This window comes from Lissotriton vulgaris, chromosome 1_1, assembly GCF_964263255.1.
Source record: "Lissotriton vulgaris chromosome 1_1, aLisVul1.2, whole genome shotgun sequence".
Classification (NCBI taxonomy): domain Eukaryota; kingdom Metazoa; phylum Chordata; class Amphibia; order Caudata; family Salamandridae; genus Lissotriton; species Lissotriton vulgaris.
Window position 1 is genome coordinate 1,465,913,235 of NC_141685.1, and position 72,089 is coordinate 1,465,985,323.

Here is a 72,089-nt window from a genome sequence, read left to right on the forward strand (position 1 = left end):
TGCTGAATTCGATCGCAGGGTAGTAAATTCTCGTACGACCGAAAAAAATCTCCTTACAGGAGTTAGCTGCTTCCTCGATTCTTTTAGCAAAATAGCACTTCTTTCCCTGTAGGATTAAACCATGATAGGATTTCATCATGGATTTATAGGTCCGTTTTGCCTCGGCATCATATTAACAACACCGCACTTGAGGATTAAAGTAATTGCCAGCACCCAGGACAGTATGCAGAAAAGTATGATACAGGCAGCCCCAGGACATCGTGGTGCTAGAACAAGAAGAGAGTATAGACTCCAGAGATAAGGAAACACCAGCAGTATCACAGGACCGGCAAGCTGCAACCAGAGGCAACCCTGGACAGTGGAAACAGCCAGATGCGCAAAAGAGAAAGCACAGCAAAGCTGTTAAGCCAGAGTGGCGCCAAGCCACCACACAGCCCCTGTGGATGGTGCGACACGGCGCAGAAGAGCGCCAGAAGTGCGGGAACTTCACACACACGCAAACAAGCACAAGACATAGCAAGGGAAAGCCTACGAGGGAAAGTAAGCCTGCAGTGACGCGGACGAAGACTGAGACCCATCATCCCTGCTGAAGTGACGCCTGTGGCCACAGGTGCTCACTGCAATCGCAGAAGACACCCTCACGCTGGACAGAGAGGAAGAGTCAAGACATCTACCGCAAGCAGCAAGATTCAAAGGCAACCGATGGAAGAGCGCAAGTGTACCCCGGACTAGGAAAGTACAGGACAACGCCTAACAGACAGGAAGCCACACCCAAAGCACCAGAAGACGTGCGAGGCAAGTACCCAAGTGTGAAGAAGAAAAGTGCGACACCCAAGTGGAAGAGCGACAACGCCAAAGAATCTTAAGAAGTGCAAGGAACAAATCTAAACTGAAGATGTATCACGACGGTACCAAGTGAAGCCAGAACTTGCCACTGCAATGCACACTGACGTGCAACGGAAGAGTAACTCAAAGTTACCCCGCAGCCAAAAGGAGGCGAAGCAACCAAGCACGGTCAACACCCCAAGAAGTTAAAGAGCCTCACCGGAAGCGCGCACGAGAAGTGCACCCATCGGAGAAGATCCATGGAGCGGTGAAGTTAAACCCTCCGGAAACAGCAGAGCACACGAAGAGCGCAGGCGAAACTGCGCCAATGTAAAAGCACTGCAGCAGAACAAATAGCGATCCCAACGATCGCGGATAGTGAGAAGAATCACGAAGAGGAAGCTGTCCACCCCATCTGGTAGCAAAGAAGATTGCCCAAGAAGAAAAGGATGATCAGACAAGCCAGAGGGGCGCGCGCCCAAACAAAAGCCGATCACCAAGATGATCACCCGTGAAGGAAAAAGAAGTTAACCGATCTGCCAACAGGTCGCCGTAATACTGACCCGCCACAAAGGCGCAGCGAAAGTATTCTGCGAAGAAGTCAGGATGAAGATGTCCTGCCGTAAGACGTCCGTGAACTGAGAGATCAGGAGAATGTCCGAAAGAAGACCCGGAGAGATGGACGCAACACTTACAAGAAAAGAAGTAATAGGAGGCAAGAGAGCAGATCGTAATGACCGGTCCAGTCACCGAAGAGTGGAGAGAAGACCGTGTCCTAATGACAGGACAAGACCAGACGGAAACAGGCGGAGTGCACGCTGCTTGAAGAAGCCTGGTCAGCAAGACAAAGGAAGAAAGGTGACCGCACCGTGTCGCGAAAAGGAGAAGGGAGAATGAGTGGCATAACGCCATGGAGAAAAGAATGAAGGAAGAAGTCATGTGTGGCACGAAGCCAAGAACAACATCTGGAAAAGGTGAGGAGAGGTGTGATAAGTCTACACACTTAAAAGAAGAAGAGGTGACACACCACAACATCGTGTACAGTGACCCACACGTCCAGGAGAACACTGAGAGCACCAAGAACAGAACAGCTACCCATTCACAAGACCCCGGCGACCCCGGGACGGTAGGAGAGAACAGGCCGGACCATTGGCAACACCCACCTTTGGGATTGAACGGAAGTCTGGAAGCGGAGGGAGCTCAGATGGCCTGAACAAGGAGAACTGACCAATCCCCACCAGCCCGTGGAGATCCAAGGGGCAAAGGCCTCAGGGACACCGGTGGCAGAGGGTCCCGACACGAGAGATGGATCCATCACCGTCTCACCTGCACGTCCCGGGAAGAAGAGGAACTTGTGCGCAAAGGCAGGAGTCAACAACTACCCTTCAGGTGGAGCTACGGACTTTGTGAGGTAGTACCCTCATCGTCTCCTCCATTCACATGCAGACTGTGGAGTTGGAGCAACGCTGGGGAATAATACCCGGCCTAGTGGAAACCTGATGCAAAGGGCCTCCGGTATATCTCGTGGCAGGAGAATACCCGCGAGAGGGGCATCCTAGTGAGAAGAATGTCCTTCAAACACTCTATCCTTGCAATGTGAAGCCAAGCTGCTGACAGTGAAGAAACCGACAGACCAGCAGAAGACAACATCATCCTAGTCTAACATCTGGTTATCCTGTTTGGCGTCACCCTCAAAAGCAAGATCTCAGTGGACTGACCAACACAATTCCGCGGTGTAAGTCCAGAAGCGCACGCCCACCGAGAATCAAGACGTCAAGCCAAGAAGAACTAAAATTTCAGCAGCAATTTTCATGACCATCAAGCAAGCAGCTGAAGAGACTCAGTGTAAATTTGTAATTACTATATATTTATGTACTTTCCCCCACAGGTTCGGACTTTTGTCTTTTCCTTAATTTTCATTAAAGTTTGGGAGGAATGTAGTGTCCTAGTAGACACAGTCTAGTTGTTCTGCATGTAATAATACACCTAACACCCACCCACCACTGATGTCACGAGACCACGTGACACAGCTAATAAAGAGAGCCGAGCGAACGTGCTCGAGGCTCACTAACCAACCATACATCTGGTGTCAGTGTCGCAGTTATTATGAGTATGCGGGCCTCGGGCCCCAAGACTCGACAGTCTGTACTATACAAATACTTCTTACATACATACTTAAAAGTGCTGTGAAGGTTTTAGAAGGAGTGATCGGGTGAATGATATCACAAAATAACAAAAAACCCAAGCTGACATCATCAAACAAACCAAAGTTCTACAATGCCTATTGATGATTGTTAGCGATGCAGGGCGTAGCCAAGAGATAGCTTTTTTCCCTTCTCTGGATAGCCCTTTAATACAAGGGCTACGGGGTTTACACAAACCCTAGATGTCCCATTACAACATACAACAGCTTCTAATTGCACCCCTTTCATAGGAGCATTGCTCCCTCAAGCTTCAGTGACGTCAGAAAGGGGGAAGCAGCAGTGCTCTTGGGTACCGCTCAGCCGTTTCTGCACTCTTGTATGTAAGTAGAAGAGCTGGCCCTAATCCAACATGATTATGATCGGCCATGGTAATGCTGACATTATGTTCAGAATATTTCTAGACCACGCAGGGGAATGACATGATGCACAATATGCACAAAGGCTGGCAGCTCATTCTTTTTAATAGAAAGAAACCACTCTTTAATCACAAAGTTGACAGGTATAGATCTCTAAGCCACGGCATGCTAAATGTGATATCGCTTCGAAATAACAGGAACCATAATAAATGATAATTTCATTCTAAAAGGTAGCATTTTAAAAACAAAAGCAACAAACAATCAACTTTAACGACAAAAACAACATCTTCTCTCTTAAAATATTAACTGTATGCAGTGATGTTGCACCAGATGGAAGGTTTTTAGTTTTTGCTGTTTGTAAGGAACACATTTGAATCTGTCTATTTTTGCAATTTGTCGGTTTGTCTGAATATAAGATTTTTTAGAACTGATTGATTTTGTCATTGGTTGCATTTATTTTAACTGATGTGACACGTAAATCTGTGGAATAAACAAATAATGATGAGCGTCAAAAACGGTAATCGATCTTGAAAGGAAAATGCATGTTTTAGCTTTCAAGATCACATTGGTCTCTTCCTCAGACAATCGACGTACTAATGGAAAATCCCGTAGGATACCTTGCAATGCTGTCAGATTTTCTTTTCGTAACCTTAATGATCAGAAATCAGTCGATCAGTCTTTGACGCAGCAAGTCAGTTTCACGCGCAGGGCATTCATTCGGTACAATGTACAGCATTAATCTACTAATGAAGAAACTAAATATGCCTAAAAGCCATATTGATAGGGGTCAGAGGGTACCCAAAACCAAAATTGCACCGTTGAGTTAGGGAGGTGACAGGAAATACATTACTATTTTCAGCAGAGTTCTAATGAAAAGAGTTTCTTCAGTGTTTTTTTAAAGGCAAATGGTTACTTTTTTTAAATAAATGGCACGATTTAGGTTAGTTCAGGATCAACAATCCACACAAGATTTGGCTACTGTGTCTGATTTCTTGATGCTCTTGTCCACAAAAACATTTCACCTGCATCATGAACAGACAATATCAACCTAGCGATGCATTGTACAACATTATTGTGGTAAATGATCTATGTATGCTAGATAAGTTGACTAGCACTTCAACTGTGCCAATTCCAACCTTTCAAGGGATTGGGGGACAAATGAGTGTAATTGATTTTGCTTTAGTTTCTAGTAGGTATGTTCATCTTATTGATGATTTTAGAATAGAAGTAAACCCTGATAGCGATCATAATCCACTTGTCTTATTGTTGAGTACTGTGGCTGACAGGGAACAGTTTACTGAACAATAGTCACAACCATGGTTTCAGGCTAAAATGGGATAGGGTAAATTCTAACGAGTTGGAGGAAACAATCTTTAAAGCCAACTTATCACAATTAACCACCTGTCTAACGAGCACCTGTGAGCCTGAATCAATAATCTGCGAGAGTGTAGCCACATATTTGCTTAAACCTGCCGGGAAGAGTAGTACCCAAGAAAACAAATGGTTTGATGCTGAATGCTCCGTAGCACAAACATTATTGAAGAAGGCTTTACACGGAGTCCAACGGGATAAGGCAATGGTTAAGAAAGCAAGAAGAAATTATAAGGAGACCATTGAAAAAAGGAAATTGGAACTGAAAAAGCAGGCCTGGGTTGACCTTGAGAAAGCCTCTGATTTAAGAGATAGTAGGTTATTTTGGGAGGTTATAAATAGTCCCTTCCTTAGTAATGAAAATAGGACCATGATAATGCATATAACTGGGAAGGTTTGGGAGTCCCATTACTCCAAGAGTGTTAACCCAAAGGGTACCACTTTGATAAATGAAAGTGAGGATGATATCCATCTTAATATTGAGACTGTGCAACAGCTTAGCCTCTCGCTTTCCTTGGGTGAAGTGGAGGAGGCCCTGAGAAGAGGTATCACATTGAAGGCACCAGGTCCCGATGCTGTACCTTTGGATTTGTTCAAAAATAATCCTGATGTTTGGGTCCTCCTACTGCTTAATGATTTTAGGGCGATCATTGTGGGGAGCATTCCATCATCTTGGAAAGTGGCAGTAGTTTTGCCAATCTTTAAAAAAGGTAATAAAAGCGACCCCTGTTGTTATAGGCCAATCTCCTTAATAGACGCTTCCTGTAAGCTATTGGTGAGAGTAATACTGGCCCGCCTAGAGACATGGGTGAACTCCTCTGGACTTATTGTGGATACACAATATGGTTTCAGAAAAGGTAGGGGGACAACGGAGCAGTGTCTCAACCTGACCCTGATTATGGGTAAGTACATAAAGGTCAGGGGTTTTTCTATGCACCTGGCCTTTATGGGCTTATCCAGTGCCTTCAACACTGTGTGTAGGGGGAAATTGTGGCTCCTAATGGAGTCTATGGGGTTTGAGGAATCATTGGTCACTTTGTTGCGTAGATTACATGCTGCTACTTCTGTGACCATTCGATATGGCCCTGGGGGCGAAAAAACAGGGCCTATTCCATCAACTGAAGGCGTCCGTCAGGGCTGCATTTTGGCCCCATTTTTGTTTTTAGTTTACACAAATGGTTTAGAATTTTTTTTGTTGGATAAAGGTTTGGACTTCCCTAAAATAAACTGCAAACACATACCTTTATTGTCCTATGCAGACGATACTGTGCTAATGACTTTAACTGCAAATAGTATGCAACTATGCTTGAATGCTTTTAATGAATTTATGCTGGGATTAGACCTAAAGGTTAACTTTACAAAATCATTCTCAATGGTTTGTGGCCCAAATAGGACCAAAACCCGTAAATTTGTTGTTGATAATATGGTTATTGAAAAAGTTCAAAATTTTAATTATTTAGGAAATCTTTTTAATAAAACCTTGAATTGGGACTCTTTAATAACAACTCGGGTACAAAAGACAACCAGATCGATGGAGGCCCTTTTCCGTTTTGCAAGCAAATTAGGTCAAAAAACAATTAAAGATATTGTATAAATCTAAATGCTTGCCAGTCGCGACCTATGGAGCAGTGGTATGGGGATACTATAAAAGTGCACAATTACAAATCATGGAGAACAAGTTCTTAAAACATCTTTTATCGGTTCCAAATAGTTCTCCCAATGCTTTTTGTCATTCCGAGGTGGGTCTAGACTTCGTGAGTGACAGTATTCATGTGTCCCCAAGGTTCCTATGGGGAAAAATGTGGTCCTCAGAAGACCTGTTGTTTTCAAAAGAAATCCTAAATGATTGTGTAAATTTGGATAATGCCATGCTTATTCCATGGCTGTGTTATGTCAAGGAAACCTTTTTTAAAATTGGTCTTGGTAACTTTTATGATAACCCAAATTCTATTAAATCAGAAACTATGATGGTGATCATGAATGCATATCGCACTACATTAGGTTTGTCCAAATATGATAAACAACCATTATATCAAGCAGTCAAATCACAGCAACAGTTTTATCTATCTTTTACTACACACAATAGCGTTTTTATTTGACTAGATTTCGGTTAAATGCACTGCACTTTTTAGTTGCTTTCCCGAAGCAAGGGGGTTGGTGTGAGAGGCTACCCCCTTGCCCATGTGATAATGAAGATCAACAATGCACAATGCACTTTGTGCTTTTTTGCACACTCTATAAAGCCCCAAGAGATCGTTTTATTAAACCCCTCCTAAGGGAAATCTGACCTTGTAATTTTAAGGAAGGTTTTGAGCACTTAAGATCATTACAAACTGCTGCTATATGTAGCTCTATGCTTAGCTTTATTAGATTGGCCCTTTTAATCAGGAATCACTACTGATAGCATGTCTTCTGATATGATATATTGTGTTCGCCATTGATAGCCACTAACATCTCTAGAAATGAAATACTATCTATATGAATGCATTTAGTAAAAATGTACTGAGTTTTGGTAGTTCTCAGGCATAATCAAGTGGGTTGGTGTGAGGGGCTAACCCACCTGTACATGTAGTAATGTAACTTGATAGAGCACAGTGCACTTTACATCTTTTTGCTTGTCTTTAAAAGAAGCCATTAAACTCTTCCTGAGGGATATTCGATCTTGACTATATAAGGAAGTCTGGGGTAATAGAGATTTTTACCAATTGTTTCTTAATGTAACTTTTATGCTTAGCCTTACTGGATTGATTATAAGAATTTTTATTCGAATAATATGCTTATTGATATTGTCCTTTTTGATGTACTGTGTTTTGTGTTTCTGTTTTTGAACCTTTTGATATGAAATACCATTTGTGAATTTATATGGCAAACTATATACTTTTATGATTCTCTTGAATCGAATAAAGTTATTTATGATGATGATGATGATGATGACAATATCAACAACGCCGAAATGCAGCTAGATGAAGATGGGTTATGGAAGTACCAGACGAGTCAACAAGCAACCATTTGGGCTAGGACAGACTGAGTTGGTGGTAGGATGCTGCCACAATTTGTCTGTTGAAACATTCCTTGTGTTTTACATCTCTATTAACGGGATTATATTTTTCATTCTTCCTATTATCCAATATGATAATTTATACAGATTAGAAATAGTGGCGCACAAACGAACCACATGAAAACACAGCACAGCCTGGTGTTAAACAGCAAAAACGAGGAGAAATGAAACATTCTTGTTGCACCAGGGTAAGACCAGGTTTACCCTGGTCTTAATTCTTGCGGCTACCTCCTATTTATGCCACCCTTCAGAATCAATGGGGATTGAGGTGGCATGCCCACCGCAACACCAATTACCCTCCCCTTTGACACTAAGCATAGCTTAAAAGTTGCCTTATTTACAAGGCAGCATTAAGCCACATTAAGTGGCTTAACGCTGCCTTGTAAATAAGGAGAAGCACCTATCTACACAGGAACATCATAAAAAGTGACGTTCCCATGGTGATAGGGGCTTGTAAATTTGTTCCTTAATGAGTTATTCCTAGTTCCAGTCGGTGTCCTTATTAGTCATCTCTTACAATTCGCCTTATGTAATCAAACTCTTTTTGTAAGCCTTTTGAGTTTTATAAGCCTATTTAAACCCGTGCCATGAGCATTTTTTGCACTTCTCTTTCGCAAGCTTCATGAAATTGTTTGAAAATCTTCACATACGCCATAACTTTTCCTAACCATTATGTCATTTTAAATGTTAAATTGTTGCACAAAATATCTTACCAAAAAGGGCCTTGCAAGGGAAAATAAAGCTAATTACCATTTTGCTAAATTCCGTTTCAGACAAATACGTAAAAATCGTCTGATAAGTTTCCCTTTTCACAAGTGACTATCCAAATGACTTAAGGGTTAGTGCCTTATGAGAATAGCCACTGCAAATACATTTGTTTATGTAAGAGTACCAATATTTTCCTCTTCCCTTTCCGATTTTAGTATTTCCCGCCTCGTTCTTTACTGTATATTGGTTTTATTTCTTTCAATTATTTGCCTTTGTATCTCCCTGTTCCCTATTGTAGCCATGGCTCGCCGAAAAGCAGTGGCGACTTGTGATCTTTGAAACAGGTGGTATACAACACTTGTCCCAAAGTGAAGTGAGCAAGGCTGACTTCTAGGAGGTTTGGACACGGGTTCTCCTTCCGAGAAAAGTTTGAAAAAAATTGGTTCATAATGAGCACTTTAAAGCACCATTTTCACATTAAATTTCTAGAAACCCAAAGTGTCTTAAAAGTCACTAGTTAAATATTCAACTTCTTTTGTGATGTACCAAGCCAATAAACACGACACTTCACATGACTTCACTCTGTTAGCACCACATGTGAGGTTTTCCGTCTATTGTGCCAGGTCCAGCATTTGTCATGGATACCCTTTACTTATGAGGGGCGCCCATTTATATGCCAGTTCCATACATTTACTATTCATTCCTTTCATATGCTATGGGTAACCCTTATGTAAAAATCAATCAATCATTTCATTTGTAAAGAGCACTACATACCCGCAAGGGTCTCAAGGCGCTGTGGGGGAGGGGGGGTGCAACTGATCGAACAGCCAGGTCTTGAGTATCCTCCTGAAGGTCAGCGGGTCTTTGGTCAGTCATAGGCTCAGTGGGAGGGTGTTCCATGTCTTGGCGGTGAGGTGGGAGAAGGATCTCCAACCGGTGGTTGTTCTTTGGATGCGCGGTACGGTGGAGAGTGAGAGGTCGGCAGAGCGTAGCTGGCGGTTGGGGATGTAGAAGGAGAGCCGTCTACTGAGGTAGGCTGGGCCGGTCTTGTGGAGTGCCTTGTGTGTGTGGGTGAGTAGTTTGAAGGATAGCCTCTTGTTGACGGGGAGCCAGTGTAGGTTTCTCAGGTGGGGGGTGATGTGGCCTTGGCGTGGTACATCGAGGATCAGTCGTGCCGAGGCGTTTTGGATGTGTTGAAGTCGTTTGATGAGCTTGGTCGGGGCTCCCACGTAGAGGGTGTTTCCATAGTTGAGTCTGCTGCTGACGAGGGCCTGGGTTACTGTCTTTCTTGTAATTGTCGGGATCCATCTGTAGATCTTGCTGAGCATGCGGAGGGTGTTGAAGCAGGATGAAGAGACGGCGCTGACTTGCTTTGTCATTGAGAGCGTTGAGTCGAGGATGATTTCCAAGTTGCGTGCGTGATCGGTGGTAGTCGGGGCTGCCCCTAGTGCCGTCGGCCACCAGAAGTCGTCCCAGGCTGAAGGGTTGGAGCTGGAGATGAGGACCTCTGTCTTATCCAAGTTCAGCTTCAGACATTTGGTCTTCATCCAGTCGGCGACTGCCTTCATTCTTTCATGGAGGTTGGCTTTAGCGGTGATGGGGTACTTGGTGAGGGAGAGAATCAGCTGAGTGTTGTCGGCATAGGAGATTATGTTTAGGTCATGCTGTCGGGCTACGTGTGCGAGTGGGGTCATGTAAATGTTGAACAGCGTCGGGCTTAGGAAGGATCCCTGTGGTATGCCACAGATGATCTCGGTGGCTTTGGAACGGAATGTGGGAGGCGGACACTCTGGGTTCTGCCGGAGAGAAAGGAGGTTGTCCAATCCAGAGCCTTGTATCGGATCCCTGCAGCTTGGAGGCGTGCGCGTAGTGTTCGGTGGCAGACGGTGTCGAAGGCGGCAGAGAGGTCTAGGAGGATGAGTGCTGCGGTCTCGCCGTTGTCCAGCAGGTCCTGATGTCATCGGTGGCGGCGATGAGGGCAGTCTCGGTGCTGTGGTTGCAGTGGAACCCTGACTGGGAAGGGTCCAGGATTCGGTTTTCTTTGAGGTATTGGGTTAGCTATCTGCATCTTGCTGGTGTCTCTGTGGGGGCATTTATTCAGTGGGGCGAGGGTGTTGGCGCAGTCTTCGATCCAGCGCCTGAGGCTGTGGGCAGCGTCATCGGTGTTGGAGGGATCGGTGGGTGGGCTGAGAGTGAGGTTTGCGTGTAGTTGGTCTTTGGTGATTCTGCTCCAGCAGCGGCGGGGGAATCAGTTGGGTGCGATGGTGTGTGGTGGGTTTCGGGAAGGTGAAGTGGATGCAGCAGTGGTCGGTCCAGAGGAGTTTGGTGGTGCAGGCTTGAGGAGAAGACGGGGTCGAGCATGTGGCCGGCGGAGTGGGTGGGCGTTGTGACAAGTTGCTTCAGTCCAAGGTTGGCGAGGTTATCAATCGGGGTTGTGGAGTTGTTGTTGTTCTCAAGGTGAAAGTTCAGGTCTCCGAGGAGGATGTAGTTGGTGGAGGTCAGGGCGTGCGTGCTGATCAAGTCAGCTATGGAGTCGCTGAACTGAGGGCAGGGTCCGGGGCATTGGTAGACGAGGGTGCCTCTGAGGGTGAAGTTAGGGTCTGTGTGGATCTGGAAATGCATGTGTTCGGCGGTGCTGAGCGCATTGTCGGTGCTAGTCAAGACCCTGATGCTGTTCTTGTGGACGATGGCGATTCCTCCCCAGACTCCGTTGGTGCGGTCTCTGCGGGTGATCTTGTAGCTGTCTGGGATGGCTATGGCAATGTCGGGTGCAGAGGAGTCATTAAACCAGGTCTCTGTCAGGAAGGCGACGTCCGGGGATGTTGTGTCGAGCAGGTTCCAGAGCTCAACGGCATGCTTGCGTGCATAGCGGGTGTTCAGTAGTATGCATCGAAGGTGGTTGGGGTCTTTCTTGGCGGGTGGTTCATCGGCTATGAGGCTGGGGTAGCTGCAGTTCCGGCAGGTGAAGGGCTGTGTGTGCTTTTCGGGGCGGCCTTGAAGCATGTGTGGCTCCGTCCGGAGTTGAGAGCCTGCAGAGTGCTGGCGTCGTAGTGGCGGCAGTCGTCGTGGAGGGTGCGGTGTTAGGGGTTCTGGCGCTGGGTGCGGTCCAGGCGCGGACGGGCGCAGATGGGCTTGCCTTAAGTGCACTTTTGGCATGCCAGAGGCGCGGACTCTGTGTGGCCGCACAGCGGCCGGCATATATAGGGAGGTGGGAGGAAGGAGCAGCTGGGAGACGGGGGCAGCGAATTGGCAGTGAGCAGTCAGGGGGGTGGGGGAGCAGGGGACGCAGAGGCAAGGGCGGTGAGGGACAACAAGCGTAACAGAAGGAAATAGGGGCACAGACGGCAGAAGGGGACAAAATAAAATCGAGAGTAACAGAGGGCAGAAGGGCACAAAAAATGAGTGCAACAGAAGGAAGAAGGGCACAAAAAACGAGGGTAAAACGAGTGGCACAGAGGGCAGAAGGGCACAAAAAACGAGTGGAACAGAAGGAAGAAGGGCACAAAAAACAAGGGAAAACAGAGTGGAACAGAGGGCAGAAGGGCACAAAAAGCAAGTGGAACAGAAGGCAGAAGGGCACAAAAAATGAGGGAGAAACGAGTGGCACAGAGGGCAGAAGGGCACAAAAAACAAGTGGAACCGAAGGCAGAAGGGCACAAAAAACGAGGGAAAACCGAGTGGAACAGAGCACAGAAGGGCACAAAAAACGAGGGAAAAACGAGTGGCACAGAGGGCAGAAGGGCACAACGAGAGGAACAGAGTGCAGAGGGTCACAAAAACAAGGTAAAAATGAGTGGCACAGAGGCCAGAAGGGCACAAAAAACGAGTGGCACAGAGGGCAGAAGGGCACAGAAAAAGGAGTGGAACAGAGGGCAGAAGGGCACAAAAAAAGAGTGGAACAGACAGCAGAAGGGCACAAAAAACGAGGGAAAAACGAGTGGCACAGAGGGCAGAAGGGCACAAAAAAAGAGTAGAACAGAGGGCAGAAGGGCTCAAAAACCAAGTGGAACAGAAGGCAAAAGAGGCACAAAAACAAGAGAAAAACGAGTGGCACAGAAGGCAGTCGGGCACAAAAAACGCGTGGAACAGAAGGCAAAAGGGACACAAAAATGAGAGAAAAAAGAGTGGCACAGAAGGCAAAAAAGGCACAGAAAAAACAAAAAAATGAGTGGCACAAAGGCAAAATACAGAATACAGAAATACAGGGGAAGCTGAGAACAGAAGGCAGAACGGGCAGAGAGGCGCGTAGGCAGCGAGGGGAACAGAAGGGAAAACCGGGCAGGGACACAAGGGCAGCGAAGAGTACAGAAGAAAAGAACGGGCAGAGAGAGCACGGGGACAGCGAGGGGAACAGAGGGAAGAAAAAGGGGCACGGACCATGTACAGGCAGTGGGGGAAGACAGACAACAGCAGTCACAGACACAACAATGAAAATACAGGCAATACAATAAAAGCAATAACGCAGAGGATGAACAAACCTACCTAAGGCCTACCACTGGCCACCAGGGATAAGACACAGGTAGTATGGGTGGTGGAGGGCCTCCAACATCCTCAGCAGTGGCTGCTGGGGCAGGGATACATAGGCGGAGCTATGTGGAGGGGGCGCAACCTACCCGGTGGGGTCAAGGGTCGCTCTCCTCACCGCGCAGTGGCCGGCCTATGTGGGGGAGGTGGGAGGAAGGAGCAGCTGGGAGGCAGGACGGGGAGCGAATGGGCAGTGGGCAGTCAGGGGGGCGGGGCTGCAGGGGACGCAGCGGCAAGGGTGGTGAGGGACAACGAAGGTAACAGAAGGAAAAAGGGGTACAGAAACGAGGGAAAAATGAGTGCACAAAGAGTAGAAGGGCACAAAAACGAGTGGAACAGTAGGCAGAAGGGCACAAAAAACAAGTGGAACAGAAGTCAGAAGGGCACAAAAAACGAGTCAAACCGAAGGCAAAAGGGCACAAAAACGAGTGGCACAGAGGGCAGAAGGGCACAAAAAAATTAGTGGCACAGAGGGGAGAAGGGCACAAAAACTATGGAAAAACAAGTCGCACAGAGGGCAGAATGGCACAAAAAGAGAGTGGAAAAGAGGGCAGAAGGGCACAAAAACGAGGGAAAAATAAGTTGCACAGAGGGCAGAAGGGCACAAAAAACGAGTGGCACAGGGGGCAGAAGTGCCCAAAAACGAGGGAAAAACGAGTGGCACAGAGGGCAGAAGGGCACAAAAAATGAGTGGCACAGAGGGCAGAAGGGCACAAGAAGCGAGTGGAAGAGAAGGCAGAAGGGCTCAAAAAATGAGGGAAAAATGAGTGGCACAGAGGGCAGAAGGGCACAAAAAGCGAGTGGAACAGAGGGCAGAAGTGCACAAAAACGAGGGAAAAATGAGTTGCACAGAGGGCAAAAGGGCACAGAAAAAATGAGTGGAACAGAGGGCAGAAGGGCACAAGAAACAAGTGGAAGAGAAGGCAGAAGGGCTCAAAAAATGAGGGAAAAATGAGTGGCACAGAGGGCAGAAGGGCACAAAAAACAAGTGGAACAGAAGGCAAAAGAGGCATAAAAACGAGGGAAAAACGAGTGGCACAGTAGGCAGACTGGCACAAAAAGCGAGTGGAACAGAAGACAAACAGGGCAAAAAACAAGGGATAAACGAGTGGCACAGAAGGCAAAAAGGGCAAAGAAATACTGGGAAAGTGAGTGGCACAGAGGTAAAATACAAGATACAGAAATACAGGGGCAGCTGAGAACAGAAGGCAGAACTGGCAGAGAGGCACGGGGGCAGCGAGGGGAACAGAGGGGAAAACCGGTCAGGGACATGGGGCCAGCGAGGGGTACAGAAGGAAAGAGCGGGCAGAGAGAGCACGGGGACAGCGAGGGGAACAGAGGGAAGAAAAAGGGGCACAGACCACGTACAGGCAGCGGGGAAGACAGACAACAGCAGTCACAGACACAACAATGAAAATACAGGCAATACAATAAAAGCAATAAAGAGGAGGATGAACAAACCTACCATTGGCCTACCATTGGCCACCAGGGATGAGGCACAGGTGATAGCCCGCGGGTGAAGAAGGGCCTTGAACCTCCTCATCAGCGGCAGCTGGGGCCGGGACACACAGGCGGAGCTGTGCGGAGGGAGGGCGACCTACCTGGTGGGGTCAAATGACCTCTAGAATGTGAGGGCCAACATTTTGTTATGGTTGACCCTCTGTCATCTGACAAGGTTCTTTTCCCTTATGCCAAGGATTACTTCAAATGTGCCAGCATTTTGCCACAGATGCCCTCAAATGTAAAACAATGATCATCATCCTGCCAGAGCCTGCATTTCGACATGGCTGCCCCATATGCCAAGGGTGCTCCTTATTCTGGAAAGTACATACAATATGCCACTGCCAGAGTCTGTCATCAACACTATCATTATTATAAGGGGAGAGGTGAGAGGTGCGGTACAGCAACCAGAGTAGCTGACTCCGGAGCACGGGGCTCATAGTTTGACTCACGGTTCAATCCTTGGCTACGGTGGCAGCTCAGCCCAGCACCATGTGACTCTGGCCAATAGCTCGCTTAATCTTCCTGATGCCCCCCAGCGCCTTGAGACCCTTAGGGGTAATTTGTTCGCACTTTACAAATATCAGGTTATGCCAGGTTATTATTATCATTATATTGGTTGACTCTTATGTCAAAACTTACCTCTAGATTGTGAGGGCCGGAAGAATACCTCTAATGTGCCGGCACCAACATTGTGCCATGAGTGTATCATATGGCAAGTATGGACACCAGCATAACAGCACCAGTATTTTACCATTAGTGGCTCTGTAACCCAGGAATTACCTTCAGTTGACCAGGATCAATGGTGAACATGCAAGCATAATACTATGTTCTCGCTTACATTCAATTGCTCACACTATTTATCACTCCTGTTCTAAATCATTAATTCTCATTCACTCTTACTCACTCATTCATTATTACTCACTTGTAGTCACATTTTCATTTTCACTAATTCATGCTCACACACTTTTGCTTTAATTCACTCCTAATCTCACTCCCTCATTACCAATCTGACTCACTTATTCTCACTCGCTCAGACTCATTCATGCACATTCAGTTGCACTAACTCACACTTCAATTCACTCTGGCTCTCTCTCACGTATTCTCTAACTCACTGTGACTCTCTCATTTTCACTCATTCATTCTCCTTCACTCACACTCACTGACATTCGTTCTTATTTTTACTCAATCGTTCTTGCTCAGTTTCAGTTATTTGCATACACTTCAACACACTCATTCTCTGCCAATACACTCTCTGACACATTTTCACTCACATACTTATTCTCACTCACTTCCAATACTTCGTCTGACTCCATCACACTTATTCGTAAAAAATTAGTTCTACTCACTCATTTTTACTTGCAGTCATTCCTACTCTCACTCACTCTTGCTCACTCATACTCACTTTATCTCACTCCTTCTCACTTACTTTCACTGTCACTCACTGACTTTCACTCACACGCACACACATGCACACACTCCCAAATGTTCACACATATACATTCTCTCTCTCACACACACGGCCACACACTCTCACTAGTAGTATGCACTCAACGAATATTTGAAATATTTATTTGAACTTAATTCAGGTGTTTGCACATGTTCTGTTCCAGCTAATGGGGCCACATTGACACTTGAGGGAGGCACAGCTGAAGTAGGCTACCAAATTATTGAAACTAAAGATTCCAGTCTACTGGTTTCTCACCCCGCCCTTCACTAACTCTGTGATGAATGAGTTGTAGCCCAGGGCACTGCAGGGTTTAAGTCTAAAGCATCCATGGCTGCCTTACCCAGTAACACTGCGCTGCTTCACATACTGAAGGGCTGGAGCAGATCCCTGAGGTCAGGGCTGCAACTTGGCTGGCCCTTGACAATTCATCTGAGGTAATTTAGTAGTACACTAATAGTGATTAATACCTTATTGTTCACTATGAATGCAGTACAAACATTACTCAAAACAAGGAGGATGGATCCCTGATACCCATAACGTTGTATAGCCTGTAAGATTACAATATTATGTCTAAGTTTAGCTGTAACTGCTGCAGACATCTTTCTGCTTATGCTGACCATATCTTTAATCTGTGCCCTTCTATGACATTTAAAGCCTAGATTCAGTGCTTGGCTCTTGAAGTAAGATTTTCCTGATTAGCTTCGTCAGCAGTGAGAGTTTACATTTTCTATTATGGGTGTAATCCTTTCTTCAGTCTCATCATATGATCTCTGTAAGGAAAGTCCTCTTTTTTCATGATCACGTCCCCACCCTAATTTTCGAACTGATGCTGCTGGTTTTTTTACTCTGTTGCAGTGGAGTCCTTTCTAACCAGACCCAAGTGTATGTGCCCTGGCCACTTACATGTGTACAATGTCCAATCCCTGTTTGACATTTTTTAACTAACCTGTAAGTCCCTAGTATATGGTTCTCAATGTACCCAGGGCCTGTAAGTTAAATGTCACTGGTGGACTGCAGCATCTATTGTGCCACCACTAAAGTGAAATAACAAAGTATGTCTTCAGGTCTGTCCCTGCAGTCTGAGTGCTCTGTTTTAAAACTGCAACCAAGCAAAATAAACCTTTTGCCGGTCTAAACCATCCTTTTAAATATGGATAAGTCACACTCTAAGGTAGGCCCTACTTCCACACATGGCTGGCTCCATGGTATTTAAAAAGTAGGATATGTGCTCTTACTTTTTACATGTCCTGGCAGCGAAGAATGTGTGAATGTAAGAGAGGTACTGATCCAGCTGCATCGAACCCTCTTTTGTCCTCTTTAGACTGTGAGTGGGGGATTTTGAAAGCAAGGGGTCAATGGACAAACATTAGTTAACTCTCCTATCCCCCTCAGTGAGAACATGTATGAAGACTTGTTATCTCCACCTTTACTCCTTTTTCCCTTCTATCCAACCCCCTTCATGAAGGGAACTGCAATAAAAAGGTTCAAAGACATCCAAATGATTTCCTGGTTGTGAATACGACACAGTGCTGTTAACAATGGGTAGCTGATAAAATACTGTCCGGGCCAAATTAGTAATTGCAAACAAAACAAGCATGACTGTTTTGCTGAATATTTTGACCATTTTAATGAGCGGTTGAAACCTTTCTTTGGTTTTGTCTTTGGCTCCAGATAGTGCGCAGGACACTTTTGGTACAGTGTTTGTTTAAGGAATCCTGCCCACGGAGCTAGAACAGATTTGATGTAAGTGCCAAATCAAGGATCTTGCTTAATTTTTTTTTTTTTGCCAATTTCGGTGTCACTCTTCAAGAGAGGGTAAAGGAGTAAAAAAAATCAAGTATGATGTCTATTCAAATGCAACTTTTTTAGCAAACTACGAAAGTTCTGGGAAGGGTAGGAATGGGGAGGCAGAATGATTGGGGTGATGTGTGGAATAGGACTGTCAATAGGAGACAACAGACCAGTAGCTAACGTTCTAGAAGAAGTCACAATTTCTACAGCTATAGTCTGAAGGTTGATATCAGACCATCTAGCTTCCCAAAGAACTGTCATTCTGCAAAAATTATTGTCTTTTGATTGTATTCAAGCTGTCGTCAATGGAGGTTGTGCAGTTGTACAATTAGAACGCTGCTCATTTATACAGTGAGAAAGTGGATTATTAGCTGGGGTGGATGGTAGTCCACCACAAGTAACAAGGTCGCTATTATTGTTAGGTTCAGTAAAGATCTTAGTCATTTAAACCTGAGCTTAACCCCTGGTAGTTATCACACGTAAAAGACAAGCTTAACTTTAAACATTGTGCATAATTTTTCGCAGTCCCAACATAGTTAAAAAGTCAGAAACACACCATAACAAAAATCCCACTGACATTTATGAAATTAGAGGTTATCTTAATGAACAAAAAGACACTAAAATGACAACAATCTAATAAGGGTAACCGAAGATATGAAAGTTTTAAATAAAAATAGCACTAAGAGACAAATGTGGGCTAGGTTGTGCTAAACATTGGCAAAGTCAAAAATTTAGACCAACCACCAAGATTCACTGGTTGGACACAGGGACCAGGTGTATACCGGTTGAAAGTTTACTTTCTGACTTAGCAATTTTTCTTGGGAAATGGGGACTGTGGACAAGTTGCTGGCAGTCAAGCTGCAAATTAGATTTGAATCAGTGCTTCGCGACAATGGGTTGCAGAAGAGGAGTTTCAGGTGTAGATGAAGGCAGGAAATTTCTTAGAGTGCACAGTCTGGGCTCTGTGTCTAGGAATATCTTGATGCTGATCAGCTCCCGCTCAGCTTCGCTCTAAGTGGAGCCCTCTACATTCATACTTTTCAGTCAGAGCTTCTTCAGTGAGGCAGACCAGCAAGTTGGATCAGACCGCTGATTTGAAGTCAACAGCATCTGCTTGATGGTGATCCGAGCCTCCTGTCAGTTCTTCAGAGAAAAAGTTAGCTAAAAATGTCTAAGTTCCAGCTTTTGAAATATGAGCAGATGGAGAACACTCTAAGATTATCCAAGGGTCGAGAACCTCATGAACAGCACTTTAGGGTCAGTATTCACGCCAACAGAAGCCACCTGCAGGGCAGATCCATTTGAGACTGGTCAGTTGGGCTTTTTCAAGGAAGTGGTATTCTTACAGATTTTTTGACACTATAGCTTAGGAAGAGGTCAGCTAACTGACCCATTGAGACGTGGGTACAATTGGGGGAAGTTCCAGCCCTTAGGGTTGTTCTCACAGGCCGCAACAGCAGGTGCAGGCCTTTTTCTATCTTCTACAGGTCCACCTGTGTTCCTAAAGAGATACTAAGGGGGTACCACATTTATGCCTTGCACCACACTGTGGGTGGGGGTGGCTACTGGCCTCTCCCTGACTTATAAAAAACAAGTTCCTACCCACATTTGCGACAGTTCCTCAGTGCCCTACTACAAACAATACCAAAGTGTCTTCTCTACCTGAAATCAAGGTGGCAGAACCTTTCCCACTTATACAGAGCTCTTGTGCTCACCCTAGAGGTGTGGCCAGGGAAATGAGCAAACCTTCCCCAGTGGTCACGCAAAACTGAAGGCAACTCCCCTCCAACTGGCTTTGGTGCCTGGGTGGCTAACAGGACAAAAGAGAGGTAGGAAAAGGTGTGAGCTACATCTGCATGTGACAGCCTGGGCAAGCCCCTTTGAAGATAATTACGTTTTGGGGCACTGCCCAGATGGTCATCCTGTCAGAGGATGAAGACATCTCTGCACACACAGACCTTTTGCCTTTGAGTGCCACTTCACACCTTATGAAGGAGCTATTTTGCTCCTGAGTGACAGTTCTGGAAAATTGACTTATAGAGGTTTTAGGCAGCCTAAATGTAACTTTTTAAATTATCTTTTTGAAAATATCGATTACAAATCCAACTTTTCCAATGAACTGGATTTGCAATAGCAATTTAAAAAAGATTCAGAAGAAACATTTTGTGTGGTACTAGTCGGGACATTATACAGTTTTAACATTAACAAACTCCAGATGCTTTCTTATGGAACAGCTTTCTCTGCTACAGTGAAAATAGCTTTACAGGCCTTTTACCTGTAAGGACATGTTCTACTTCAAACTTTCCTACTCTTAACTACCAGGGGTGATTTGTTAATATTTAAAATGAAGGTTTGGGCTTGTCATAATGGGCCTATTTTGCAATTTAAACATGCACACCGAGACCACTGGTGGCAGGCTTGTGGTCACGTCTGTATTGTCACTTTGTGGTGGTACAATATGTGCTGTAGTCCACTAGTAACATGTAAATTACAGGCCTTGGGTACACATTCATGTTTGAGGGATCAGAGCACATGCACCATGGCCTAGTTAGTGGAGTCCCCATGCACAGAGTCAAGCAAACAGCATAATTGGTCTAATACAATTGGCGGTGATTATGCCAAAAAGAAGCATTTTCTTAAATGTACCATTTTTTAAGCATACACAAATTGATACTATCTGTGATAGTGTAAAGGAATTACATAACATTCTTTTTTTTGTTTCTGACAAAACTCTTGTCAGGGTGCACTCTGATCCATCTGGGTCTTACCAATGGGGCTTGTCCGATAACCCATGGGACAGACATATGTAGTATTTACACACAAGTAGATAGCTGTGTCCACTTCCATCTCCTTACTACTGTGGAACCGCCCAAAGGAAAGACTGTAGCTGACAGCAAGATTGGCTTAATCATAGGACTCAAATTGTCTTTTCTCTCCACTTTACCAGCGGAGCCCAAATTTTCTTTCCACTTATAGTGTCACAAGCCATATCCGACTCACTAGTATATATGCCCTTTCTAAGCTACTCAGAGAAGCAAGGAGAACTTTCTTATTTCCAAAGTCTACAGATCTCACGTCTTGCCAAAAGGATAACATAGAACACAAACTTTATATTACTCACTGAGAGCTGGACTTCTGCTTCAGAGTTTAATCCCAAAAAAATAAGGCGAGAACTTACTGAGATCCGTGTCCCGATTGTATCCCCCTATAAAATCACAAACAGAGTTCCAGTATGATGAGATTCTTGGACAAAGCATAAATAAATGTATATTATCCGTAGCTATCAGTTTACATCTTGGGCAAGTATGTATGTTTTTTGGTAAACTTAGACAACTTAGCAGGTGACCAATACACTCTATACGTGGTAAATAGGTGGTTGTGTTTAAGTGATGCTGGTTTGACCACTGATCATAGGATACCATATGATTCACACCACAATTGCTTCACATTGCTCTCCCCAAACTCCGGACCTCATAATTTGATAATATCACTTTCAAATTGTGTATCTGCTTCCAAGAAAGCCCAATACCAAAATGTAATTTCTTTTTTCCACTGGTCAGTTTTAAACACCTGGCTAAATTTGGTCTCCTCTTCCTCCACCCAGTCTTGTGTCACCCACCAAGAACACAATGGTAGTATTTGAACCTCAATAGCAGTCCATTGGACAGGTTGTTCATAGCCTCCCAACTTATCATATTAACACCCTCCTTGAGATTCCCCAATAAAGAATACCCCCTGATTTTAGGAGCAGGCTAAGTTGATCACTCAGGCACTCTGGGGTGCATGGAGAATCCCATATGGGAGCATAAGACGAAAGTATGGAACTCTCAGTGTTTTCCTCATATACATCCAGGTATTCACTGCAGCTTTCAGGACCTTCAGTCTGACTTTCTTAAAAAACTTAGGGTCTCGAAATTTAAAAAGAAAGTGCCATTGGCCTTGCGGGATATCGTCCAGTATGGCCTCGAAAAGTGAGCCGATAGGTGACTTATCTATCTTATATGCCAGCATATGCACATTTTAAAAGCGAAATGCATAGCAATATGGAAGCAAATCTAGGAGTGCCACACCTCCCAACTCAAGTCTTATCCTCAATTTCTTCCAGGATATCCTGGGTCCTTTTCATGACTAAATAAAACTCTCCATTTTCCCCTGGCGTTTAGCTATGTGTTCTTTCTTAAATGCTAACGGAATAGAGTTAAAGAGGAAAGTGACTTTCGGAAGAATAGTCATTTTAATTAAATTGACCCTACTGTAGATGTTTAGGGGGAGGTTTGCCCATTTTACCATTAATCCTATCACATCCTGACTGGTTTTCTTCCAGTTAGTTATGACAATGTCCTCTAACGTCTGTGTGATTAAAACAACTAGGTTTCTTATTTGTGTTTTAACTCCCTGAATCTGTGGGTCCTGATTCCACTCCATTAACTCAGTTTTATCAACATTTACTTTATACCCAGAGAACTGGCCAAATATTTCTGCCTTTCTCATCAATTTAGGGATTGCTTTCAGCAGGTTACATGTGTGTAACATCATATCATTCGAATATAAATCCAATTTAACTTCGAAATCCTTAGATCGAAAAGGGAGGATTTTGGTGTCCGTTCCTATAAGGTTCGCCAATTGCTCTATGTATATTTTAAAAAGAAGCGGGGAAAGAAGACAGCCCTGTCTTGTTCCCCTAAATATTTCAAACCAATCAGACGGTTCTCCATTCACCAACACCCTGGCCCTTGGGCCATAATACAGGTTTTGTACTGCCGTGACCATATTCTGAGGAAATCCGAAACTCCGTAAGGACTCCCATAAATACTTCTAATGCACCTGGTCAAAAGTTTTGGCTGCATGGACTGCCTGTATAGTGAGAGGGATATTCCGAGTCACAGCAATATCTACCATCCCTATCAACTGAAATGTTATTCGTTGAGTTGTCTCTCAGGTATAAAACTTCTTTGATTGGGGTGGATAACCTGTTTTATTACCTTGGCTATCCGAGCGGCGATAATTCCGGAGAAGATCTTGTAGTCTGTGTTTAATAGGAAGATCGGTCTGTATGAATCAACTCTCCGTGGGTCTTTGTTAGGTTTTAAAATCAAAGTAACTGTAGCCTCTGACCAGGACCTAGGAGCATGTTCCCTCCATATACATTTCATTAAACAAATCTTTTAGGGCTGCAATCAAGACATCCATAATACATAAATAAACCTCCACAGGGAGACCATCTGGCCCCGCAGCTTTCCCCTTTACCATTTTCTTAACCTGACTTCTGATCTCTCCGTCCCCATCTCTCCTTCTAAAACTTTCTGTTGTTCATTGGTTAGCCACAGGATAGTTGTTAAACCTAACCACTCAGCAATAGCTTCCTTCTCAGGGTGGATGTCTTCCATATATAGGTCCCTCATAAAACTACAGGCCTCTCGACATATGTCAACATTAATATGTAATGCTTCCCCAGTGGTCCTACTAGTTAGTTCTTGAATTGCATTTCTAGTTCTATTAGGCTTAGCCTTTCAAGCTAATAAAGCGCTACACTTCTCTCCATAGGCGAAATGTTGGAGCTTACTGGATTTCCATCTATTCAAAATGTTCTTATCAATCCGCCCTTGGAAGGCTGCCAGTAACCCATCTAACTCCTTACTCAAGATATGTACTCTATCTGTATCTTCCATCGAGGTCCTCTGGAGTTCCCTTTCCTTACCTTGACCTCTTCAATTTTATCCTCGTCCTCTCCTTTTTCCACCCTTCTCTTGCCTGCACTTATAGATCTTAAGACCCCCCTCAGAGGTGGTTCGAGACTTAAGAGACAAACCAGTGTTTTTTTTCCGAGTAAACAATGGTTCGGCGATAAATCAAACAGTTTGGAATTACATAACATTAAGGACAGTTTTAGTCTTGATGGATGGAGTATTTGGTCTTGACTGAAGGGCATGTTTGGTGGGCTCGGGATAAAGACATTAGAGATGGTTTTGGTAATCTTTGCCATCCTTAAAATATCTCTATTTCTTTATCAAAGTCTATATGCTACTTCCAACAGAGAATCTTCTCTTTCCTTCCCCCTCAAGATACCAGAGCCTGATGATGCAAAATCTAATTATAGATCACTTTAGTTTGTTAGAGATGATGTGCCCCAAAAGTCTAATTGTTTCATGACAATGAATCTGCCCAGTGGCGTCACTAGGGGGGTGCGGGGGGTGCGGACCGCACCGGGTGTCACCCTATCTGGGGTGACACCAATCTAGCTGCCTCCTCCCTCCTGGCTGGCCGCGCTACTACTGCTAGTGTAGTGCATGCAGTGCTAATCATCAGACAGACTCAGCGCACCGCGGAACCGCCAGCAGCACAACGCACCGCGGCGCGCGCCAAGAGAGATACTGTGATTGATGATCCCATTCGGGATCGATCGTCATTGCCTGGGCTGTTGGTGCGGCGCGAACGCGGGATGCGTGCAGCGCGGCCGCGGCGTTCACTGGTTCGCCGCGTACCCAGGCCAGCTGAGCAGTTAAGTTAAGTTTACTTTGGGTCCCAGGGCCGTCAATCTAATTTGTGCACCAATGACGGCCCTGGGACAGCCCCCGCGCGCTGTGCGTGCGCACCTGCTGCCTGCTCCCTCTCTGACGCGTCACGGCGGCGGTCACGCGCCCGTCACGCGCAGTAGTGCTGCAGCCTGGTCACGACTCGTGACTCACGAGAATAAACAATTAATTACTGACCGACGAGTCCGACGACATCAGAGAGACCACCTGGCACCATCATCTTTTTGTTGTTGATCGATTCGCGATCGCCGTCGTCGTGGTCTCGTAGTCGTCTCTCCAGTCTCCCCTCGGCCTTCAAAATTTGGAACAGTGAGAGAGAGATTGAGAGAAATAATATTTATTTATAGTACTACTCCGACAATGCATGAACTTATTACTAAGTTAAAAATGTGGCAGTGCAGTGGCACACAAATGATCATGCTTTTTTTCTTTTTACTGTAAATTACTGGCACAATGACAAACGAACGTGCAGCCCGTGCACCAGGCTAAAGCTTTCAATTCTAACCTTCCTTAGTTGGGCTGCAGGGCGGGCAGACAGTCACGAAAGAAAGGCCCTGGCCCCCCACCACACCTCATAATCAATCATTGATGTGCCCCCTAAGTGCGACTTGTGAATGCTGGTGATAATTGAAAACACGGTCAAGTCACAAAACAAGGTCTCATCACCTAGTAAAGAGATTATCCTTTTTAATCAACACCCTCGATGTGCTGGACATGAAAATGTCTTAGGCGCCCGCGCCAAGATGAAGCCAGGCTGGCAGTGGCATGGGGAAGAACTGACACAAAAGATGAACTTTCTTTTTAGCATTCAGCTAGGGCCTTCTGTGCTGCCCACTTCCTCCCAAGTCCAACAATTGCAGCCATGTCGAGACTGTTGTTCTGGAAGGGTGCAACTCATGATGTATAGGAAGTGCTTTCCTGCTGTAGTGTACCCTGCCAGCCGGTCAGAGTTACTACCAAACACCAGGAGCGGGGCCTGCCGCCTGCATGCTAATTGTCAAAATCTCCAGTCCCTCCCCACCCTTTCTTAAGTCGTTATAGGGGTGGGGGGTTCACTTCAGACAGTATCACAGGCACCACCCTACTATGACACACGCTAGAGTGGGGTACCTTACCATCCCAGCCCCACAAGGTCTCGAGTCGGGCCACTCGAAAAGCTGTAACCATTGAAGCCCACCTTTCAGCCACCATCAAGCGCCACTGGCACTGCATGCTGCCCTGTACAGGGCGGCCGACCCTGAAGCTGGAGAGCCGGGTTGCTTTCTAGGCAGGGAGGCCCAACACACGGAGCTGCATTCTGGCCAAATCGGTCATCTCTGTGCCTAAACATGAAGGAGCCCCCCTGTAATATCTAGGTAAAGAAACAACTCTCTCCCCCATCTGTACTTAATCGATCCCTTCAATCGCTGTGAATACAATGTTGTGCAGAATCCAGAATTATTCCATACAACCGGTATTCGCACATTCTATGGGTTTATAATGGTGAACGGAGGGTGTTCTTTCCGCAGTGTTCATTGTGTCTCTTTTGTAAAGCAGTACAGATGTCTAAGGTGGTTATTTAGACAGACTGTGTTCTGTCTGTATGTACAGTGGGCGTTTTGTTTCACAAAAGGTGTAACCCATGCTCCTTCTAGCACAATAGGAATGCAGGCACATCTCATGGTGTGCCCAATGGCAATCGAGGTGATGCTCTACAGAAAGACTATCAGATTTTGTGCACTTGATCCTCTTCAGATTAACACAGTGGGTGTGTGGACAAATCTACCTGGGTGGGAATATAATGATGCTCTCCAGTTGACAAAAAGGGCACCTTGGCAGATCTTTTGAGTGAGTGTTGCCGGGGACTGCGCGGTAATGGCATTTTGTTTGCTTTGATACTTGCACAAGTGCCACCATTGCCTACGAACGTAACGTTTGGTCTTGTGCTTGAGTGTATACCATATATTGCAGTATCATACCTCTTCTAATTGTACTTTGTTTTCTCTTGAGCAGACTTCACTTTAAAATAGTTTATTGGGATTAGACTGTAGACACCTGGTGCAGAGATCTTTGTTTACCCAACAAATTCCAAATCATTGTAGCTGTAAGATAACTTTGGTGGTGAATACACTTGCTGGCGAGATCTGTGTGCTGTGTAGTTACAGGCCGGCCTGACTCATACAAAGTATAAAGAGACAGAGTTAATGTGATGTCCCAGCTGCAAAGTGAAGCATGCACCATGCAGGTCACAGATTTGTATTTTACGTAGGAAGCTCAGTGAGTTACTGCTTTCATTGCAGACTTTCTTGAGTGAGATAGGTTTCAGGTTACCATCCTTGTAATATACCTGCTTAATGAATTATGAACCATCTTTAAGGCATTGCATGCTAACTGCAAGGTATAAGTTTAGAAACAGTGCTTTTTGCTCAGTATTTTATTATTCAAATTTTTCACAAAAGTGTTCCTTTAGTAAGAAAGACGCATTAGTAACTGCTTTTATACATTGTTATTAGTTTAATTACTCGTGTAGATAATGCATCTGGCATTCAGACAGTGGATGTGAAGCTCTTACATTCAGGGATTGGAAAATTCAAAACCTGCCTTCAGTCATAGTTTATCTTTTAAGCACTTGTAACCTGCACACGTCACTTTTTCCTCCTGTAATGCACCGTTTGCAACCTCATGTATTTTGTTTGCTCACAATTGTCACTTTTGCCTCTTGTAACTTAACGTTTGCTTTTGTAATTTGTTCACTTGTAATTTTCTCCTCATGTTTCATTACTGTTCCTATTGTGAAGCGCTCTGACGCCTTTGGGTAAAGTCTGCGCTATATAAAAACGCATAAATAAATTGAAGACCAGAAGACCCTGTCCGGCCCTGCCTTTCCAGCCTCCTAGGCTAGTCCTGACCCGGGCGGTGCATTGTGCTTGTAGTTGCACACGGCCGGCTGCATGATTGGGAGCACGCCAGGCCTTTCCTTGAACTCGTCATTTCACTTGCAGGTGGTTCACTTCACAGTTAGTTCACTTCATACGTATACTATGAAGTGAACTGCTTTGGCTGAAATATGCCTGCTTTGCTGGCGGTCTTCATCCTGCTGCCTTATTGTCCATCCTGGCAGTGGTAGCTTTTATGTCCCTGTGCTTTTGGCTGTGGATTTGTGTTTCTGCTGACTTGTGATTTGTTATTTTGGTCATTCCCTCGGTTGGGGCCCTGCTTCCCTGGGTACACTGGCTGTGCCATTTCTCTTTTGGGTTTCTGGTCTGTTGGAGGTAGAATCGGCGTTATGGGGTTACCAATTAGAAAATAGAGCATTCATGCTGCCCCTTTTAAGTGCCCACAAAGAGATGAGAGGTACCAGATTTTAAAGTGAAAGAGACAGTCAATCACGAGATGAAAATATGGTTCTGTGATTCCATCACATGCCGCAGTAAAGAGAAACTGTATGAACATATATATATTTGCCATTTGTGTCCACTGGCGGACTCGGAGCGGAGGAGGTCCATGCGGTAAGTCATGAGGGGGTGACACCATGAGTTACCCGCACCGGGTGACACCAACCCTAGTGACGCCACTGAATCTGCCTTATCGTTTACACATTAAAATTGTGCGAAAGGGAGGGAATGTGAGACTTAAAAAGGTGGGAATGTGAGATTTAAAAAGGTTTCCTTAGCGTAACAGCAACTACTGCAGCCACCTTCAGCTCCAGTCAACCATGTTGTGCTCCTCTGTGACATGTAACGCCTAATTTCCATGCTTGGATCATGAAGCGATTAACTTAGAGGATTCTTGCAGGTATTTGGAGGTTGTTTGCATGTTTTCCAATGACTTCAGAATCCTGCACATGTGTAACCTTTATTTTAATACAAAAACGAATACATTTATTTGTTGGCTTTTGATTGTGCAGCTTATGTTCATTTTTGGTGCTGGGGATCTACTTGCCACATGTTTCTGTGTTTCAGACACATTTTCTTTTGTTAATACACATTTTCAGTTTTAGAATTGTGTGCAGGCAGATTTTGTTTAACACAGCATCATTCAGCTTTTCCCACCAAATATATTCTGCACCAAAAAATCGATACAACTACAACATTAAATGGCTTTTTATTTGCTTACAACCTCTAGACAGCCGAGTATGAATGCTAAAGGGGTATATTGGGGTGGTAACAGTGGAAACCCCCATGGGATTTTATGCAAATCCAGATCTACTAATGATCTGGCTTTGTGTGAAATTTGCGAATATAACCATGCACAAACATTGAGCAAGACGAATATTGCGTGATGTTACCCCACACAGCGTGTCATTGTAGGGAAATTGCACACTTTACCCAAGGGTGGGTATCATCGCACAAAAATTGTACTGGAGGTAATACCTCATGTACATCAATCACGGAAGTCCCCTCTGTCTCGCCTTTGTGGGATGGTGCAAGATTCAGTGGCATAACCAAATGGATAAAATTACATTTTTTTGTAAACTGTCATTGCAATTATTTACAGTTGTGAAGGGCAGCATTGCATGTTTTCAGCGCTGTGCTGTTTCCGTTTAGTGAGTCTGTGCTGTAGATTTGGATTTCTATCATAGTTATGTTAGATCATTTGAATAATTCGTACAATTAATTGTAGTACCATGTTTTCATGGATATGAATTACCATAGTCAGTGCTTTTATCTGAAAATTGCCCTTTTTCTATTTGGAACATATCTGTGATTATATGCTGACTGCAATGATTTAATAAGTATATTGATTTATATTTTGTGTAGCGTGAACTCTTCACTGCGATTGTGCTTCATCAGAAAAAATACCTTGTTCGAAGGCCTTATTTTCTAACCCGTTCGTTGTTGGGGGCGGGGGACAATTGCTATTTGTCTCCATCCTGCTAATTACCAATACGTGCATTTTCCACACTCCCGAGGCTAGAGAAAGGGGCCCTTCCATACACGCCATCTGCTCATCCAGTTCCTACTCTGCCCCTTAATCTCTTTTAATCTCCATTATGAAGCGCGCGCATGCATTGGTGAGTCTGATTCGTTTCACCATTGGCAGTGGCACGAGCCTCTGACCCCAGAGAATCGCCTCAAAGGTTACATTTACAACAGACTGGATCCCAGAAAACAGCCTCGTTCTCTCTCTCATGTGTACAATAACAAGAATACTTCAAATTACCTCATGTGTTGCTTTAAGTGCGGCATACACTCTTGTTACATCTCTACACAGGATAAAAAGGATCTGCACTTTTTTGCAGAGGGTCCTTGCTCAATCTGACAAAGAAAAACCTATTTTAGCATTGTTTTAGGAATGTTTGTTAGGACTTTGGGGCATATTATCAAGATCTGCGTTAAAAATTGCATTCCAATAGAAGTCTGTGTTCTGATGTGAACATGGGCCTCTATTTGAATTCTCCAGGGCATATTATCAAGCCCATTATCAACGCTTTAGCTGCAGTTTCCTTCCGCTAAACCAGCGATAATTCTAAGGCCGTCCTTGATAATATGCCCCTATGTTCTCTAAGCGTGGGTTTCATATCCAAATTACATCATTTCTATGTATTGCCCCCAGGTTAGCTTTGTCCTGTGCCCATTCATTTCATATGAGATATAACTATTTTGCAAACAGAAAAAAGAACTAAAGGAATAGTGGAATAGTGGAACTCTTCCACATACCCTCCCATTGCCAGGAGTACTTAAGACGTACTTCCCCGGCATTCCTCCTGTTCTTTTTAGGTCTCGCCTACGCAGTGCGCATGCGCTGATTGGAGAGAGACCTTTAGCCATCGGCACAGCTTTAGGGGGAAAAACGTGCACGTGTTGCATTGCTTGCAATGGCAACGCGTGCACGTCTGGCAATTCCCTTGCGGGAGCGCGTGGCGCCATATGGTCGCATGTGTACACAATAAGTTTGCTGAGAACATTTCCCAATGCATGGAGGGTCGAGAGGATCCTGAGTCGGAGTAAAGCCTCCCACGTTCAAATTCATAATCACAATTGGTTACTCCAACTGTATACTCTATAGGGTGCATTTAACTGGGGGGAAGTGAAGAATGACTTGTGAGGTCAGGTATGTCACTTCACCTTAAGGTGAGCAGGGAAGCAATTCCCTTTTGTTTATTTACCCTCACACACCCTAGTGGTGTCATGTTTCATCATCGGGTCACCCCGACGCCTATAAGTCGGGGTGGGCTCGACCACAGTATTGGGAGCTCTTTGGAAATATAGAAGACCAGGGGGACAAGATAAAGATAAGAAACCTCTGACAGATCCCCGTTTTCCCTTTATTCTTGGGTCTGTCAGGGTTGTTAAAAATTTTAAAAGACGGGTCGGTATAGGAGTGTTAAGACCCTAGTGCCAACATGTTTCAGTCTATATGCAGTCATATAGGTCCTCAACTTTCTTCAGGGCAGAGGTCGGCCTCCATGGGTTACAGTATAGGGGGAGTTCCCTGTCCTGTTATTGTGATAAGGGCAGAGTAGCTGCTCCTTATGTGATTGACAGATTAGTTATCTGTCTAGTGTGGTCATCATCCAAAATATGGAGAATTCCTGTTTCTCAGGGGACGGCTTAGCCATGAGGGATAGCTCTGTAGTCAAACCTTTGACAAGAGTCCTGCCCTGGCTGCACACCTACTTGATCTCGGTCCCCGGCTTGTTCCCTGGTCACAATTATCGCGCCTTGCTGCATGCTCCCGCAAGGGAATCGCGCAGGCCCCCTCCCCCTGCTGCCGCGCGAGGCGCTCACCTCCTCTGAATCCCGTTTGGAATTTTCTTTCCTAGATTTCATTGAGCCACACAGAACCATCCCAGACAGTGTTGGTGCAGAAACAACAGTTTTGCAAGCTATCCAACCAATCCTGTTTAAAGAAAAACAAACCGCTGTGTGGACTTGTCTTTTTCTTGTAATCCGTGCATGTGATCCAGCTCAGAAACACACAGGCTTGTGCAGAACATAGACACTACACTTCAATTGTGACAACCATTCACACTTTCTGCACATGCCATCTGCAGAGACGCAGAGTACCCACACCGTGTGATCCTCTTTGTTTACTGAACAATAGCCTCTTCTTGCTTGATCTGTTTCTCACAGAGCATTTTCCAGTGAGCAGTATCATTTCTTTGTGCATGTTCAGTTTCTTTTGTGGGTTTCTTTCAGGCTAAGGGTGGTTACTAGTCAGGCACTGGAAACTGGATGGACTGGGTCAGAAAGTGATTTGGTTATTATGTAACTTTTCTGTGATTGACGATCTGACAGATCCAGCTAAGATTTTTTCGATAACATTGGAGTATTTTTGAGAAATCCGTGATATTACTACTCTCATATTCCCTCTTCCATTCGGTGAGCTTGCCTACTCCAGATTTGTAAATGGCTTGATTGAGATAATTGTGCAGAACTTTTAGGAGAGTTGACTGTGAGGGATATTTATTTAGGAAATGTTATTAAAAAAGGCAGCCTGTCTGTGGACTCTACAATGAGGATGAAGTGACATTTTTTAGAGGTTGTATCTCTCGAAGCCGGTAGAGGCATTTTGTTTGTCAGGAGTATGAGAGAAGACAGTGCCGCACACCACATGAGGATGAACTGAGTGATATGATTATGGTTTTAAAACACCTTAGACAGTAAGCATACCATACATAACTGTAAACAGGGCTTTTAAAACTGTGGGGGTCTCTCGAAGTGGCTTGGCCTATGTAATTAAGGCCATTGCTTAAAAACACTTAAACTAAAAATCTGCGCTTAGCATAATGTGCCACCCTACTGGTATGATGCTGTTTCTGTAATTGCATTCAGATATATAATGCAGCAAGTACAATTACAGCTACAACAAGCCAGTACGCTTTGTCAGTGGTTGTTAGTAGCATGCAGATTATTTTTTTTTGGCGGGTGGTGGCGAAATTGAGAGCCCGATAGGGACCCATTTTAGCACCTGCTTTTTAGAACTGCCAGTGCTGAGCACCGGCGGGACCCGGCCCACTTACTATAAAGGATTTCTAAGCAACTTGCAGAATACTTTGTGGTGCCTCAGTGGCATGACGAACCTTGAGGGGGCCCCTCTGTAAAGCACAGCCCACTGCGGTTCTCTCGATTGAAGCCTTGCTTAGTTCTGAGAAGTCTATGTAAGCAGGACATGTGTGACTATTGTGAAGACACAGACTCCTGAGGACCAATCATTTACATATTCCATGATAAGCCGTTTACAACAAAGAAACAAGACTATATCCCAGGGTGCCATGTGACCATAAACTGCACCTCTGAATAATAAGCCGTCTCTGGAGCTCGTATCTCTCCTTGCTGACTAACATTTTATAAACCACTGATTGTTTTCTTCCTCCTCTTCCCTGGTGTGAAGGGAATGATTCCGCAGTTATGATTACACATATTGGGCCAAGAGCTAGTTAAGTAGAACACAAGCTCAGCGCAATCCGATTTGTTGCCGGCATTCAGACTGGTGCTGTTGCATTAGAAAATTTAAAAAGGGAGCAGGTTTGCCTATAAGGGATTTTATTAATGTGTTGTTTATAGAGATATTATCTCAAAGATATTCATCAAAGTTGCACCTTAAGCAATGGTGAACAATAGATCTAATCACAAACAATAAATGTAATATTTTCAAAGAGAAGAGGGATCAAATCTCAAAACACCAATTAACAAGTGATACACGGGGCAAAAATCTACTTCAAAATATACATATATTTAATATATAATCAAACAATCAGAGTAAAGATTAGAAACGACCATACATAGTTTGTAAGGTACATCTTTTCATAAATTAAACAACAAATGTGTGAAGAAATAGTATATTGTGAAAAGCTGGCCTGGTATATGAAGTCCCCTAATGTAAGTGGGCACCTTGCACCAGTCCAAACAACTCTTTTGGTGATTTAAAAGGTCCTAGACAACCTTAGAAAGCTTTCAAAGTGGTAGCTGTGGAGAGCAGCTTTCAGGTTTAGTCCAGAAGGAGTGTAAAGCAGCTTGTTTTTCCAGAATGCAATCTTATAGTATAGATCAAGTGAAAAAGAAGCACACCAACTATTTATAAAATATGTATTTATTATATAATACTCACTAGTTCGTTCCAATATCTCCTACGCGGAGACAAACACAATGCACACCATACTTTAGCAAAGAAACACAGTAAATATCCCGAAATACACAGTGGACCAAACCATGTACTAAGAAAGTGGCATAAAAGCCACAACTCTAGTCAGTATGATGTAGACAGACCGTATAAATGCTGAGGACCAAGGAACCTCCTGAGGTGAGCAGATAAGGACCCCACAGGGAGCGTGCGCAGTATCGGAACACGACTGCGTGCTCCGTACAAGTCTATGTGCAAGTTGCGGTTGGATTTTTTTAAGATTAAGAAACTTCCCAATGGACCCTGAAGAAACCCAGTGGAAGGCAGAAGGTTAGAGAGCCACCCCACCCATGGATGCCCTAGTACCCATGTTACCTACACCAGGGAAGCCGGGTGCATACGTGTGAAGTGTTGTCTGAAACCGCCATCAAACCCAATGGAGGACTTCAGGAAAGTGCCGCTGTGGAAGAAGGAAGAAGTGTCCAGTGTAATCCAAGGATGGATTCTTGTTGAGAGGTAACTGCAAGCAGAGGGGACAGAGTCTATGTCACTCAGGAATGACCAGAAAACTTGGAAGACGAATACCCTTCGATGTTGGGTGTTGCAGATTGGATGACGAGGACCTTGACTCTGCAGATGTGAGGACCAGGTGAAGCTGAGGAGGACCAGGAGCCATGCACGAGCTGTCCCATGTAGGATGTCGAGTGCTGAGGAGTCGGTGTCCGGTGGGAGCACCAACAAGCCTTGGCAAATGCAACCAATGCAGGAATCAAAAGAAGGAGCAGCGTCGGGACCAGCAATGTCCAGGTTGCTGTGCACAGAGGTTCGGTTATTATGACCCTCACAAGAGATACTGCCTCAAACATGGAAGGAGGGCAGGGCTAGCCTCGGGAGCTGTGGAAAACACCACCTTTGTTGCAGAGCCTACGGAGTCCGGAGGAGCTCATGAACTGCAAACCGGTTGACTTAGCTATGGTGCCTGCGAATGTAGGGGAGTGACTTCTCCAATCCAAGGGATATTTCTTCAACTGTCTTTGATGCTTCACAGGCCTTGGAAGGTTCCTGTATGATGCTCAGGCAGAGATGATGCAGCAGACTGGAAAGGAGACGAAGTCTGGCCCAAACGAAGTCCAGCGAAGTCCAGAGTGACCAGACAGTAGAAGCGGTGTTTGATCTGAATCTTATCCCACAACGAATCTAGGGACCTACACCCAGGTAAGCCCTTAAGTACTTAGGGAAAGGGTTAGGTTCAGGGGAGGGTCTGGACAGGGGGGAGGCTTCTCCCATGTCCTTTGTCCAGTTTTTCACCAGAGCAGGAGCCAACGGTTCCCCGTACTGGTTTGAACTGCACTATGAATGGGGACACCAAGTGTGCCTCTCATGCAGACTCTCTGGCACTGGCAAGCATTCCCACCCAGTCCCATTACACTAAATCCTGTCTGGAAGGTGGTCACACCTCACTGTGACAGGATGCCTATTGTTCCACCTTCCTCTGCTCGAGCTTGGCTCAGCAGCAGTAGGACAGAAATGTGTCCCTGGTCGGCAGCAACCATTTTGTGCTGTCTGAGTCTGGAAGGTTGGCACTGGAAACACGGACAGCCTAACAGAAGGCTCTTCTGGTGCTTGGAATCATACCTCCCACACCGTTTATGATGTGGGGGTATGATTCCAATATGTTTGATACCAAACATGATAGGATCCGTTGCAGCCGTTTTTGAGATGGTTGTCGTGTAATTATGCATTGACCCTCTATATAATATATGGCTGCTTCACTTACAACCCGCGAGAATGGACTACGTAGGCTGTAGGGGTGTCCTGCTCATACAGGGGCACCCTCTCACTTAGAACCAAGCACCCTGCCTTCAGGATTGAAAGGCATGCTATAGGGGTGACTTATAGAATTTAAGTGCAGTGACCCTTAGATATAGGAAACCTATAAATTAAGTAAGTGATGCAAGCACCAACTTCCACAGGATGCAATGGCAGACCTCTAGCTCCCTTTTGCATAGTTTCCCATGGGTGGCATACTATATGGTTCAGCCCATGGGAGACCTCTGGGGTACCTATGCCCTGGGTACCTTAAACCATATACTAGGGTCTGATAAGGGTACCCCAGTATCCAATCTGGGATTGTACCTAGGTACAAACTGTGAGAAGTTGGCCTGATATATGATGTTTCCAATTCCGGAACCACCTTGTATCAGTCCAAACAACCCTTATGGTGTCTGGTTGTAAGTCAACCTTATTAGACAAGCTATCTTAAGGGTAGCATAGACCAAGCAGCCTTAAAGGCTTAACTCAAGAGGTCGTGTTAAGCAAGCTGTTTTACCAATCACAGTCCTGTAATATCAAATGAAAGGACACCACACAAGTATATATTATAAAAATATATTTATTTATTTCTAAAATAATCCCCAGTACTCTTTATGAGCAAAGGGGCACAAGCGTTAAATCAAAAGCACAGTATAACATACAAAGTTGCACAGTTATGGATGAGGGCGGGTGGCCACTCAAACCATATATTAAAAAAGTGGTATGAGATACCAATCAAACAGTGGTTAGGCCTAGGGCCTAGGGAATCGCTGGGAGCAGTCGGGACTAGCAATGCTGAAGTCGGGAAAAGCCCGCGGGATTCGGGTGCAGCGCTTAAAGGGCGGCTTGCACCAATCAATGTCAATGGTGCGTAAAAGTTACACAAATAGAGTTTAAGGATACTTCCGCTGAACCTAGAAGGACCAAACTTTAGACACAGACCCTAGAGGTGTATACCAGTGTGGGAACACCGGCGTTGCAATGTTACCTCACCCACAGGAAGCAGGTGCATAGGGTCGAAGTGGCGTTGGGATTTGTCACGCAGGTTCTTGGTGCTTGAAGCTGAAGATGCTGCAGGCGATGTGAAGGAGAAGTGTCCGGTGTGATCCAAGGGTGGATCAGAGTAGAAAAGTACCTGAAAGCAGAGGGGAGAGAGTCTGGGTCACTCAGCAGTGACCAGGGTGGAACCAGGATGGAACCAGGCAATGTCAGGCACAATCAGGTGGTTGTTGAGGAGCTTCTCTCCACTGTCACGTGGGCTCTGGGGCATCTGCGTTGTCCAGGAGCAGGTCACGATCTGTCAAACGCAGGCTCTCACCGTCGGTGCAGTCGGCTTCAAGATTGGAGCAAACAACACTTGGCAAGAGCAGTCCACGCAGGACCGGAAGATTGCTTCTCACTCGGACCAGAAGGGTCAGAGCGGGGGCTCCTTTTCAGAGGACCTGGTGCAAGTCTGGAGCAACCAGAATCGCAAGTCGGTTTTAGGTTTTCGTCGGCACAAGGGCCACAAGCCAGCTGGCAATTGACAGAGCCAACGCGTTGAGCCAAAGAAAGCAGAAGGGCCCAACGCAGCACTCGTCAAGTGTAGAGGGGTGAGCTTCAGTGCAAGAGTGGCTCAGGGTTGGGGCTTCTCAGACCCCGGTGTACAGCTTCGAGGGTCACTCGTGGGCTGCATGGTCAGCGTCTCGTGGTCTTTTCAAGATGGCGTGCCCCACGCTTCCGGTCACCTCCACGGGTCTCAGCTCTGCAGGGACTGTGGATCGGACTGTAAGAAGGCAGGCAAGCTTGATCTCATTGATCTCTGTCGCTCGAGTTCCGGCGGGAACTGCAACAAAGCAGACGTCGAGGTGCTGGATGGTGCCTGTTTGCACAGGGTGGTCACTCCTTGACCACAAGGGAGATTTTTCAGTCTTCTACGTTGAGTAGGATGTTGAAGGGTCCAGAGTTTTGTTTCAAATGTTTAATCAGGATAATCTGAGTGCATTGGCACTGCTCCCATTCTTATACCAATCTAGGGGGCTGGATTACCTGCTAGCTCCCCTCCTATGGGTGGGACCCAGGAAGGGGGTGGATACACCCCTTTCCTTTGATCCAGACCGCGCTGGGACAGGGGCTGGTGTGCCCCAGAACCGGTTTGGCCGGATTATGCAAGGGGCAGCCTTGTGCTCCACAGGCAGTGTCTGGTTTCTTTCAAACCTCCCTGCTACAATCCACTATCTCCTGTCTGGGGTGGTGTGACACCTCCCTGTGACAGGAAACCCTTGGTCCAGGCCTCCTCTGCTGAGTTTCGGTCGGCAGCAGGAGGTCAGACTTGTGTCTGTGGCAGAAGCATCCATTTTGTGGATCTGAGGCTCTTTTAAAAATCAACCGCGTTTCAGTAAAGTAACATGTCTTCTCCCTCTAGAGGGGTGGAATGCTATCCCCGTCGACAGAACTGTTGAGGGGATAGTATTCCAAATCGTATGACACCTTACACGACATGTTTTGATAAAGCCAAACTAAAGTTGCTATATAACCGCGAGGATTATAAGGCACTTAATAGTATATGGTTTGGCATTATCCCGGAACAGCTTAGGGAGTTGTTCCCGACAGCTGCAGACAGGCTCAGCTCATGCCAGAGCTCCATCTCACATTAAACCACGCACTCTGCCTTCAGGATTGATAAAGCCTTCCATAGGAGTGGCTCACAGGTTTATTTGTGTCCAGATATAGGTTTAGATATAGGTATACTATATCTAAGCAAGGGGTGATTAAACCCACTTGCCCCAGCTGAGTGATCAGCCAGTTGTGTCAATTTAAGAACCAGCCAGGGGTGGCAAAAGATATGCTGCAGCCCCTGGTAGGCCTTGGTGGCACCTATGCCCTGAGCACCTATAGTGCATGGTACAGGGGGTGACAAGGAGTCAATTTCCAATTGTGGTGTGTACCTATAGCACATGTATTACGAATTTAGAGAGAGAACAGCAGGCTGGGGGTCTGATTAGCAGGCCCAGAGCCTCAGTAAATCGAAAACCAGTGAAGCAAAAAAGCAAAAATTGGGGTGACCATAGGATAGCATACCCTACTCTCCTACACAACCCCCCCCCCCCCCAACGCAGGGACATTAAACTTAACCTTGACCAGATAAGTCTTCATGTTCTAAGTGGAAGTACCTGGAGAGACGATCTGCATTGCCATGGTCAGTCCTTGGGCGGTGCTCCACTGTAAAGTCCATCCCCTGTAGGGAAATGGACCACCTGAGCAGTTTGGGATTTTCACCCTTTATCTGATTTAGCCACAAGAGGGGTTTATGGTCTGTCTGAATTAGGAAGTGAGTTCCAAACAAGTATGGCCTCAACTTCTTCAGGGCCCAAACCACAGCAAAGGCCTCCCTCTCAATAGCTGATCAACGTTTCTCCCTGGGGGTCAGCCTTCTGCTAATGAAAGCAATGGGCTGGTCTTGACCATCTTGATTAAGTTGTGAAAGCACAGCTCCCACCCCCAACTCAGAAGCATCTGTCTGTACAATGAACTGTTTGGAGTAGTCAGGACTCTTCAGGATAGGTGCAGAGCACATGGCCTTCTTCAGGTCATCAAATGCCTTTTGACAGCTAACTGTCCACTGAACCTTTTTGGGCATCTTCTTGGATGTCAAGTCATTCAATGGTGTCACAATGGACCCATAGTTTTTCACAAATGTTCTGTAATACCCAGTCAGGCCCAAGAAGGCTCTGACTTGTGTCTGTGTAGTCGGAGGAGCCCAGTCCTGTATGGCCCGGATCTTGCTCTCCAATGGTTGAACCTGACCCCTACCGACTAGGTGGCCCAGGTACACAACCTTGCTCTGCCCTATCTGGCACTTGGTAGCCTTGATAGTCAGGCCTGCCTTTTGCAGGGCCTCCAGAACCTTCTTCAGGTGGATCAGGTGATCCTCCCAGGTAGAACTAAAGACAGCAATATCATCTAGATATGCTGTGCAAATGTCATCCAACCCAGCAAGGACTTGATTCACCAACCTTTGGAAGGTGGCAGGTGCATTCTTCAAACCAAAGGGCATTACCACAAACTGATAATGTCCACTAGGGGTAGAGAATGCTGTTTTGGCTTTTGACTCTTCAGCTAACCTGATCTGCCTGTAGCCAGCTGTCAAATCAAATATGCTCAGAAACTTGGCAGAAGCCAATTTATCAATGAGCTCATCTGCTCTTGGAATGGGATGAGCATCCGTCCTAGTGACAGCATTGAGACCTCTGTAGTCCACACAAAACCTCATTTCTCTCTTTCCATCCTTGGTATGAGGTTTTGGCACAAGGACCACTGGGCTAGCCCATGGGCTCTCTGATGGCTCAATCACTCCAAACTCGAACATCTTTTGCACCTCAGCCTTTATACAATCCCTGACATGGTCAGGTTGCCTGTAGATCTTATTCTTCACAGGCAGACTGTCACTAGTGTCCACCTCATGGGTGCACCAGTTAGTTTGACTGGGTGTGAGTGAAAACATGTGTCTGTGGGCCTGCAACACCTGTCTGCAGTCCACCTGTTGCTGCTCAGTGAGGCTGCCTGCCAAGGCTACTCCATCAACTGAACCGTCATCAGGGTTCTGGGAAAGCAGGTCTGGGAGCGGGTCACTCTCTTCCTCCTGATCCCCATCTGTGGCCATGAGGAGACTCATGTCCTCCCTGTCAACAAATGCTTTCAAACGATTTACATGGAGAACCCTGTGGGGGCTCCTAGTGGTTCCAAAGTCCACCACATAGGTAACTTCTCCCTTTTTCTCAATGATAGGGTAGGGTCCAGTCCGTTTGTCTTGGAGTGCTGCTGGGCCCACTGGGTCCAACACCCACACCTTCTGCCCTGGCTGGAACTCAACCAGAACAGCCTTTTGGTCATGCCAAGCTTTCTGTAATTCTTGACTGGCCTCCAGGTTTTTGGATGCTCTCTCCATATACTCAGCCATCCTCGAGCGGAGACCAAGTACATAGTCCACAACATCTAGCTTAGGCTTTTTGAGAGGTAACTCCCATCCTTCCTTCACCAAACATAGTGGACCCCTCAAAGGGTGGACAAACAAAAGTTCAAAAGGGCTGTAGCCAACCCCCTTCTGTGGGACCTCTCTGTAAGCAAAGAGCAAGCAGGGTAAAAGGGTGTCCCATTTCTGCCTAAGCTTCTCTGGTAATCCTTTTATCATTCCCTTGAGGGTCTTGTTTAATCTCTCCACAAGCCCATTGCACTGTGGGTGATAGGGTGTGGTAAACTTGTAGTTTACTCCACACTCCTTACACATTGCCTTTAAGTATCCAGACATGAAGTTGGCGCCTCTGTCTGAAAGAACCTCCTTTGGAAAGCCCACTCTTGAGAAAACTGCAATGAGGGCTTTTTCCACAACAGGTGCTGTTGTGGTCCTCAGGGGAATTGCCTCTGGGTACCTGGTGGCATGATCCACTACCACCAGTATAAATCTGTGCCCAGATGCTGTTTGAGGATCCATGGGACCCACAATGTCTATTCCAACTCTTTCAAAGGGTACCCCCACCACAGGTAGTGGTATCAGGGGGGCCTTTGTTGTGCCACCTGACTTATCACTGGCTTGGCAAGTGACACAGGAGCGACAACACTCCTTGACATTTTCTGACATATGAGGCCAGTGAAAGTGAGGGACAAGCCTGTCCCAAGTCTTGTTCTGGCCTAGGTGTCCTGCAAGGGGAATATCATGGGCCAAGGTGAGAAGGAAACCCCTAAACTTCAAAGGTATGACCAACCTCCTGGTGGTACCAGGCTTGGGGTCTCTAGCCTCTGAGTAAAGGAGTCCATCATCCCAATGAACTTTATGGGCAGCTTGAGCATTCCCTGCAGCCTCAGCAGCAGCTTGCTTTCTGAGGGTTCAAGTGAAGGGCAATCTAATTGGGCCAGCCCCAGGTCTGCCCTTGAGGGTCCCCCTGTCCCCAGAAACTCAACCTGGTCAGGCTCAAGTTCCTCTGAGACAGTCTCCTCTTGGACTGCAGAATCAGCTTCCTGTGAAGTCTGATCCTCAACCTCGGGCAAGTGGGAAGGCACAGCCTTAACCCTCTTGCTCCTTCTCTTGGGTTGTGGTTGGTCTAATGTTTCAAGATCCACCACTCGTTCAGGAAGGCACTTCTTAGCCTGAGACCTTGTCACTGCAAGGACATGAGCTGAAATCCCTAGCATTTCTGCATGAGTCCTGTACTCCAATTCTGACTAAACTGAGCTTTCAAGATCATTGCCTAACAGACAGTCTACTGGGAGGTCTGCACTTACCACAACTTTCTTTAGGCCATTTACCCCTCCCCAGGAGAAGTTCACAACAGCCACACTATGTGAAGTAGTGGAGTTGCTTGCATTGGTCACTAGGTAACTTTCACCTAGTACAATCTGACCAGGGTCCACAAAGTCAGGTGTCACCATAGTGACACTGGCACAAGTGTCCCTGTAGGCCTGAGCCTGTTTCTCATTGATTAAAGGCGTCTGCCTATATTTGCCCAGGTTACTGGGGCTCACTGTAGTGGACAAAGATGAGTCCACATCATATAGGAGAACCGCCTGAGTGGGGACTCTGACTAGGCCAGATTCCACCTCAGTACCCAAGGTTAACCCTACTATCCCCTTAGGTTGTGCACTACAGTCCCGTAATATCAAATGAAAGGACACCACACAAGTATATATTATAAAAATATATGTATTTATTTCTAAAATAATCCCCAGTACTCTTTATGAGCAAAGGGGCACAAGCGTTAAATCAAAAGCACAGTATAACATACAAAGTTGCACAGTTATGGATGAGGGCGGGTGGCCACTCAAACCATATATTAAAAAAGTGGTAAAAGAGATACCAATCAAACAGTGGTTAGGCCTAGGTCCTAGGGAATTGCTGGGAGCAGTCGGGACTAGCAATGCTGAAGTCGGGAAAGGCCCGCGGGATTCGGGTGCAGCGCTTAAAGCGCGGCTTGCACCAATGCAATGTCAATGGTGCGTAAAAGTTACACAAATAGAGTTTAAGGATACTTCCGCTGAACCTAGAAGGACCAAACTTTAGACACAGACCCTAGAGGTGTGTACCAGTGTGGAAACACCAGCGTTGCAATGTTACCTCACCCACAGGAAGCGGGTGCATAGGGTCGAAGTGGCGTCGGGTTTTGTCACGCAGGTTCTTGGTGCTTGAAGCTGAAGATGCTGCAGGCGATCTGAAGGAGAAGTGTCCGGTGTGATCCAAGGGTGGATCAGAGTAGAAAAGTACCTGAAAGCAGAGGGGACAGAGTCTGGGTCACTCAGCAGTGACCAGGGTGGAACCAGGATGGAACCAGGCAATATTGGGCGCAATCAGGTGGTTGTTGAGGAGCTTCTCTCCGCTGTCACGTGGGCTCTGGGGCATCTACGATGTCCAGGAGCAGGTCACGATCTGTCCCATGCAGGCTCTCACCGTTGGCGCAGTCGGCTTCAAGATTGGAGCAAACAACACTTGGCAAGAGCAATCCACGCAGGACCAAAAGATTGCTTCTCACTCGGACCAGGAGGCTCAGAGCGGGGGCTCCTTTTCAGAGGAGCTGGTGCAAGTCTGGAGCAACCAGAATCGCAAGTCGGTTGTAGGTTTTCGTCGGCACAGGAGCCACAAGCCGGCTGGCAAGTGACCGGGCCAACGCGTTGAGCCAAAGAAAGCAGAAGGGCCCCACGCAGCACTCATCTAGTGTAGAGGGGTGAGCTTTGGTTCAAGAGTAGCTTAGGGTTGGGGCTTCTCAGACCTTGGTTTACAGCTTTGAGGGTCACTCGTGGGCTGCCCGGTCAGCGTCTCGTGGTCTTTTCAAGATGGCGTGCCCCACGCTTCCGGTCGCCTCCACGGGTCTCAGCTCTGCAGAGACTGTGGATCGGGCTGTAAGAAGGCAGGCAAGCTTGATCTCGTCGATCTCTGTTGCTCGAGTTTTGGCAGGAACTGTAACAAAGCAGACGTCGAGGTGCTGGATGGTGCCTGTTTGCACAGGGTGGTCACTCCTTGACCACAAGGGAGATTATTCAGTCTTCTACGTTGAGTAGGATGTCGAAGGGTCCAGAGTTTTGTTTCAAATGTTTCATCAGGATAATCTGAGTGCGTTGGCACTGCTCCCATTCTTATACCAATCTAGGGGGCTGGATTACCTGCTAGGTCCCCTCCTATGGGTGGGACCCAGGAAGGGGGTGGATACACCCCTTTCCTTTGATCCAGGCCGCGCTGGGACAGGGGCTGGTGTGCCCCAGAACCGGTTTGGCCGGATTATGCAAGGGGCAGCCTTGTGCTCCACAGGCAGTGCCTGGTTTCTTTCAAACCTCCCTGCTACAATCCACTATCTCCTGTCTGGTGTGGTGTGACACCTCCCTGTGACAGGAAACCCTTTGTCCAGGCCTCCTCTGCTGAGTTTCGGTCAGCAGCAGGTCAGACTTGTGTCTGTGGCAGAAGCATCCATTTTGTGGATCTGAGGCTCTTTTGAAAAATCAATCACGTTTCAGGAAAGTAACAGGTCTTCTCCCTCTAGAGGGGTGGAATGCTATCCCCGTCGACAGAACTGTCGAGGGGATAGTATTCCAAATCGTATGACACCTTACATGACATGTTTTGATAAAGCCAAACCAAAGTTGCTATATAACCGCGAGGATTATAAGGCACTTAATAGTATTTGGTTTGGCAATATCCCGGAACCGCTTAGGGAGTTGTTCCCGACAGCTGCAGACAGGCTCAGCTCATGCCAGAGCTCCATCTCACATTAAACCACGCACTCTGCCTTCAGGATTGATAAGGCCTTCCATAGGAGTGGCTCACAGGTTTATATGTGTCCAGATATAGGTTTAGATATAGGTATACTATATCTAAGCAAGGGGCGATTATACCCACTTGCCCCAGCTGAGTGATCAGCCAGTTGTGTCAATTTAAGAACCAGCCAGGGGTGGCAAAAGATATGCTGCAGCCCCTGGTAGGCATTGGTGGCACCTATGCCCTGAGCACCTATAGTGCATGGTACAGGGGCTGACAAGGAGTCCATTTCCAATTGTGGTATGTACCTATAGCACATGTATCGCAAATTTAGAGAGAGAACAGCAGGCTGGGGGTCTGATTAGCAGGCCCACACCCTCAGTAAGTCGAAAACCAGTGAAGCAAAAAAACAAAAATTGGGGTGACCATAGAATTGCAGACCCTACTCTCCTACACTAACACAACAATTTAGGCAGAAAGCAGATAGACTGGGGTCCTGATTAGCAGGATCTCAGTCAGACTAGTCAAAAACAGCATCATATCAAACAAGAAGTGGGGGTAACCATAGAAGCAGATCCTACTTTCCTACACACATGTTATGTTATATGTTATATGGCTTATAGAGCTCACAGCTGCCCCAGCAAAGTGGCATCCCGACCCTAATAACAGTCAGAGGGAGGGGACCACCAAAGAACAAACAGCCTAAAGTGAGGGGAAAAGGTGGGTTTTGGTTGCCTTGCGGAATGCCAGATAATTGTTTAGGCTACAGATGGACAGTGGAAGAGAATTCCAAAGCTTGGCCACCAGTGTGCAAAACGCACATCCCCGCACCCGCGCTCTCCTCACTCTGGGAATCACCGCCAAGTATTGGCCCATTGAGCGGAGATTGCGGGGGGGACTATAAGGCAAAGGCAGTGTTGCCAAGATGGCCGATGAGGAGGACTTCAAGATCTTAAAAGCGACGCACAGAGATTTGAATTCCTCCCGTCTGGCCACCCGCAACCAGTGTAGTAGGTGGATGGCAACAGAGGTGGAACAAATCCTCTGGAGGCCAAGAAGGGTTCTGGCCACCGCATTCTGGACTCTCTGTAATCTAAGAATCTCTGACTTATTAGCCCCCAGTTATAACAAGTTGGCGTAATCCAATCTCGACAGGATGGCAGCCTGGATGATGACCTGTCAAGTAGATGGGTCAAAATATCCTAACAATGGTTTATGCCCACGCAGAATACCCATACAGGTTCCCGCTTCTTTATTGGTTTGGGCCTAGAAGCTGAATGCGGAATCCACCCAACCTCCCAGATTCTTTACTATCTGTTTGGGGATGGGGACAAGGCCCACAGTAGTAGGGCACCACTGTTCACTCCACAACTCGCCATCCCGCCCAACTAACAAGATTTCAGTCTTGCTAGCATTGAGCTGCAAACAATCAGCAGGGATCCACTCAGAGATGACCATAACATTCTTCCGAAACATGCTTTTTGGAGTATGCTTAACCTCTGCACTACCATAGATGAGTCAAAACTGCCATTAGACAAAACTCCGATCTCTCTCCAGCAGAAACATTAATCACTAGAGTTATCTTAACACTTTTATTGTTGTCACAAAACTGTTGGCTATACAGGGAACTCCCACAGTGCTTTAAAAATTGATGCACTGCAAAAAAACCTCCCCCCCGGGAACAAAAGCAGCGCCCCAGCCTCCCGGGGAAACACTTGATGCTCTGTACAGCAAGTCGAGCCTTGTCTGATTCATTTAATCACTGTTACAGTGGCATCTCGCTCTCCCTTATCTTGCAGCCAATTTTTATGAAACCCAAAAATTTCGGGCCTCATTTACAAGATTTTGGCGCAGGGCAGACCACAAGGACTCTTGTTGCGCTGCACTGCATCAAAAGAAAAAGGGAGGAATACGCTGTATCTATGAGATATTGTTCTTTTTTATCCTTTTCCTCTGTGCTGGAACAATGGGCTTCCATGCACCAATGCGACAACCCTTTGGTGTCGAAGTTGTAGAGGTGATTGTTTTTGTGCAAAAATGGACACCCCCCTCCACAAAAACATTCACAAGAGGGGTGTTCCTCTTTCCATGTGTACTGCAGAATGCAGCACACATAGAAAGAGGAACAAATAAGGAAATTTCTTCTCTTTGCGCCTCCCCAATGCCACCCCTGGGATGGCCTTAGAATATGACACATTTCCACGTTTATGATTCCTCGTAAATTTGGGAGTGCTTCAGATTCCATGGGTGTTGAATGGGAACACCCCCAGCAATGCCCCCTTGTTAGAAATAGGGATCTCTGGTTGGCTGAGGCTTGCGCCAAAGCCAGGCAGAGACCACCACTTTAGTCAGGGAAAGGGAGTTACACGCCATAGATAACCCCTGCTCACCCCCTTGGTAGCTTGGCACAAGCAGTCAGGCTTATCCCGGTGGCGATGTGTAAAGCATTTGCACAACACACACAGTAACAGCATACTAGGCGCACCACAAAATTAACTCCACAATAGCCTTTGTATTATCATAAAACACACTAGATGGTCATCACACAATATAAACTGTGCCAACTGGCACTGGGCAATATCTACAGGGGATTATTTACACATGACAGGGCCACTTGGGCCACTGTCAGAATCATCACTTGGTAAAAGTAGTAAAAGTAAGAACATAACATAAATGTAGACCACAACCAGTAACTACTGGCAGACACTATATTCAGCATCAACCTGTAACATAAATCATATCATGCACAGTATCACATAAGGCGAGAAATGTATTCTGCGCCAACCTCATAGGCCTAAAGATAGTAGACCATAATCTCCTAAACATAACTTGCATTAGGAAATAAACGTACTAACATAAACCGCAGTAGGGAATAAATCAAACCTAAACCACAGTAGAGAATCAAATAAAACCTAAGACAGTAGGTAAAACCTCATAATCATAAAATCACATCTATAAGCATAAATCAGGGTGCATAAAACATATTATATAAATAAATTTCCTAGCACCTATATAAATCACATTAGGGCCAGGCACCCTATAAATTTAACAGTCCCCTTGGCCAACCGGCCATCTCTAAGGGGCTCAAATGCCCTAGGTCCACAGTCAAGGTGCACTGCCAATGCAGCGAAAGTCAAGGGTGCACACTTTGCGCAGGCCTAAATGTTGCAGCTGGCACTAAATGCTGCGCAGCTAGGAATAGATGGGGGCAAAGGAGTGCATCTCACTCCTGACTTAAACATGTCCCCTATAGAGAAAACTAAACAGTGCAGCTGCCCACTACTCGCTTGGCAGCTAAAAATAGGAAAAATGAGGCATGGGCTCTCAATGACACTCAAAACAAATATGCCAAGCATTGGAGGCACACTGGGCTCTGGAATTAAATATGCGGAGCGTTCGAGCCACACGACCTCTGTGATTAAATAATGCGAAGCGTTAGAGCCATCTAGGCTCTAAGAATAAACCTAACCCCCAAAACGTTGCAGCTGCCCTCTAGCAAGCGGGGCAGCTGTGAAGGGAGATCAGGGCCTGGCACTACAGTGCCCTCTGGCCCCCACCAAGCTAGTAATTAATTTTGCTCCCATCATTGGAGCCACGTAGGCTCTGGAACAAACATGGCCCACGTTGGAGCCTCCGGGGCTCTGACAACAACTATGAGCCCTAAATAAAATACACAAGTGAAAAGTGTCTCTGCACATCTAGTTGTTGTTACAGTAAACCTTAGTAAACCAAAATGTTAATCAATTTTAACCTAATATGCGTGCTTCCACTCGAAGGAGAGATATGACCCACCAATCTCTCTGTGTATTTAAGAATCAAAGGGGACTGTGGAAAACCACAACCTAAGTGGAACACAGCGCTAGTCAAAAAAATTGTATCAATAGGCTAGTCAAAGTAATCAAAAAGACGTCAGACACTCTCTGGAATGTAAGTTTATCATACCATAATGCATCATACTTGGCATAAGCAATATGTGAAATCAATTAACAATGTTCAAAAAAGAAAACTCTTTTTGCACTTAATTCCAATGCATGTTTCAACTATACAAAAGTCATTCTGTGTGCAACATCAAACTCCACATCAAACATGTAATACAATCAACCGATTAAACAAGAGAAATCCCAATGCATGTCAGGTTACAAACTGAACCCTTCATCAGGGGGTAGATGTTAAATGTCAGTTGGGGCTAAGAATATACAGCTGTGTTCTCCACAGGAAACCCGTAAGTATACAGTGGGCGTACTGCTATAGTATATGCCTTACGGAGCTCTAAGGGAGTAGGGTTGGTGAGGCTGTAATTGTGCTCAAAGTAAGCCATGACAGTGTTTGCATACGAAGGGGCTCTGGGAAAGCCCATCGAAGTTCCGGTCGTCTGTAAATAAAATTGATCCTGCCAAATGAAATAACTGTGGCACAGAGAAATGTGTAACTGTTCAAGTAAAACGATTACTTGTTCTGAAGTTAGGGAGGAAGCCAGCAACCTCCATTCAACTGCCTCAAGTCCTTCATTGTGGGCTATTGATTTGTACAAGGCTGCTACATCTATAGAACACAAAAGAATATCATCATCAAATACTTGCTGAACAGCTTCCAATTTCAATAAGCAGTCTGTGGTGTCCTTTATATAAGTTGTCCAGGTTTGAACTAAAGGTTGTAAATAGTAGTCCAAATAGTATCCTACTGCTTCATGAATGGAATTACATCCAGCTACAATTGGTCAAAAAGGTGGTTTTGAACTGTCCTTATGCATTTTAGGCAGCATATAAATATGCAGAATCCTGGGTGTTTGGTTTATACCTTTTTTTCCAGTGTTCTGATCAATGATTCCATCATTTACCGCTTTTGTCACAATGCTAGTCAACAAAGTGACTAACTCATTAGTAAGGTCCTGATCCAATAAAATGTAAGTTTCTTGATTGTGCACATGTTGGTCTACATTCATGTCGTAAAAATCTCTGTCAAGAACCACCAGGGCTCCCCCCTTAGCAGCGGGTTGAAAAACAATTGACGTGTCACTATGGTGCCTGACTTCCTGTCTTGATTGGGCCGCCGGCGGAGATATTTTCCGGCAATAAGAGGGGTAGGCTCCCTTGTAATTAATAATATACAGGGAGGTGGGCACCCGATTAATTAGGGGTAAAGTCGCAGGTTGGGCACCTGCTAGTTAATAAAAATGAAGAGCTAAGATGCAGGGTGGGCACCTGCTTAATTAAATAAAAATAAGCAGGTGGGCCCCCGCGCTCACAAGGAGGCAGAATTCCTCAGCAAGGGCTGCAGCTCAGTTCTGCTCAGCCCCCAGGCTCTACCTCGCCTATGAAAAAGTACATAAAAAGCGCGCCCATGATGCTGAAAGGGCCAGACAAAGCAAGCATTCTATCCGAGCTCGGCGGCGATGGGTAGGTCACAAGACAGGAACACAGGCTGATAGAGCAACATCTTAAGGTGCTCTCCTGATGTTTTCTCACCGCCGAACACTCATGCAGTACATAATCCCCGACCTTTAGGCATAGGATATTACTACAGAGGTAATGAAAACCGATTTTGCTTGCATTTCACACATGACACTAGCATGCTGTTGAATGACTGCATATTCTAATATTTCTACACTTTTAAGGTCCTGATGAATCGCGGATTATTCCTTAGGCGAGAAACATGTTGACCATTTTTCTATCCATCTTCTTCTAGTGCCATCATACCTAACTAGGTGGTACCCAGTGAGTTAGATTCACGTTTTTAACCGTAGCGGGAGACCCCCAGAATAAAGTAGTACTTTGTGGTACTCCCTACTACATTTTAATCACTCTCCAGGCTATTTGCTCCATTCTCCCACATACCCGCACTTCACCATAAAGCAGTTGGATTAAAAGATCTCCGATAAAGAGCCCCTCTTTGAGGTGAGCCCGTCGGGGATTGCACCGCCTCCCCGACGAGGAGCAAACGCCAATGATGAAGCATGACACCCATTCGGGTGTGTGAGGCAAATATATCCAACAACATGGATACCCCAGGGTGCCACATGTACACCCCCGGTCACGCCAAATACACATAACTCTTTATCAGGAACGTTTCAGCTACCCACTTTGTTTTTATTGACTTCTTGGGGGCATTGGCTGACACTGGACCTTCCACTTAGCTAAGTGGTAAAGAATGCCCCGCTGATCGATTGATCACCCTCCCCTCTTTTGAAAACTAAGTCCTCCTGAGCCCCAGCAGCAGCACGCCCTGTCGGAATCAGGATCCAGAAAGCAGAACATTTCTATGGGGTCACAGCCCCTTCTTTTATACACACAGGGGCATATTACCAACAACTAGCGATAATTATCGCTAGGTTGGCTTAGCGGCAATAATTTTATCGCCGTGTAGTGACGATTGTTATCACTTAGGAGCTTTGATAATATCAAGGTTTATCTCCTAAGCGATAAAAATCGGCCGAAATGCATGAATATCGCTGAAAAGTCAGCGATATTCATGCATTACAGAGCAAATGTTCTTAGCCATGTTATCCACCTCCCATTGGATAACATGGCTAAGAACTGCTCAGGGCAGGTGTTAGCTTTTGGAGATATTTGCGCTTAGCGCGAATATCTCCAAAAGTTGGTAATAGGAGATAGCGATGTTAGCGACTGTTTCCAGTCGCTAAGATCTTGGCACGCCCACTTTGCATGTCATTAGTGATAAATATTACTGACATGCAAAGTGGGGCCAAGATGGTCGCTATCTCCTGCTAGCTGTCGCTAACTGGTGTTAGCGACAGCTAGGTGATAGGGAGATAATTTTATCTCCGCTTTCTTGGCTTTTAAAGCCAAAAAAGTGGAGATAAACCGCCTTGATAATATGCCCCACAGTTCCTTTGTCTAAAAGTGTAGGGCATGGGAGAACCAGATACAACCGATTCAGGGGAGCTTTTGAGCACTTTGTTTTGCTCAGCTCCTCTCACCCTTTCACAGGACAGATTAGGGACATCAGACGCACAACAGGAGGTGGAGCCAGCATTGTGGAGGGAAGGAACAGCCCTATTCAGGTCCCAGGTGCAACTCCTCCCTCCCATCTATATTCAGATCTCCCTATTCACTACTGGGCAGTCTCATCCCGGCTTCTGGAGCCATCCTCATCAGCCAGCACCTATCACTCACAAGCCAGACATGCAATTCGCAATTTGTAGGCAGACACACAGCACACAGAAATGCCAACTTCTAAAAGTGGCATTTCTAAAATACCCCACAATAAATCTGCGCACATTATTGCACAGCATTTATTCACATGAGTTTGCACATACTAAACTCGACCCTGCACTCCCCTCATATCAGGAATTACCATGGACACACATATCCCCAATGCATTCCTATGGGAGGGCAGGCCCATCTCACCATCTGCACTCAGAGTGCGCACGCAATTTACACTCGGCCACAGTGCTAAAGTGCGCAGAGGCCTAAAATCACTACCATCATGCCAGAGGCTTTAGGCAAAAAGTTTAGCTCTGAACCTACCAAAAAGGGCCATGTCCAACACCCCTTCATGCAGTGTTCTGCATGAAAAGGGGCACATATTTACAAGGCCGTGAAAAGCCATGCAAAGGCCTTGTAAATATGCTGATGCTCCTGCATCACAAAACTGCTGCTAGGGCCCTGGTAAATAAGGCACTTTATGTTTAGCTGCAACAAGTGACACTGTCTGACATTGGTGTCTGGCGCAGGTGCATGAAAGTTCCTGCACCAGCATTTAGAGAGAATATCCAGGGCTGGTTTCAGGACACCTGAATGAGCGCATACTGCTTGCCACAAGCACACCCGATTTCCACTGTACATCCTCTGGCACATTGTGAGGGACCAAGGCATCAGAAAGGACAGAATTGAGCCTTTAGAAAAATCATCATCGCAAAATGTGATGCAGGGTGCGCTACGAAATTCGTTTTATTAATTAAATTGTTTACTTACCTTCAATTATCCTTACTCCGGTTTTTAGGAACCCCCACCATGCCCCTCCCCCACCCCGCCTCTCTGCCCCACCGAAACACCCTCCACGGGCCGCGGCTGGAGGAGCACCATCACTTCAGAAGTGTTAATGGGAGGATGTTGTTTGGAACGAGCTCCAGACTGGATACAGCGCAGCAAATCAATGTTATTGACATTCACAACAAGTCTCTGGACCTTACTATAAGGATAAAAATTGTTTAAAAGCATGGATTAGAGCTCAACTACAGGATTGGTCCACTCGCAGCCAACACGGCAGCATTCATGGGTAGAGGAAAACCAAATTCCTCCTCCAGATCCAGGAGGACTGGTCACTCTCGCCATACTCCGAACATTCCTCAGGCCGTTCCCGCTATTCTGAAGTAGGGGCTGTGTGCAATCCTCTTGACGATAAGCTATATGTGATCTTAAAAGAAATCCGGGATTCCAGAAATGCTCTGGAAAATCGGTTGTGCATGATCTCTGTGGAGCTCAATCTCTTCAAGGACGACCATAGAAAGTTAGTGGATTAAAGGAAGACCGTGGAACAAACTTTAGAAAAAGTGGTGCCACAAGTACAGGCTCATGACAAACAACTTTGTCAAATGCGGCAACAGATCGACTCCCTCCAGGCTTGTGCAGATGATGCTGAAGGTGGGGCCTAGCAAAATAATCCCAGAATTGTTGGCTTTCTGGAGGGAGCAGAAGGGCCTAACCCGACGACCTATATAGAAAACTGGCTCAAATATAGCGTAGCCCAGTTACTGTGGAACAAGCTCACTGAATTCCTACACGTTGGCCAAACCCTGGTGAAAACCCCTGCCTAATATTTGCCATAATCTTGAATTACCGGGACCGTGACCATCTGTTGCAGGCTGCATGAGACAATGGCCCACTGCAAATGGATAACGTGAAAATCTCTATATTTCCTCTAAGAAGCAGTGCTATTTGCAATCTCGCCCATAGCACCAGGTTGATGTGAAATATGTTGTCTTTTCTTACACAGTTTTGTTGACCAAAGTTAGATCGTTGGACCCAGTATTGTTTGTATTTTTGCTCCATGATCTGATGTATGGGGGGTGAGTGGGGGGTGGGTTGGGATGGGGGGAGCAGGGGGTTACACCACAGTGCCCTAATGACAACCACTCCCAAATCCTATACTATCACATCCTACGATGTTAGGGGAATGAGAACGATTCACAAGCAGCATCGAATATCTGCACAACTACACCCCGCAAGGCCCAAATCATATATATACAGGAGACACACCAACTGTCCTGAAAAACCACAATATTGCAACAATGTTTTGAGGGGTCAATTTTATGTCACAGCATATTCCACCTTTTCTAGAGGGACTGCAATATGGATACGGTCGGGAATCCCCTTTTCCCTTAGTGAGAGTAGGATAGATGGCCAAGGGCGTCATGTGCTCCTACGTGGGACTTTAGATGGTACACAAGTAGTGTTAGGGTCCTTTTATGTGCCAAATGTAGATCAGGATGCCTTTCTGGCCCGGGTCTCCCTGGCACTTTCAGACTGGTCACACTACTCATAGTTATTAGGAGGGGACCTGAATGCAGTATTTGATGTATGCCTGGACCGCTCCCACCCTCCCTTGTTAAACACTACTGCGCATTACCACGCTGCTGCGTTGAGGCGCTGGGCACAGGGATGGAATCTAATCGATGTTTGGAGGTCCCAGCAAGTCAACTTGCATGAATATTCTTTATTTTCCTACCCCCACACACTGCATACCCGCCTGGATCATTTCCTGTGCTCGCCCGAGTTGTCACCAGCAATTTCATACTGTACTTATCTAGACAAAACAATCTCAGATCACAATCCCATAGAATTAGCAATCAAATCGGGCCGTTCTCCCATGCCTATTCCAACTTGGTGAATGCAACCCCTGCACTTGGAGGACCAGGTGTATCGAACCACATTAGCTACAGCCATAACCGCATATTTTACAGTTAATGAGGGTGCGGCCACAAACCGATCGCTGGAATGGAAAGACTTTAAGGTGACAATCCGGGGTGTCTCCTGGATTTAGGAAGGAAACAATTAGGGACCTCACAGAGCTGGAAGGGCAGTATCAGTCAGGGGAAGTAGTGACCCAGATGAGCGATGAAGAGGTGGAACACTTGCAGTCAGCTAGGATCCAATATGCGGAGTTGCTAGAATGCTTGAGATTGATTGACTTCAATGCATACATGCTTCGCACGCATTTTAAGGCGGACTACACCGGCACCTTATTAGAAAAATAAATTGCCCCTCCAACAGCCCCCACTCCCATATTGGCGATTAACAATGCTCAACACACGCTGGTCACCACCCAAGCTGAGATAAATTCTTAATTCCAAAACTATTATACTACTCTATATGCTGCTCCCCAACTAGGACTTGATAGATGCTACTACTTCTTTCCTTGCAAAGGTAGACCTCCCCATTATTTCTGACTCTGACGTCCAAGACTTGGAGGCTCCGATAACTCCAGCAAAGATTCGTACGGCGATTAAGGCATTGGCTCGTAATAAAACCCAGGGCTCTGACAGGCTCCCTACTGAATATAATTCGACCTTCGCAACAACACTGGTCCCTAAACATCTGCAACTTTACGCTACCTTGCTTGCTTAGGGTACACTATCCCCCACAACTAGAGAAACGTTAGTTACTTCCCTGCTGAAGCTTGACAAGGCTCCTATTGAATAAACGTCCTACAGGCCCCTCTCGATCCTTAATACAGAGAAAAAAATACTTAGTAAACTCTTGGCATCCAGGCTGTTCCCCTTGCTCCCTCAGCTCATACATGTAGACCCATGTGCGTTTGTACCCAAACGCAGCACCTCTCTAAATATTTGCTAGTTCCATGCCTTACTGCATGCAGCCTCGGCTCATGCGCCAAACGCTGGCTGTTTATCCTTGGATAAATGCTAAGCTTCTGATACCCTGAGTTGGTCTTATATATTAGCTGTCCTGACCAAGTTCGTACTACCTCCAGCATATTGTAATTGAATAAAAATACTCTACACTAACCCTACAGCCCGTGCTAAAACTGGTTCAATTATATCGCCTATGTATTTTATTTATTGCTGAACATGACAAGGCTGCCCCCTGTCACCTTTACTGTTCATCCTAGCGCTCGAACCTCTAGCTCAAAATCTCTGGCAAGTTGGGGCGTGGCCAACAGCATGGCCGACTAGACGTGCCTCGCCGGAGCTCCGGCCGAGTTGCCCCAAAATCCGACTCAAAGCCCTGCAATCGAGTGATAAAACATACCAATTTGGGACACAACCACTCCGGATCCCGTAGAGCGAGCGGCCAGGGTGACAGTGAGGTCTTTGCCTATAATTCGGCGAGTCTGGAGGCGGCATCGGGGCGAGGACGGCCTTGATGGCGGCCGCGAGGTGAGGAGGACGGCGAAAACGCTGACGCTGGCCCCGGCGGGCTGCCTGAAAGAACGAGCGGCAGAAACATCCGAAGACCCCCACCGCGATCTGGGACTGCGACGCGGGGCTGGGAGAGCACTCCAGATCCGCGCGGAACACACGGCGGACAACAGTCCCATCCCAAGATGGCGGCCGGCGGGGAGCACTGAGCTGCGGTGTTGCCCTGCGAGGAGCGGCGGTGAGCTGGGGACTGAGCCGACCTTGAATCCTGATCCGGGAATTACTGTCGCCGGCGGGGGTAGTTGCCGCCCCCGTCCCCCCCCCCCCCCTCGCTGCAGATAGCGGAAAACGGCACAGCAGCTGAGTGAAAAGCGGGGACCGGGCTCTGTGGCCGGGGGGCAGTAACGAGGAAACAGTGCCAGGACTAGGGCACGATCGGACTCCCCTGGTGGGTTCTGGCCCGCGATCCGTGCCTGGCCGGCCGTCGGGTGGCGGGGGGTGTCGGGAGAGAAGGCGGTGAAGTGTGCGGTCCCCTGACCCCCTTGCGCCACACGACATCAGCGAAGCAGCCGGCCCGAGCCCCCCACCCCCGTGGAGAGAATGGGGAAAAAGGAGGTGGCTTCCAGAAATACGAGGCAAGGCCCCATGGACAATTTCGCGGGTCCGAGGACGGGGACTGAACAACCGGGCGCCCGCCCTGATATGGCCATGTTGCTGGAGGCCATTCAAGCGTCCAGGACGGACATCCAGGCATCGAGATCAGCCCTGGAGACGAAAATTGGAGAGGTCGGGGCGGAGGTAACGTTATTGCGCCAAGACTTTAGGAACCTGAACGAGAGGGTGACGGCCGCGGAGGACAGGCTGAAGGAAGACGGGGAGGCGATTACTGCACTCAGGAGAGATATGGCGGAACTCCAGGCGTCACACCGTAACCTCCAATGGAAAGTGGATGATGCGGAAAACAGGTCCAGGCGCAACAACCTCCGCTTTGTGGGGTTTAGAGAAGGAATCGAGGGCAAGGACATGGCTGCCTTCTTGCTCACCTGGCTCAAGACCACCTTCCCGACTGCGCCATTTTCCACCTGCTTCATAATCGAGCGGGCGCACAGGGCGCTCTTGGCCAAACCCCCGGAGGGTGCGAGACCCCGGCCGGTCATCGCACACTTTCTGAACTTTGCCGACAGGGACCTGATCCTCCGAGAAGCCAGGGCAATGGGGGAGATCAGACTGGAGAACGCGACGATAATGATTTTCCCGGACTATAGCCAGGAGGTATCGAAACAACGCCGTTCCTACGACTCAGTCAAGGCTAAGCTGCGATCCCTGCAAATCAGGTACATGCTTCTCTTTCCCGCCAAGCTGAAAGTGATTTATAAGGACAAAGCGATCTTCTTCACTCATCCTGAGGACGCTTGGCAGTGGCTCGAGGAGCGCCCCATCCTGAATAGCCGCGAGGTGGCCAGCCGGGAGGCAATGGACAAAACTGCGAGGAGTAGGTCGCAGTGGGAACTGCCGAAACCACAGAGGCAGAGGCCACGGAGAACCCAACACAAGGCTTCCGCGACACCATACAGGACCCGGGGATCGGCAGGCAGGAGGGTCGGCAGATCGGAGTCCCCTGACGCGGTGCCAGGCTCCCGCTTTAGTGGACTCCGGAAGGGCGCACGCTCGGAGGGCGACGACTTGGAGGAGTCTGAGGGTCCATCGTCCGGCGAGGAAGACATGGAACTCTTGAGTGAATCACTACACCCTTTGGCGAAGGAGATCCGTCACATGGAACAGGACCTCTCAGGCCACGGCCTAACCACGGACACACAAGACTCTCATTCATGAACCTAGTGCGGTATGGCTCGATGAAGATAGCAACTCGGCGCGAATGGAGCACGCAAGTTGGCACAGTTCCCCCCTACATACTCAACTTCCCCTAGGGTTTGAGTTAACTACTGTTTAAGTAAGGGAGGGATGTGTGGGAGGGCGACTGACCTGCTCCCACTGATGGTTTGGTCCCATGTTGGGACGCGGCTGGAAGGGGAGGGAGGTGGGGTGGGGGTGGGGGGGACACACGGGTGTTGTTGTTACCCCACGTTGGGGTGTTGGGATGTTGGGATGGGAGGGGAGCGAATGTCTATAAAGCAGCGAGTTCTAGACCAGTCACCCTTACTGCTATCCTGGCCCTGGGGTCCGGTCCTTGATGGACCTTGTAAAGTACAATGGCAAGTACATTAGCTGCACCGAACGGTGAAGGCACCGGGATTAAAGTGTTAACCTGGAATGTGAACGGCCTGGGCTCCAAAATTAAGAGGAGCCTGGTTACTGCATACATTAAGCGCGCAGCTCCTGACATCATTTTCCTACAGGAAACGCATTTGAGGGGGAACCGCTGTGCGTTTCTAGCGCGCGGGCAGTACATAGTCCTGGCACATGCTGGATACACCATGGGCTCGAGGGGCACTGCAATACTTATTAGGAAAACGACGCCTTTCACAGTAACACGCACGTGGTTGGACCCACAGGGCACATTTGTCGCGGTGCAGGGGACATGGAAGAGACGCGGGTACACCTTGTTATCTATGCTCCGCCCAAACTACAGACACGAACGATGCAGGAGATCACAAATGTACTACTAGACACGGTAGACACTGTACAGATTGTGGGGGGGGATTTTAATGATGTAATGAGCACGACACGCAATAGATCAGGGAACACTCACACAACGGTTACAGAAACAGCTCTGGCGCGTAGGATGGCCACGATCGGTCTCACTGATGTTTGGCGGTGGCTTCACCCTGCACAGGGAGCCTACTCCTTTTACTCTGGAGCACACAAAGTCTTCTCCAGACTAGATTATATATTCACTTCAAGGCAGGAACTCTCGGCAGGGGACTCGGCGGTATACAAGGCGAGGGGTATCTCGGACCACTCCCCACTGATTGTACACATAGGCCGTGGACGGGGGAGAGGGCAGGCACACTGGCATATGTCGGCATGGGACCTACAGACTCCTGAAATTCTAGGGGGCATAAGCGCGGATATTAGAGTCTTTGTGACCGAAAACGAAGGGTCGGTACAGTCTGGAGTTTCACTATGGGAAGCCATGAAAACCGTGTTGAGGGACCGCTTCCAATCCAGGGTGGGGGAGGCCAGGAGGAAACGCACTGAAGCCATAGCGAGGGAGGAGGCAAACATTTTGACCCAAGAGGCCGACTACCACAGAACGAAGGAGGAGGTAGATCTTAGAATACTGCTAGACACCCAAAGGCTGTACAGGGAACTGATCACAGATGAGGCGCGTACTCAGGCGCTGGCTACCCTACATCGCCTGTACGATGTCGGCGACAAATCGGGGAAACTCATGGCAGGGCTGAGCAGGCGGGAGCAAGCTACCAGGTGGGTGGACTGGGTTGAGGTCCCGGGACGGGAGCGGGCGTCCTCGGACCAAGCTATAGCAGAGGCCTTTGCGACCTATTTTGAGGGCTTTTACAGGGCTAGAGACCTGGGGGATCTCGAGGCGGTGCAGTCATTCCTGGGCAATATGGAGGTCCCGCAGCTGTCCCCCGAAGATAGCGAGGCTCTGGAAGCGGACCTCACCCTGGATGAAATCGCGGAGGCGATGACTGCCCTGAAACCGGGGAAAGCCCTGGGGCCTAATGGATTCCCGGCGGAGTTTTTCAAGCGGACGGGGGACCTCCTCTCACGTCACTTAAAGTCGTTGTTTGCGGGTGCGCTTGACTCTGGCGCTCTTCCGCCGGACTTGGCACTAGCTACCATAATCCCGATTCACAAGGAGGGCAAGCCCAGGGGGGACTGCTCCTCCTACCGCCCAATCTCCCTTCTAAACATCGAGACTAAACTCCTGGCCACTATCCTGGCAAGGCGATTGCGACACGTCATAACGGACCTAGTGCACCCAGATCAGTCCGGGTTCCTGCCGGACAGGGCCACTAAACTCAACCTGCGGCGCACGCACATCTGGCTCCAGGAAGTCTGCGACAGGAGCGAGCCACACTGGTTCCTCTCCCTGGACGCGGAGAAAGCATTCGATGCGGTCCACTGGCCCTTCCCGATGGGGACCCTTGAACGGTTTGGGTTTGGGCCCAAGTTCCAACGTTGGGTGCGACTCCTCTACTCGAATCAATGGGCGGGTGTCAAGGGAGGTTGCGATAGAGCGGGGGACCCGACAGGGGTGCCCGCTATCCCCACTCCTCTTTACTCTCACAATAGAGATCCTCGCCACCCGTATCCGGTTCAATGGCGACGTGACTGGCTTCTACAGGGGGGATTCGGACACTGATCAGGAGAAGATCTCCTTGTATGCCGATGACGTGCTGTTGTACGTGACAAACCCAGCTAGGACGATACCGGCCCTATTCAAAGAACTGAGCGACATTGGGGCAGTGGCCGGACACACTATAAACTGGCATAAGTCGATCCTCTACGACCCACACGGTGCGCCGCGGGGTGAGGAACTGCCGGAGCTGCTCATCCACACCACGGAAGGCTTCCGATACTTGGGGGTCTTTATCACCCGAGACGAGCGGCGCTCCTACGCGGTCAATGTTGACAGGGTAGTGGTGGCAGCGAAAACGGAGATGGACAGATGGCGATCGCTCCCGCTCACCATTCTAGGCAGGGCCGCCCTGTATAAAATGATACTGCTACCAAAGTTCTTATACGCCCTCCAAAATGAGTACTATCCCTTGCCGGCCATGACAGTGCAAAAAATTCATTCTGATCTCCGTTCTTTCTTGTGGATGGGGAAGCAGGCCCGGGTGGCACTCGCGACTCTGCAGCGCCACCAGTATAGCGGGGGAATCTCCCTGCCCAACCTGGAGGCCTACTATTGGGCAGAGCACCTTGCCCCGATCAATGACTGGATTCACGCCCCGGCTGATCACCCCACCTATGCGCTAGAGAGATCTAAATGGGACAATAAAACGGTGCTGCACTTCTTATATGGGGGAGAGGGGGTCGCCAGCTCCTTCCGGCGACTAAGATTACCCTATTGGTGTGGCGCAGAGCAACGGTCAGAATGGGCTGGCAAGAAAGGCCCACCCGCCAAACACCCCTATGGTCGTGTAGGTGGCTGGCCGAACTGAACAAGCTACGGGGCTTTCAAAGGTGGGAAGATATTGGCATTTCCACAATTGGGGACATCATAGCACGGGGGGAACTTAAAACCTTCCAGGCGCTGCAGCAAGACTTTGGACTCCAGAGAACCCAGTATTATAAATACCTTCAGCTGCGACACGCATGGGGAGCACAAAACATTTCTCTCACTGACATACCCCAGTTTGCACCACTTGAGGGCCGCCTACTCCAGGAACGGATTCAGAGGGGGGCGGTGTCCATGACGTACAAAACACTGACAAATAACATGTTGGGCGATCTACAGACACTCAGGGAGAGATGGGAGGCGGATGTGGGCACGCTAGAGAATCTAGATTGGGAACTCATACTCATGCACCCTCGAGAAGTGGCCATAAAATCGAGGCTTCGCCTCATACAGTTTAAGGTCCTTCATCGGGCCTACTTTGATTGAGTGAGGCTCTTTCGGATGGGGAGGATAAATGACACCGCCTGCCTGCGATGCCAACACCAACCAGGCGATTTCTACCACATCATTTGGGGGTGCTCTGTGGTACAGGAATTTTGGGACGAGGTCTTCAATGAACTGAATGCGATACTAGAGGTGGAGATACCTAAGGACCCCAAACTGGCACTTCTGGGCATGTCAACGGAGGTTGACGTCACACGTTACCTCCTCATTTTCCTGCTGCTGGCCCTGGTGGTGGCAAAAAGGGACATTGCGCGAAAGTGGGGGGCGCCTGGGAAACCCAACCTGGAGGACTGGAGAAGGGGGTTGGATATGTATATGGCAGCTGAACGAGTTACCTATAAAGCTAGAGGGTGCCCGCGGAAATTCCGAAAAGTATGGGCTAAGTGGAGGCACTACCATGGATTGGAGTAGGGGGGTGTAACTGACCGGGGAGCTGGGCGGGAGAGGGGGTGGACCACCGGGATGGTACTTGTGTCACAGGCTCTAGCAAATTTACCTCTAGAGGGTACGGGCCATGGGATTGCCTATATTCGATTGTGACATGACACTAGGGGCCTATTGAGTCACGGATGTCGGGGGGAGGAGGTGGGGAAGGGTGCTATGCTGCTTGGGGGGGGGAAGTGGAGGACGGGAAGGGGGGCTTCGGGTAGAGGTCTCTCAGTTGATCACTTCACTTGTTGTTACGGGGGGTGGGGGGGTGTTCGGGGTGACAATAATAAAAATAGGTTCGTCACACTGTATGCCATGTAACTGAACATTTACAAAAGTTGCGTAATGTCGGGAAGAGCGGAATGTTGACGCTCCCCCGAGATAGCTGGTGCTCCGTATATATGATTTGCCTGATGCAACAATAAAAAGAATTTAAAAAAAAAAAAAAACATCTCTGGCAAGTTATGGTCCCATATGGTATCCCCATGCATGGTACAATTCATTCTGTGTCACTTTTTGCAGATGACATGTTATTGTATTTTCAGGGCTTGAATTAAAAGTATGCATACGATAGTAGACGTGCTATCACAGTTTGGGGAGTTGTCCGGGTTATGCCTTAATGCATCAAAGTCTATAGCGTAGTCTTTCAATAATGTGTATACCAACTCCTACTCAAGATTTGGTCCGATGCAGTTTAAAGTTTAACCCATAACATTGAAATATTTGGGAATATATATATATACAGAACAACTGCCGACACAATAGATGGAAATGTGGTCCGGACTATCAACTCCCTTCGCTCCCAGATCTCCTTTTGGAATACCCTGCCACTGACAGTGGCGGGTCGTCTTGCGATGTCCAAGATGGTCATGCTGCCCAGGCTCCTTTATCACTTTGAAAATCTACTGGTTATCCTCCTAGCATGGGTTTTTAAAACGCTGGACGCCCTATTATCCTCCTTTCTTTGGGGTTCGGGCAGACATAGATTAGCATTAGCCAAGATGCAGCTTCCCAGTACTGCAGGTGGGATGGGGGCACCTGATTTTAAAGAATACTGCTAGTCGGGCAGTTACAATAGCTGGCATATTGGCTGGCAGGCCATAATTTATTTGAGATAGCATACTCTCCTGACTGCCTAAGATGAGATACCCTACAGATGTCGCTGTGTTCGGGGGCCGACACGATGCAAAATACTCCCCTCCTCCTACACATACAATACACGTTTGGAAGCAAGCTCACAAATTTGCCAAAATACCTTTCCCATATGTCCCACTCTATGGCCTACCCACTAAACGCGGGATGATAACAAAGGTGCAGATAAGAGGTTGGGTGCAACTAGGGATAGAGAGAGTAGGAGATTTCTTCCCAGACGGTAACCTGCCTCACGACGATTTTGTACACACTAATGCAGTGCCGGACACTCATATTCTCACACATGCAGCAATTACCCTCTTCATTCGGAAATACTGGTTGGTAGATCAGATAGAACCTCCCACCATTCACCTACTGAAGTCCATTCACATTATGGGTCAAGGCCCATGACCATGCTCGCAGGCAGGTCGCTCCCCATGCTGCTGCCTTGTTTTTGCCAGACGTGCTTTGCTTGCCTAAATTTGTTTTCCTTCTGCTTCTCTTCAGTGCCCGGTTTTCCCTATGCTCCCCTCACTGTCCCTCGCCCATTTTTTTCCCGCTGCTGTGTACCTGCAGCCCCTCCCCCCTGCTCTTCCATTCGCCACCCCGCTCCCGCCTCCCAGCTGCTCCTCCCTCCCACCTCCCCTCATATGGAGGCCGCGAAGCGGGCACGCTGCTGGCGTGCCAAAGGCGCACCTAAGGCAAGCCTGTCTGCGCTAGTCCACACCTGGACCGGCCCAGTGCCAGACCCCCTGGCCCCCACGAACGCCACGATGCCAGCCCGCTATAATGCCAGCACCCTCCACGCACTCAATGCCGGACGATCACACACCTGCTTCCTGGCTGCCCTGGGCTGCCCTGAAGCGCACCTAAGGACCCTTCTCCTGCCGGAACTGCAGCTTCACCAATATCTGGCCCGCGAAAACACTGAGCTGGAAAGAACCCAACTACCTCAGATGCATTCTTCCCAACACCCGCTCCATCCGCAAACACGCCGCTGGACTCTGGGACCTACTCGACTCAACCACCCCAGACATCAACTTCCTGACAGAGACCTAATCGACTCAACCACCCCAGACATCAACTTCCTGACAGAGACCTATCTGTACCTCTCCTCGGCACCCGACATCGCCATAGCCATCCCGGAAGGCTACACGATCACCTGCAGGGACCGCACCAATGGAGTAGGAGGAGGAATCGCCATCGTCCACAGGAACACCCTCAGAATCTCAACCAACACCGACGAAACCCTCAGCACCGCCGAACACCTGCACTTCCAGATCCATACCGACCCCAACACCACCCTCAGAGGAACCCTCATCTACAGACCTCCCCGGACCCCGACCACAGTTCAGCGACTCCATCGCCGACTTCGTCAGCACACACACCCTCACCTCCACAGACTACATCCTACTTGCGGACCTGAACTTCCACCTCAAGAACAACAACAACACCAACTCCACCATCCTGATCAACAACCTAGCCATCCTCGGACTCGGATAACTTGTCACAACACCCACCCACTCCACCGGCCACACGCTCAACCCCATCTTCTCAGCAAAGTCCCCACATCTCCTTCAACCACACCACTGAACTTCACTGGACTGACCATCACTGCATCTACTTCACCTTCTGGATACTAACCACGCACCCAACAGATGCCTTGCCGCTGCTGGAGCAAAGTCAACAAAGAACAGCTAACCACCATCCTCGCCCAGAGCCCACCCGCAGACCCCACCGACCCCGACACCGCCGCCCACAACCTCAGACAGTGGATCGGCGACTGCGCCAACACCCTCGCTCTGGCCAAGAAACAGCCACACCAGCAAGAAATCCAGCTGGTTCACCAAAGACCTTCAGGCCTCCAAGCAAACCTGCTGGAAGCGATAGAAGAACTGGCTCCGAGAACGAACACCGGACAGCTAGGCAGCCCACCCACAGACACCATCACCTCATCAGAACCGCCAAAAGAACCTCCTTCAAATACCACCTAGACAACAATGCACACAAAAGCAAAGAGCTATTCAACATCATGAAAGAACTCTCCAACCCCAGCTCCAAAACCAACGACATCCCACCTTAACAGGACCTGTGCGACTCATTGGCCACCTTCTTCCTTCGCAAGATCACAGACATCCACATCAGCTTCACCGCCATGACTGCCCCGACAACCACCGAAACCTCCGCCCACACGACCACCATCCGCAACAACCGCCTGCTCTCCTGGACCAACATTAACGACAATGAAACCATTAAGATCATGAACACAGTTCACTACGGATCTCAGTCAGACTCATGCCCTCACCACGTCTTCAAAAAAGCCAGCACCACCATCGCACCCCATCTCTGGAAAGCCATAAACATTTCCTTTGAGACAAACAACTGACCTGCTACCTCGAGGAGAACGATTCAGAAAAGGGGGTGGTGATGGACAGAGTATCTGAATTAAGCAGAACACTCCTACCCAGTCAACAGATCAGGGCTTGATCCATCACCGTTTTTTAGCTCACTGCACCATCCCAGCTCAGAACTTGGCTACATGCAAATTAGTCTGTCCCTGGCCCAGTGCATCATGGGAACAGGGCAGACCAAACTACCAAGCCAATTCTTTTACTGGAAAGGAAACAAGCTTCCGGGGACCGGTTTCTGGCATTACAGCCGTCTTCGGCCCGGCTGGCTTGAATCCTGATGGTGCAGTGAGCAAGGGACTCATGTCTGAGCATACCCTTCCACGCTTATGGTGGACAAAACGATTCAGAAAAGGGGGTGGTGATGGACAGAGTATCTGAATTAAGCAGAACACTCCTACCCAGACAACAGATCAGGGCTTGATCCATCACCGTTTTTTAGCTCACTACACCATCCCAGCTCAGAACTTGGCTACATGCAAATTAGTCTGTCCCTGGCCCAGTGCATCATGGGAACAGGGCAGACCAAACTACCAAGCCAATTCTTTTACTGGAAAGGAAACAAGCTTCCGGGGACCGGTTTCTGGCATTACAGTCATCTTCGGCCCGGCTTGCTTGAATCCTGATGGTGCAGTGAGCAAGGGACTCATGTCTGAGCATACCCTTCCACGCTTATTGTAGACAAAACGATTCTGAAAAGGGGGTGGTGATGGACAGAGTATCTGAATTAAGCAGAACACTCCTACCCAGTTAACAGATCAGGGCTTGATCCATCACCGTTTTTTAGCTCACTGCACCATCCCAGCTCAGAACCTGGCTACATGCAAATTAGTCTGTCCCTGGCCCAGTGCATCATGGGAATAGGGCAGACCAAACTACCAAGCCAATTATTTTACTGGAAAGGAAACAAGCTTCCGGGGACCGGTTTTTAGCATTACAGCCGTCTTCGGCCCGGCTTGCTTGAATCCTGATGGTGCAGTGAGCAAGGGACTCATGTCTGAGCATACCCTTCCACGCTTATGGTGGACAAAACGATTCAGAAAAGGGGGTGGTGATGGACAGAGTATCTGAATTAAGCAGAACACTCCTACCCAGTCAACAGATCAGGGCTTGATCCATCACCATTTTTTAGCTCACTGCACCATCCCAGCTCAGAACCTGGCTACATGAAAATTAGTCTGTCCCTGGCCCAGTGCTAATTTGCATGTAGCCAGGTTCTGAGCTGGGATGGTGCAGTGAGCTAAAAAACGGTGATGGATCAAGCCCTGATCTGTTGACTGGGTACGAGTGTTCTGTTTAATTCAGATACTCTGTCCATCACCACCCCCTTTTCTGAATCACCTCGAGGAGAACAGCATCATGGACCCGTCCCAGTCCGGGTTCCGCAGCAACCACAGCACGGAAACTGCCCTCATCACCGCCACCGATGACATTAGGACTCTGCTAGGCAACGGCGAAACCGCGGCCCTCACCTCCTGGATCTATCAGCTGCCTTTGACACGGTCTGCCACCGCACACTATGCACACGCCTCCACAACGCTGGTATCCAAGAGAAGGCCCTGGACTGGACCACCTCCTTCCTCTTCAGCAGAACACAAAGCATCCGCCCCCCCTTCCGCTCCGAAGCCACAGAGATCTTCTGCGGCATACCCCATAGCTCATCCCTCAGCTCAACGCTGTTCAACATCTGCATGGCACCGCTCACCCACACCGCCCGACTGCACGACCTCAACATCATCTCTTACACCCATGACACCCAGCTGATCGTCTCCCTCACCAAGGACCCCCACAATGCCAAAACCAACCTCCACAAAGGAATCAAGGCCATTGCTGACTGGATGAGGAACAGCCGACTGAAACTGATCTCGGACCAGACGGAGGTCCTTATCCTCGGACCCACCCCTTCGGCCTGGGACGACTCCTGGTGGCCGACCACACTAAGAACAGCTCCAACACCCACCGAACACGCACGCAACCTAGGGGTCATCCTTGACTCCACCCTCTCCATGACTAAGCAGGTCAACGCCATCTCTTCCTCCTGCTTTAACACCCTCTGCACGCTCCGCAAGATCGACAAGTGAATCCCCACTGAAACAAGAAGAACGGTCACGCAAGCCCTCGTCAGCAGCAGGTTGAACTACAGAAACGCCCGCTACACAGGAGCCTCAGCCAAACTCCTGAAACGGCTTCAACGCATCCAGAACGCTTCTGCGAGCCTGATCCTCGACATTCCTCACCGCAGCCACATCACACCCCACCTGAAAGACCTGCACTGGCTCCCCGTCAACAAGAGTATCACCTTCAAGCTCCTCATCCATGCACAGAAGGCACTCCACAACACTGAACTGGTGTACCTCAACAGATGACTTAGCTTCTACAACCCCACCAGCCAGATCCGCTCCGCTGACCTCACCCTCGCCACAGTCCCCTGCATCCGAAGAGCGACCTCCAGCAACAGATCGTTCTCCCTTCTTGCACCAAGACCAGGACCACCCTCCCAATCCACCTACGGTAGACCCAAGACCTGCTGTCCTTCAGAAGACTCCTCAAGACCTGGCTTTTCAAACAGTAGCAGCACCTCCTACCCTCAGCGTCTTGAGACTCTCACGGGTAAGTAGTGTGCTTTACAAATGCTATGATTGATTGGCCGCCATCTTGTTTGGTGGTTGTATCAAGGGTTGGGGAAGATCTGAATATCCCGTTAGGGCCTCTTCGACAAAAATGGGAAACAGTACTATCGCGAGAGTTGGACAACAGGGAATGGGCCCTAATGGTGGAACATCCTAGAAGAGTTCCCGTGATTGCAGACTGAAAGTAAAACACATATTTATATTACATAGGGCCTACCTCACCCTGAAAACACTGCAGAGAATGTATACTACTGCCTTCTCGAACTGCCAAGGTGCCCAGCTCAGGATGCTGACTTCATTGATATGTTGTGGTCCTGTCCGGTGTTGAGTGGGACACTATAGCGGCCAGCCTCCTGGGACTTTTTTCCATTTCCCAAGAAATCAAAGTTGCTGTGCAGCTTTGCAGGATTAGCCATGATGATCGCAAAAAGACTGATTACTCAGCACCGGAAATCCCACACACCACTGCCTGCGGGTAAATGGAATGGAGGAAGTACCCAGTTGGGCTACTGCAGAGAGGGAGGCGCTGCAGCATGTTAAATATAGGGGGCCAAGGAAATGTCCAATATCCCTAGAATGGGCACAACTGGTAGAGATCTATGGGATAGACATGGAGGAGGTCTTGGTGGGCTCTCAGAGTACAAAAACTGATGGGGTTGTAGCCGTTTTATCCCTCCACACACAGTGGCTAAGCTCTTGGTGGGTGTCTTCTGTGAGGGATGTTCCCCCCCTTTCTCTTCTCCCTTGCCCCTTACCCCTTCCGTGCCCCTCTTCTCTTGTCCCTCCTAGCAAGATCAGAAGTGTTTATCACCTCAGCACCAGGAAAAGATGTAGTTCTACCACAGCGGCAATTGTTTTCTTTGTTATGGGTTTGGTTTGGGGATTGGGTAGGGTAATATGGTATTAGGAATTATACGCCTCAGTCACATGTCATAGGTTGTCATGGTACAACGGAACTATGCGTAAACTTTTATTAGGTCTGAGTATGAAACTTTTGTAAGGTAGAATATAAACGGCTATTAACATCTAACTGTAAAGTAATACAGCTATACCCTGCATACCACTTATTGCAAAAGTAAAATATATGTCTGTATAGTAAATCCTGTAACCATTAAGCGTACTACCCAATAAAAGTTGTGTTAAAAATAGGCAACAAAGACAATATTGATGTATTCAGTGACTTTGTAACCAAAGACTTTTTAATTGTATGTCAAAAGAAATCTATGCAACGTAATTTTAATCATGACCAACGGGAATCAATAAAAAATTTCCAATGTGATGAAAATATTGTGATCAAACCTTCTAATAAAGGGGGTAATGTAGTTATCATGACAATTAAATGAGACTTTACGTCAACCTAATAATTTTGAATATTATCAGCTGATTGACAGAAATTACTTTGTTGATGTTCAAAAAAGACATAATGACCAGTTTAACGTTTGGTACAATGGCGAGCGTTAGGTTGAGAGGAGATGAAAAATATAGAAAAATGCTTTCTCAGTCCTACCAACATTATATCTGCTTCATAAAATTCACAAACCCAAAACCTGTCCACCAGGTCCTCCAATGATTTCCTCTAAAAATTGTTTGTTTGAAAACACTTCAGTAAACGTAGATAATTTTCTTGCTCCTTGTGTGAAAGATTTAACATCTTATGCAAGAGACACAAAAGAATTTCTATCAAAAATCGAGAACCTACAATGGGAAGAATCATTCATAATGTGTGCTTTGGTGTCGAGAGTCTATCTACAAGCATCCACCATGAAGATGGTTTGGGTGCATGTAAATAATTTCTACGGGCAAGAGGCATCAATATTTTGTCACATACTCATATGTTGCTGGATATGATTAAAATTTGTTTGAATGAATACATCTTTATATTTGATAAGGTCCTTTACAGACAAATGCAAAAAACTAGTATGGGAAAATGTTTTGCCTCAATTCATGCCAATATTTTTTCAAAATGGAGATGGTGCACTATAAATTCAGTCCAGAGAGCTCAAAATTTTCAAAGAAAGTTCTTTTATTGTGTTTCAAAAATCTTTAAAAGGCCTCAGCCGACGTGTTTTGTTCCCAATAGGAACTTCTTCAGGGCTTGTGAGCTGGTAAGTAGACAAATAAGTGTAGAAGTAGAGGGAAACTCCAGAAGTATATGGGTCCACCCCTTAGTGATAGGCCGCAACGTTAAAAATCTCAGTTGAGTAATCTTAGATAGTGGTTATTGTAATGTGTAGTCCCAAGAAATATGTTGGCGACCCTCTTCAAATCAATCAATAAGGAAAATTAGACAACAGACCCCCTCCACAGACACCAGTTTGATATACTGTGAGAAGTGGAATGGGAGAGAAATCTGGTTCAATCTAAGTGGAGAATCCTCCAGCTTAAGAATAAGAAGGGTATATATAACCCCCAGGGTATTAGCCAAGGCACCTCCTTCCTTTAAGTTACGGGCAAGGAATGCCAAAAATGTGCAGGTCGAAGCCAATATTTTGGTTGCCTTGTGAGAGGAACAGGTCCTCTGGGAAACATAGCTGTCTCAGTGGTTTGACCAGATAGTTGTCTGGTTCAGGTAGATCGATTACGTTTTCTGTATTTTGAATGGTCAGGAAAGTGAATTACAAGATTTTGTTATGACCTTAATTCCAATAGTGTAAATTTACACTTTATAATGACCCAAAGCAAAAACAGTGTGGAGTTTCTTGATTTAAAACTAACATTAGTCAATAATTGTTTACAGTCAAAATTGTTCAGGAAAAACACCTGAGGGAACTCTATTCATCATGCCCGTAGTAGTTATGCACCAAATTTTAGGTGAAGTATTGCCTATGGGGAGTTTCTTCAAGCAAAATTAAATTGCAGCTCAGACAAATGCGCTCAATTTAATAGCTCATGATCAAATGATTACTAGGTTTAAAGTGAGAGGGTACTCCAAAAAACATCTTGATATTGCTAAAAAAGAAAGCTGACTCAGTAAGTAGGGAAAAAATCTTATTTGAACAACCAAAACCGAAAATTTGTAAAAAAAAGTTGAATATGTTTCATCACAAAATACTCTGAAGGGACACTAGAATTACGGAAAATTGTAGTGATTGTATGGGACATTTTGAAACAAGATCCAAGTAGAGGAACAAAATAAGTGAGCGCCCTATCAACACTCGCCAAAGAAACACCTCACTTAGTGACATGATAGTGCATAGTTTCTTACAACTCAAGGAAGCAGCATGGCTTCCATGACCCAAAAGCTTTAAAGTCTGTGGTTGTTGCAAGGCCTGCACGTTTAGCAATAACATTGAATCTGTGATATTACAGCACACACAAAAACCATCGGAAATTAAGAAACGTATAACTTGCAGCCCGACTATGTGGTATATTCCATTGTATATACTTGTGGAAAGTGGTACATAGGATCTAGCATTTTCCCAGTAAAAAATATATCCTCAAACACTGATGGGTTAACACAAACAATGACCAAATATACAGCAAAGCAAGGCACTTCAATCAATGTCATGCAGGGGATTGGAAAGTTGCAACATTCTTTGGGGTAGATACAATACCTAAACATCCAAGTGGGGGAAATAGGCAAAGTATTTTGAGGAGCCTGGAATCACAAATGATTTTAAAGGCAGGTAAGATGATTCCAGTGGAGATGAATGCAGATGCAGAATTGTCAGTACATTAATGAGATTGATCAGGGAGTACTTTACCTTGTTTGAGCTCAGCCGAGTTATAGTAGGAAGGGGGAAAGATCTAAAGTTCAAAAGAGGAGGGGAAGCAGCGCGGTTGTATCTACTAAAGCTGCTAAAGCAGCTGAAGCTTAGCAAGCCAGGCAAGGGGCAAAAATAAAAGTGACCCCATCCCTATGCTCCTTTTTTAGAGTACAGGAGAAACTCCCCCACGGTTTTTCAACTTCGGAGAAAGAAAGTAGTACCAAGTGGGAGACAAACATGCAATCTATAGGACCAATGGCTGTCGGGGGAGGAATACTGATGCAAAATCGGTTTTAAGTACTAGCGGTGGAAAACCTTGAGAATGGGGGGGTAGGAACTCGAGAGGTCCTTCAAGATTGCTTAGATACAGAAGCCCAGAGTATACCCCCAGGAGGTCAGTGGAATAATTCATAGTGATCCTTGCAAAATAGAGCAGATAATTTGCTGGAGACATTAATTGTAGAAATGAGAACCAATTTTGCAAGATCTGAAAAAAATCAAGAAACAATTCAGGCCACATGTGAAGCACTTGGTTCAACGGTTAACTCTTTAATGAAACAAGTTTTGGTAATGGAAAACACAATGGAACAAACTCGGGAAGAAGTAAAAGAGGAATTTTATAAGCTGAGACTAAATTAAAAAGATCCTAGAGAAAAAATTGAAATATTGGAAAATACCTCAAGGGGAAAAAATTTGCGAATATTGAACATCCCCGAAGGCACGAAAGGGCAAAATATAAGGGGCTTTGCAGTGAAACTATTGACTGTAGCCCGGGGGCGCGTTGCGTAAGCGCGTCGGGTCATGTGACCTGAAAATAACACTTTTAATTGGTGCTGAACAGTTTTGGTTTCATAATGATGAAATCCCTAGTCTTGTGACCTGAAAATAACACTTCTCATTAGTTCAGGACATTTTTTTTCCAAATGACGAAAGACCCCACCTTTTCTCTGACTTTGACCTGTTTTGAAACTTTGAGGTATATTTTGTATTTTAAAA